Genomic DNA, 71,158 nt, shown 5'->3' with positions numbered 1-71,158 from the left:
ATGGGCTGGCTGTGGCATCGCTGCTTAGCACATGTGGGGATGAAGAACCTCCATAAGCTTCTAAAGGAAGAACACGTGATAGGTCTAACTAATGTTCAATTCGAAAAAGATAGACCTTGTGCAGCTTGTCAAGCAGGGAAACAGGTGGGAGGCTCTCATCACACCAAAAATGTGATGACGACATCAAGACCCTTGGAGATGCTGCATATGGACCTCTTCGGACCCGTCGCCTATCTGAGCATAGGAGGAAGTAAGTATGGTTTAGTTATTGTTGATGACTTTTCCCACTTCACTTGGGTGTTCTTTTTGCAGGAAAAGTCCGAAACCCAAGGGACCCTCAAACGCTTCCTCAGGAGAGCTCAAAATGAGTTTGAGCTCAAAGTGAAGAAGATAAGGAGCGACAACGGATCCGAGTTCAAGAACCTTCAAGTGGAGGAGTTCCTTGAAGAGGAAGGGATCAAGCACGAGTTCTCCGCTCCCTACACACCACAGCAAAATGGTGTGGTAGAGAGGAAGAACAGGACGCTCATCGACATGGCGAGGACGATGCTAGGAGAGTTCAAGACCCCCGAGTGCTTTTGGACGGAAGCCGTGAACACGGCTTGCCACGCCACCAACAGGGTCTACCTTCATCGCCTCCTCAAGAAGACGTCGTATGAGCTACTAACCGGTAACAAACCCAATGTATCGTACTTTCGTGTATTTGGGAGTAAATGCTACATTCTAGTGAAGAAGGGTAGAAATTCTAAGTTTGCTCCCAAAGCTGTAGAAGGGTTTTTATTAGGTTATGACTCAAATACAAAGGCGTATAGAGTCTTCAACAAATCATCGGGTTTGGTTGAAGTCTCTAGCGACGTTGTATTTGATGAGACTAATGGCTCTCCAAGAGAGCAAGTTGTTGATTGTGATGATGTAGATGAAGAAGATGTTCCGACGGCCGCTATACGAACCATGGCGATTGGAGAAGTGCGGCCACAGGAACAAGATGAACGAGATCAACCTTCTTCCTCAACCATGGTGCATCCGCCAACTCAAGACGATGAACAGGTTCATCAACAGGAGGCGAGTGATCAAGGGGGAGCACAAGATGATCATGTGATGGAGGAAGAAGCGGAACCGGCACCTCCAACCCAAGTTCGAGCGATGATTCAAAGGGATCATCCCGTCGACCAAATTCTGGGTGACATTAGCAAGGGAGTAACTACTCGATCTCGATTAGTTAATTTTTGTGAACATTACTCTTTTGTCTCCTCTATTGAGCCTTTCAGGATAGAAGAGGCCTTGCTAGATCCGGACTGGGTGTTGGCCATGCAACAGGAGCTTAACAACTTCAAGAGGAATGAAGTTTGGACACTGGTGCCTCGTCCGAAGCAAAATGTTGTGGGAACCAAGTGGGTGTTCCGCAACAAACAAGACGAGCACGGAGTGGTGACGAGGAACAAGGCTCGACTTGTGGCAAAAGGTTATGCCCAAGTCGCAGGTTTGGATTTCGAGGAGACTTTTGCTCCTGTGGCTAGGCTAGAATCAATTCGTATCTTGCTAGCATATGCCGCTCATCATTCTTTCAGGTTGTACCAAATGGATGTGAAGAGCGCTTTCCTCAACGGGCCAATCAAGGAGGAGGTGTACGTGGAGCAACCCCCTGGCTTCGAGGATGAACGGTACCCCGACCACGTGTGTAAGCTCTCTAAGGCGCTCTATGGACTTAAGCAAGCCCCAAGAGCATGGTATGAATGCCTTAGAGACTTTCTAATTGTTAATGCTTTCAAGGTTGGGAAAGCCGATCCAACTCTTTTCACTAAGACATGTGATGGTGATTTGTTTGTGTGCCAAATTTATGTCGATGACATAATATTTGGTTCTACTAATCAAAGGTCTTGTGAAGAGTTTAGCAGGGTGATGACGCAGAAATTCGAGATGTCAATGATGGGCGAGTTGAACTACTTCCTTGGGTTCCAAGTGAAGCAACTCAAGGACGGCACCTTCATCTCTCAAACGAAGTATACGCAAGATTTGTTGAAGCGGTTTGGGATGAAGGACGCCAAGCCCGCAAAGACGCCGATGGGAACCGACGGACACACCGACCTCAACAAAGGTGGTAAGTCCGTTGATCAAAAAGCATACCGGTCAATGATAGGGTCTTTACTTTATTTATGTGCTAGTAGACCGGATATTATGCTTAGCGTATGCATGTGTGCTAGATTTCAATCCGATCCTAAGGAGTGTCACTTAGTGGCAGTGAAGCGAATCCTTAGATATTTAGTGGCTACGCCTTGCTTCGGGCTCTGGTATCCAAAGGGGTCTACCTTTGACTTAGTTGGATACTCAGACTCCGACTATGCTGGATGTAAGGTCGATAGGAAGAGTACATCAGGGACGTGCCAATTCTTAGGAAGGTCCCTGGTGTCATGGAACTCTAAGAAACAAACATCCGTTGCCCTATCCACCGCTGAGGCCGAGTATGTTGCCGCAGGACAGTGTTGCGCGCAACTACTTTGGATGAGGCAAACCCTCAGGGACTTTGGCTACAATCTGAGCAAAGTCCCACTCCTATGTGATAATGAGAGTGCTATCCGCATGGCGGAAAATCCTGTTGAGCACAGCCGCACAAAGCACATAGACATCCGGCATCACTTTCTGAGAGACCACCAGCAAAAGGGAGATATCGAAGTGTTTCATGTTAGCACCGAGAACCAGCTAGCCGATATCTTTACCAAACCTCTAGATGAGAAGACCTTTTGCAGGCTGCGTAGTGAGCTAAATGTCTTAGATTCGTGGAACCTGGATTGAATTGTAGCATACATGTGCTTATGCCTTTGATCATGTTCATTCTGCATTTTGTTGCTTATTATGGTGCTCAAGTTGTACAAACCCTCCCTGGACCTCACAAGTCCGTTGCAAAGTGATGCACATGTTTAGGGGGAGATGTGTTACAACTTGACCCTTTGAGACTAACCATATGCTTGAGTTTGCTTGATTTAGTCTCGAAGGAGAATTGAAAGGGAAAAGGTGGACTTGGACCATGAAAGACTTCCACTGCACTCCGATGAGAGGGTAACTAATTCCAAGTTCATCTCATGAACTCTTATTGCCATTTGCTCTTAATTGAAGATTTTGGTGAGGCAATGGGGTTAAAGGGCCAAAATTGATCCCGTTTTGGTGCTTGATGCCAAAGGGGGAGAAAATAAAGGCCAAAGCAATAAATGGATCAGCTACCTCTTGAGAGATTTGAAAATAGTAGAGTAGAGCTTTTGTTTTGTCAAAACTCTCGTATTGTCTCTTTTGTCAAAAGTTGGCTTCTTGTGGGGAGAAGTATTATGGGATATAGGGGGAGTTTTTGAAATCTTTGATCAGTCTCTTTTGGAATGACTCTCTTTATGCTTCAACATGTGTGTTTGACTTAGAGATAGAGATTTGAGTTTGATTTGCAAAAACAAACCAAGTGGTGGCAAAGGATGATCCATATATGTCAAAATTGAATAGAACTCAAATTTATTCTATTTGAAGTGATTTTGCACTTGTTCTAGTTGCCTTATGTTGTGTTGGCATAAATCACCAAAAAGGGGGAGATTGAAAGGGAAATGTGCCTTTGGGCCATTTCTAAGTATTTTGGTGATTGAGTGCAAACACAAGTGCTTAAATGTGAAAATATGCCCATGGTTGAACAAAGTGCAAATCACAAGTAAAGGTATGTTTCTAAGCCTTAGTACATTGGTTTTGTGTACTAATATCTTGTCTAAGTGTTAGAAACAGGAAGAAGCAGAAAAGAAAAGAAGTGGAAGAGTGGCTGTGTACAGCCAAAGGCTGTTTCGGGCTGGGGCACCGGACTGTCCGGTGTGCACCGGACAGTGTCCGGTGCGCCAGACCAGCGCGGAGCAAACCAACCGCTCTCGGGTTTTTCTCCGGCGACTTCGGCTAAAATTCACCGGACTGTCCGGTGTGCACCGGACTGTCCGGTGAGCCAACGGTCGGCCGGGCCAACGGTCGGCCGCGCGATCGGCGCGCGACACGTGGCCGAGCCAACGGTCGGAAAGGTACACCAGACTGTCCGGTGTGCACCGGACATGTCCGGTGCGCCAACGGTGCGCAGATCTGCATCAGACAGCAACGGTCGGATGCGCTTTTTATGGAAAAAAATCGGGCACCGGACAGTGTCCGGTGTGCACCGGACTGTCCGGTGCGCCACGAGACTGAAGGCAAAGATGGCCTTCCAGATTTGTTCCCAACGGCTCCTAGCTGCCTTGGGGCTATAAAAGGGACCCCTTGTCGCATGGAGGAGAAACCCAAGCATTCCTACAACACTTCTAAGCACCAAGACGTCAATCTCACGCGTTCGTTTCATTGTGATAGCATATAGAGCTCTTGTGGAGTTCTTGAGTTGTGTTGCGAGCTCTTTGTGCGACTTGCGTGCGTGTTGTTGCTCTGATCTTTTGAAGTCTTGTGTGCGTTGCTCATTCCTTCCTTACTCCGTAATTCTTTGTGAATCTCAAGTGTAAGGGCGAGAGGCTCCAAGTTGTGGAGATTCCTCGCAAACGGGATATTGAGAAGAAAAGCATAACACTGTGGTATTCAAGTTGATCATTGGATCACTTGAGAGGAGTTGAGTGCAACTCTCGTCCGTTGGGACGCCACAACGTGGAGTAGGCAAGTTTTGTACTTGGCCGAACCACGGGATAAATCACCGTGTCCTCTCTGTGTTGATCTTCTTGTGATTATCATATTGTGCAAGATCTTCGCTCTAGCCACTTGGCGTTAACTGTGCTAACACTTAATCAAAGTTTTGTGGCTTAAGTTTTGAAGATTTACAGGATCACCTATTCACCCCCCCCCCTCTAGGTGCTCTCACTACTTCGCGCCAACGGTCGCCTGCAACAGCAATTAATGCGCGCCAGAGCGCGCAGGCGTCAGGCACGCCCATACTGGCGCACCGGACAATCTACAGTACATGTCCGGTGCGCCACCGGACATCCAGGTGGGCCCAGAAGTCAGAACTCCAACGGTCGAATCGCAACGGCTTTGGTGACGTGGCTGGCGCACCGGACATGTCCGGTGTGCACCGGACTGTCCGGTGCACCATACGACAGACAGCCTCCACCAACGGTCATGTTTGGTGGTTGGGGCTATAAATACCCCAACCACCCCACCATTCATTGCATCCAAGTTTTCCAGCTTCCAACCACTATACAAGAGCTAGCATTCATTGCAAAGCACACCAAAAGAGATCAAATCCTCTCCAAACTCCACACAAAGCCTTAGTGACTAGAGAGAGTGATTTGTAGTGTTCATTTGAGCTCTTGCGCTTGGATCGCTTCTTTTCTTTGACATTCTTTCTTGTGATCAAACACTCACTTGTAATTGAGGCAAGAGACACCAATTGTGTGGTGGTCCTTGCGGGAAGTTTGATTCCCAAGTGATTTGAGAAGAGAAGCTCACTCGGTCCGAGGGACTGTTTGAGAGAGGGAAGGGTTGAAAGAGACCCGGCCTTTGTGGCCTCCTCAACGGGGAGTAGGTTTGAGAGAACCGAACCTCGGTAAAACAAATTCGCGTGTCACACTTCATTATTCGCTTTCGATTTGTTTTCACGCCCTCTCTTGCGGACTCAGTTTTGTTTCTAACGCTAACCCGGCTTGTAGTTGTGTTTATATTTGTAAATTTCAGTTTCGCCCTATTCACCCCCCTCTAGGCGACTATCAGTTTTCAATAGCTAGTAGATCTAGTTCGTTTATTTGAATTTCTTCAGAAAATTCAGATTTAAACTGCAAGTCACTCGAAACTTGGAAAACCGTGCATGCAAAAATGATACCCATGCTATTTAGAACAAGTTACTACCGATTTCAGGAGCGGACTGGAAACTTCGAGCAACGTGCTCACTAAACATGACCGTGAACTTGCCATCCACATGTTTAAAAATTGTATAAAACACAAACAAAGTCAAAAAACATAAAACTTGTCCACGTGTTATGGTATCATATGTAGAAGCTAGTTGTGATAAAAATTTGAGAATGTTTTGAGAAAGTTGTGACGTACTATGTGTAGAAACCTAGGAGAACTACACATGAAATCATAGAGTTTTAATGTAGTTCTCCTAGGTTTCTACACATAGTACGTCACAACTTTTTCGAAACATTCTCAAATTTTTATCACAACCTCTACATATATAGGTTCTTTGCCGAGTGTAGTGGCCCTGACACTCGGCAAAGAGGCACGCTTTGCCTAGTGCTATATAAAGCACTCGGCAAAGAACCTGACATGGGGACCCGCTGACGGATTCTTTGCCGAGTGCTGGCCGAAATACACTCGGCAAAGGTAACTTCTTTGCCGAGTGTATTAGGAGACATCTTTTGCCGAGTGTCACATATGACACTCGGTAAAGACGCCGTCTCCGTCGTCCGGCGCCGTGACGACGGCTTTTTTGCCGAGTACTTCCTGGCACTCGGTAAAGTCTTTGCCGAGTGCCCGAGAAAAAGTACTCGACAAAGAAAGTTTTGCCGATATACTGTGTGCCAAGCCCTCTTTGTCGAGTGCGAGTGCTCCAGGCACTCGGCAAAACCGTTGATTCCGGTAGTGGTAGATTACACTATATGTAAAATAAGATTTAAAATAAGGAGTGAGATAAGGATACTGCTGGAGATAGTCTTATTAGCTAAAGAAGAGGAAGGAAAAAAAGTGCCATGTCCTTTTGTGTGTGCTGTCATTGCACATGGCTAATTAAGCCCTTTTCCCCCGCACCCACACACACTCGATCACGTATCTCTCTGCGTCGGTCGGCATCACATGTCATTGCTCCCAATTATTGTCGTCCTGTCGAAGTCTGATGATGAGCTTGTGAGAGAGGAATTTTTTTAAAAAAATCAGCTTTTATATATATATATATATATATATATATATATATATATATATATATATATATATATATATATATATATATATATAGAGAGAGAGAGAGAGAGAGAGAGAGAGAGCCATGTTACAGGCTTAATACATTGCCGACCTAGCTTAGCTTGATCGTGCTGCTGCACTTTGCTCGATCTCATTCCATGCATGTACGTACCTTAGTAGAGCTTCAGTACACTGCACACATGTATGCATGGTACATGCAGTGCGCAAAAAAGTGACCGTTGTATACGTAGTACTAATCTTCTCCATGACTGACTAGACACTAGAGAGTACTCATGCATGTCTTGTGGCGCGGCGAGTCACTTTCTCGTACACAATATTACTCCTCCCTTTTTTTCAATCAAATAGATTCATATAAAATGTTCTGTACTGTGTGTATTATGTTACTGATGCTCTATATATACTGTGAATTGAAAGCACACAGTAGCTCTACTGCTGTTCCTAAGGAAACGGATGGTTCATTAATAGCAGTGGCGGATCCAGGATCTATGGCAAGGAGCTAGAAGCTAGCTATCTTTTTTTCCTCATAATCTTCCTTTTTTCTCTTCACCTTCTTCTTCCTTCCTCTCTCTCTTTCCTCTTCTTCCTTCCTCTCCCTTCTTCTTTCTCCCCTCCTCTCTTTCTCCTCTTCTTTCTTCTTCTCCCTTAGGTTGTCCGCAGGCGTTCCCCCGAAATTTTCCCCCCTAAATCTTACTATGCAGCCACGTCAGCAAGATTCCCTCCCCTATATTCACTCGTCCTGCAACCGTTCCCCCTAAATTTTACCCTACATATCCCTCTACTCATTAAATATACATTTCCCTATAACTAACATAACCAACTTCATTTTTTATTTATATTATTTTATGTTAACACGTTAGGCTTAAACATCTCGTACTTTTTAACAAAAAATATATATTTAATTAGTTCTCATAAATTACGCATAATATAGAAAAAATCAAATAATTTATCATTTAATTGAAAAATGCATACATCATTTGATTTAACATTTAATTGGTAAATGCAAACATTACTTAACAATTGTGGTATGCCATAATTTTTTATATATATTGGGACGGAATATAATGAACGACACTTACGTTGCAACAAAAACCGTCGAGTCGTACGGACGAAGCCACGAGTGCCTTACAAAGAAAGGCACCATTGGCTTTCAAAGGAAGCCACGGTTGGCTTTCAATGCAAGCCCCCAGCTTCCCCCTGAAGCCACTTTGGTCTCCCCTATATATATGCAATCAATCTCTACCATAATGTACGCCCATTCTTCTGAGTTCATCAAGTTAGCCATAGTTCAGTATGTCTCATAGTCATATGGAAGATGATTCTGCTTCGAGTGATTCGAGTGATAGTGAGGACGAAACTCTTTTGCTTGTCAACCTACTCACCCTCAACATTGCAGCTCAACACCATCACCGACGACGGTCGGGTTTACCTCGTCGTGTCATTCACAGAGATCATTTTGCTGGAGAAAACCTCATCCAACATCACTACTTCGGCGCGAACCCAGTGTATCCACCCCATGTGTTTCGTAGAAGGTACGCACTTCATATTATTGTCATAGGTTATCATTTGTTCAACTATTCACAAATAACCAATGCAAATTTCTTAGGTTCCGCATGAGTAGGCCATTGTTTCTCCGCATTCTGCAAGGTCTTCAACCGCACGATACTTACTTTACACAAAGGGTAGACGCAACTGGTATGCCCGGACTAGGTCCATTACAAAAAGTTTGTGCGGCAATGCGGATACTTGCTTATGGGTTACCTTCTGATGGGGTAGACGAGTATATTCAATTTGGGGAATCAACCGCTAGGGAATGCCTTCATCATTTTTGTCGCGCAATCATTGCATGTTTTAGTGGCTGGTATTTACGAACTCCTACTCAAGATGACATTACATGCATCATGCATAATAACGAGTCAAGGGGTTTTCCTGGCATGTTGGGTTCCATAGATTGCATGCACTGGGAGTGGAGGAACTGTCCTACGGCTTGGTGTGGTCAATTTTGTGGCCGAAATGGTAGAGCATCGATGATACTCGAAGTTGTAGCATCGTATGATCTATGGATTTGGCATGCTTTCTTTGGCATGCCTGGGACAAACAATGACGTTAACGTGCTCCACCGATCCCCAATATTTGACCCTATGACAACTGGTCGAATGCCACCAGTCAATTACACAGTAAATGGTCATGCGTACAACTTCGATTATTACCTTGCTGATGGTATTTACCCCAACTGGCCTACTTTTGTAAAAGCAATCCGACACCCATACGAGGAAAAGAAAGTATATTTCACTCAGATGCAGGAAAGTTGCCGAAAGGATATTGAGCGTGCTTTTGGAGTTCTTCAAGCGCGGTGGGCGGTGCTCCGTGGACCATCTTATGGTTGGGATCGTAATCGTTTGACAGAGATAATGACAGCTTGCATCATCATGCACAACATGATTGTCGAAGACGAAGGCCCTTTTGCTGCTAACATTGATTTCGGAGACATCACATCAGGGATTGAACCATCTCAAATTATTGGAGAAGGCCGGGCGGAATGGGTTATTAACCACTTTGATCTTCGTCGCCAAGAAAGATCGTGCTCACTTCAAAATGATCTTGTCGAGCATTTGTGGGCTCGCCATGGAAGTATGTAATAAAAATGTGTCGTAGCTGCTTAGTTCGCACTTCAATTCAGTCCTTGTAATGTCATGTCGTCTATTTAAGTATTCCAATAAATTACCTAAGTTGTTTCAAATTTGTCCCGACAGCCGGCTTCATATGTGTTTACATACATCGAATATGTGTACCAGCTACACCATAACATGTATCTTATTTTGTACCAAGTGTAAACATACCATTGCAATTGAGTACAGGATTCATGTCTTCTTCTAAAAAATATAACATAGCATAGAATAGGCACAAATATTGTTCAAACATTTATCAAAGCCGAGTTCATTATTTTGTAATACAACAACACACAACTTAACTTACATTGGTTCGACCAAATAAATAGTGTTCTCGAAAAAACATTTGACATAAGCAACATAGATAAATTGTCTCAACATTTGTCAACACCACTGTCGACTACATGTAACAGAAGCGGTCAAGATTACTCAAAACTAAATATAAACTGCTGCAAATTTTTTTTCTGTTCCTTCATCATAATCCAAACTTCTGGATCAACATCTTCTTCATTTGTGGACAGCAGCATCTACAAACGTTTGTTTGCCGATTCGAGTTTTCAAGTTTGAGTTCCCTTTGTCGAATGCTTAACTTTTGTGCTTCCAATTCCAATCTCTTCTTCTGTATGTCCCTGTCTTCTTCACTGTTCTTTTCTTTTTTTTCACCCTTTTCTATGGACCTCTGTATTTGTTTTTCAGTAATTTCTTGTAATCGGCTTAAGTATTCAGGAGAAGAAGAAGATGCACCTTTCTTTCTCTCTGCTTTATTGTAATCACGACCACGGGGCCTTTTTCCTGTCAACCCAGCCGATCCACTATCAGTCTCTGGTGCTTCAACTGATGGACACCCCGAAGATGATATAGATCTTGCATGTAATCCTCTGAACGATTGTCCTTGATAGATGCTCTCCCATTTCGGTTCCCCCTTCAATTGATGCCAGCAGTGCATATAATGGAATGGTTTGTTCTCCTCATGAGCAAACAATGTAGCTGCCTTCGATGTCTGCAAAATTCGATGTTCAATTACAATTAGTACAAGGACACAAAGATTTACTCTAAATAAAATAGTTAAAAATGTCTTACCTTATCCTCGTCACTTAAGCCACTTTGTTTCTCTCTTAGGACTCTTGCGTAGTATCCAGAGAACTTACTGACATCAGCTCTAATCTTGTCCCATTTGCTGCTAAGTGCTCTGTTAAGTCTACAAGGAAAGTCCCCCCTTTGTTCATTGTACCTTTTTTCAATTCGAGCCCAAAGCCCCTCCCTCCTTTGTCCAGTGTGCACAATAGGGTCACTACTAATTTGCAACCATGTAGTACAAAGGAGTATGTCTTCTGGTGCTATAAAGTTTTGTTCCTTCGATTTCTTTTGTTTTTAAACAGTAGGTGCATTTTTTTCTGGACTATTGATGTCCTGAACACTATGTTCAGCATCTGACTCCAAGTTTACAGGTAATGGAGGTATACTATTCGAACCCTGCAACGGTGTACTTGTATGTGATGCAGGATAAGAATCTGTATAAGGACTCACTCCAACTGAACCAAGAGGGTTCCTCACAAAGTTCATGTAATGATTCCAATATACTGCAGATTGCGAAGCCGGAATCATGGTAGATTGGGAACTAGTATTCCCTGTCTGAATAGGAGCCCACATTGTAGTTGGACCTTGACCAGGACTAGGAAAATTAAGGTTTCCCATCATGTTGCAATCGACAGGATTCTGGTGCATGAAGCCCGTAGGCCATAAAGGGGGTGGAGGGGGAAATTGTTGGGCATTTGAGGTATTTGACATCGGCTGCGATGATGTGGCATTGTTTGCACGGTCCATGCTAGGATATGTGGAGATGGCAGACATTTAGTCATATGTTATAAACTGACGTCAATCGACAAAACGAGGTACAGAAAGAAGACACAAAGCATATGAACAAAGAAAATAATAATAAAATGATCTCATGAACTTTTTCAGTAGGAACAGCAGCATTAGAACATTTAAGAGTAAACATAGTTCACATACTACATTAATCTTAACATCATAATAACTTAAGGTCACGAGGTACCATTGAGACTTAGACATACATCACAGGACTAGTTGGACAACATGACTAGTTGGACAACCCGAGTACTTGGATGTTCAAAAGGCTATCCTGCAACTACTGCTGGAATACATGGAGCTAATAAAGATTCCAGTAGCTATTACGAGTTGACCTATCTGAATCGCTGAAGTACCACTCATCACTGACATCGGGGCAGTAGAACTCCTCTTCATTGACAGATGGTTCAGTAACTGTTGGAGGGGTCGACGGAGATGTAGGTTCAACACTTATGTCATCCCCGTCGTACTTAGCAATTTCAGGAAAAGCTTGGACTTTAGCCTCTAAGGCATCTTGGTGTAGCAAATCAAGTTTTTCTTTCATGGCAAAGAGGGTTCTAGCTAAGATCTCTTCATCATGCATGTGGTCTAATGCATGATCTACTAATCCACCAAGGGATTTTGTGGCATCCTTGGCACAGTCGACAAGTACTTTAAGCAAAGACTTCATGGTATCTTCTGTCGAGGATGCCATTCTCAAGTGTGCTGCAAAGAATAAAATATGAAGTAACACGTGCATATCCTTATAAACCATATAAGCTATACGAATGAAAGACTTCCCAAAAACATTAACAAAATTTTTGGCATGGACATGTAATGATTATAAATCCATGAGTGATATAGCAGGAAGGAACATAAAGAATTTAGTGAAGTATAACACTGATAATGTTGTCAATGTTAAGGCCAATGTATGACAATGAAATTTAAATAAAGATGAGTACATGGACATAGAGATGTTTGTCATAGTTTGGTCATGACTTATGCTAACTTGTAGTAGTCGTGAGATAATACGTCAGTTGTTTGAATACGATTGATTAATTGTATCATTAAGTTCATCGACAGATATTGTGGAAATAGGTGAGTGTTGCACAAAACTTGAAGAATACAACAGAACAAGCATTGTAGTCCATGTAAGGAAAAACTAATCTGACATAGTAAAGAACTGTGTGTTCAGGCATATTTTGGTCAACGTAACATTAAGTTCATGGAAAGATATTGTGCAACAAAGGTGAGTGTTGCACATACCTTGAACAATACAACAGAACAAACATTGTAGTCCATGTAAGGAATAAAATATCTGACATACTAAAGATCTGTGTGTACAATATCATTAAGTTCATGGCAGATATTGTGAAAAAGGTGAGGGTTGTACACATAACTTGAACAATACAAAATAACAGACATTGTAGTGAATGTAAGGAAAAAAATATGACATACTAAAGATATGTGTGTTCAGCCATATTTGGGTCAACAGAACAAAGACATGTAGTTGTTGTAAGAATTTACAAACCAACTATATGAAGGTCCAAACAATTTATCTATCCTGCAGTGGTATCGAAGGGTGACAAAAATTTGTGATGAAGGAGAGCAATACAATAAGGTAAGACATAGACCTACAAATTTGACAGAACATCATTCATAGTAACTAAGGAAGTAAAGGACCCTTTGAAATGTTATTGACACTTTGAGCTACTCAAATAAACAATGACCATTACTTTGGCGCGGGTAAGGTTAGACTTTTTGGCTTACCCTAGGATGAATCATGCTGAAACTTTTGTAAATGGTCAATTGTACTGGACATTGGGGACCAAAAAAATGTGGCACAAGACTTGACAGTTTAAGGCAGATTCGAAGTGTAGCCGTAGTATAGGGTTTCAAAAATATGGGAATCTGCAGAGCAATAGGGCGTAATCGTTTGGAGTACCATTCGTTTCCTAAATATCTTGGATATTCAGCGGGATTTTGACTCCCATAAAAATTAAACCCTAAAAGGCACACCAGATCCGTGTACATGTTTGCACCGGGGATTAATCGATTGTTGTCGCATGTAATGAAGTTCGGTTAACAGGAATAGTCGATTGGTGTAGAAATTAGTTCATCAAACGGAGGCGCATGAAGTACACAAAGCATAGAAGACGAAGGGCGTACCTCAAGAAGCGAAGATTACGACCGAAACAAGAGGAATCGAAGTGATGATGTCCGGATCCGAGGAAGCCGTCGATGCTCGGAGCGGGAAACGAAGGAAGCGGTCGCGACGAACCTCGGCGGAATCGGATTTGCGGCCTCTTCGTCTTCGCTCGCGACCGGACCTGCCTGCTGAGCACCTCGACTTCGTCTTCCACACAGCCGACGGGGACCGGCGCCGACGCGACCTTCCCGCGGTAGATCCGCCGCCGCCTCGCCGGAAATCCGCCTTCCGCAGACGCGTCGAACGGGAGAGACGTGGAGCGCGAAGTGTCCGGTGTGTGGCGCGGGCGGCTTCTTCCGCAAGAAGCAGGCGAGGGGGAGTGCACAGTGACACCCTGCATCTGGCGTGAGAGAGAGGAGGGTCGCGGCGGAGGGGAGCGGATAGCGGCGAGCGCTGCGGGGGCTAGGGGTGAACAGTGTCCCCTAAATCGTGAACAGTGATAGGGGAGGGGAGGGGAAGGGGGGAGCGTTGCAGTCAGTCTTACTCCCTCCTACTTGTAAGCTGCCGACGCAAGGGGGGCTGGAGCCCACTCAGCCCCCCTCGTGGATCCACCACTGTTCAGTAAAGTTGCCCATCCTACATATATATATATATATATATATGATGGTAGCCATTTGAAAAACTTGCTCGCCTTATTTCTGCTTTCCATTTTACCAAATATAATCTATCGGATATGCACTCTCTGATATATGAGCATATACGTCGTGTGTGTATATTTGGAAGTCAGTTATATCGGCTTGATTTTTTCAAAAATGCGCAACAAATCGCATATGCTTCGAGGGTGGCTAATAGAAGCCACATTAAAGCAGAGAAGGCTGATTCTAGTCAGAGCATGCTGCGACATTATGTTGGTCTATTTGGTGATATAGGAACGATATCTGTGTTAACAAAGCCGGTTGTTGGAGCCCATTTTGAGCAGGGCGGACGGTCCGGCCCTGAGGCCGGACTGTCCGCGGTCCGGACGGTCCGCGCCTGGAGGCCGGACGGTCCGCGCGTGCGCAGAGCAGTTTAGGGTTCCGAGTTTTGTGCTACGATTTTTAGCTAGATTCGCGGGATTCACTCGGAAATTTGTTTGTAACGGGTCCAGTCCTCCTCCTCTATAAATAGAGAGGTCTACGGCCGATTTACAACAACGAATCGAACCTTCAATCAATACAATTTACATTTTATCCTAGGAGTAGTTCTAGTTTAGTTTAGGTTTAGCTATCCAATCCCCAAATTCTTCGTCTCTCTTCGGCTCTACGTCGATTAGAGGAGTCTAGGTCGGCCGGCCCGAGCCTAAACACCACCTAGGATCTCTCCTCCCCGACGGGGTCCCTCCCGGGAGCGAGATCCAGGCGCCGCCGGCGACTTCCGCCGCCTCTGCGTACGCGCGGACAGTCCGGCCCCAGGGCGCGGACCGTCCGGCCGTCAGGCAGAGAAGCCCTAGCCGCGCACCAGGCCTCGGACCGTCCGGCCCCAGGCCGCGGACAGTCCGCCCCTGCGCAGAGAGTACCACTGCGCCTCACACCAGGCCGCGGATCATCCGGCCCCGCGCGCGGACCGTTCGCCCCTGTGCAGAGGGCACCGCCACGGTTCTTGTTGAGTGTTTGACGCTTCGGAAAGGCGTCAACATACTTTTTGGCGACTCCGCTGGGGACCACACATCTAAGCTCATCAAATCGGCCCTCAATGGCCGGTTCAAGAGATAGCTCTGATATTTCCCCGAGCAACATCATAGAGCCGACTTGGGAAACCTTGCCGGCCGACGAACAGCTCCAATTCGAGGAGCACAAGGAGCGTATGATCCAGGAGGCAAAAGCAAAATTCTTGGCCGACTTCAAAGTGGACAGGAACAACAAGGTCGTCCGACATCGGGCGACGAATCCGGCTTCGCTCCAACCCACACCAGATATCCCCAATGTAAGTAATACCAACGAGCTACAATCTCTTAGAAATTATGTAGAAGAGCAACGTGAGCAAATGCAGAACATCATAGGGGGTATGCAAAGCGATTTTAAGAGACTAGTACGTGCATTTGATAAATCTAACATCGCAAATTTTCCTTCGCACGAGGTTGAGTTAGGGGGTAACACGCGTAATACATCGGCTACAGGTTGTCACGACCAGTCACAACCCCTTTATGGGATGCCGATGGATACATACCCTGAGCAACCGCAAATCGACAGTAAATTAGCCGATCTGCACATGCCCGGACCGTCCGCACGTGAGCGCGGACCGTCCAGGCCAGCAACAGTCGGGCCTATTCTTAATGAGTTACCTAGATATGCGCCCGAGCCACCACACACGGCACAGAACCCAAACTACCCAGTCGGACGGTCCGCATACAACGACGGACGGTCCGCATATAACCACGGACGGTCCGGGTACGTATCCGGACAGTCCGCGCATGAGTCTTTTGAGGAGGATTATTACCTGAATCCTCGCCCGTCCCAGCAACACTTCCCATCACACTATGCAATGCACTAGCCCATTAATTCAGGATCCAGAGCCCAGGAAAGTTTTCTGGCCCCACCTAGAAGGCCGGAAAGAAACGATCAAACCTATGAGCCATATAGGGCAAATGGAAATGCACCACGTAACTCAAACCAATGGGGGGAAAGACAACATGATAATATCCAGCCAACCCCACCTATGTTTGACCAGAGAGCCGGTGGTCTCGCATCGGCTGCCATTGATATAGTAAGGGAAGAAATAGCCGGGGCATTCCGAGATAAGCTCGGAGTAAGCATGGTCCCTGGGGGGCAATCATATCGGAAACCTTATGACAGTCGATTTGATCACCACCCATACCCACAGGGAACCAGAATACCCGAATTCACAAAATTTTCGGGTGATCAAGGAAAGAACACACGTGAACACATAGGCCAATTTTTAGCACAATTAGGAGAGTTGGCCGACACAGAGGCATTTCACGTGCGTTTATTCTCATTATCTCTAACAGGAACTGCGTTCGCATGGTATGCCACTTTACCTCCTAATTCCATTTCATCATGGGGGGATCTAGAACAAAAATTTCATGATCATTTTTTCTCCGGTGACTATGAGTTGGATTTGGTAGATTTAGTATCATTGCGACAGACAAAAGATGAATCGGTTAATGATTACATCCGGAGATTCCGAGATACAAGAAACCGATGCTTTCAAATTCATTTAGCAGAAAAACAGCTAGTAGGATTAGCCTTTAATGGTCTACGATATTATTTAAAAGAAAGATTAGAAGGCATCCAATTTTTTACACTAGCACAGTTACACCAGAGAGCTTTGGCTTGCGAAAGCCGGAGCAAAGAAACTGCTAAAACAATGCGTCACAACGTACATATAGTAGAATGCGACCAAAGTAGCTCAGATGACGAATCAGCAGAAGTGTACGCTGCTGAAATGGTTTGGCCAAAACATGCCAAATCTTCGGCTTGTGCCTCCTTACAGCCGGTTCAAAAGAAACGGCAAGAGGAGGTTAAGTTTACGTTTAATGTTGGTAAGTGTGATAGAATATTTGACGAATTACTCAAAAATGGTAATATTAAAATAAATCACACTGTTCCATCCGCCGACGAGCTAAAACATCGTGCGTACTGCAAGTGGCATAACTCATTTTCTCATGCCACTAATGATTGTAATGTATTTCGGCGACAGATTCAATCGGCCATTAACGAAGGACGATTGAAATTTCAGGAAATGCAGGTGGATACAGAGCCCTTTCCGATGAACATGATTGACTTCGAGGGCAAGAAAGTCCTGATTCGGCCAAATACAGCTGATAAAGGCAAAGGCAAGGAAACAATCATCGGCAATGCTAAAAAGGCCGATGGGGATTGTAAAGCTTCTTGCAGGAAAGTGGTGGCCGAGAAGACTCCCGATGGAGGGGAGACCCTGAAGGTGACCATCACAGCCTCTAGCACTGGGGGGCAAGCGCAGACGGGGAGACAGTTGCGGGAACCCGTGCTGCGCATCACGGACAGTCCGCCGTCCAGACGCGGACGGTCCGACGCTTCACCGGACGGTCCGGAGGACTCTGGCGGACGGTCCGGCCATGCCCAGAACTCGCAGCGACCACGTACCTTCAAACCACGACGACCAGAGATAGGTACGTGGAAAACAAATACATTTAAAGCAGCTGGTCGGTTGGTTAAAGCCGGCCCAACTTTTGATCAATTATTGTCTAAATACGTAAAAAAGAAGGATGGCCCCAGTGACCGGCCAGCAAAGCGACCCCGCTCACCCATTCATGAGCAGTGTCAGGTCAGGCCGATTGGACCACCTCACCAATCGGATGAAATGAAAGGTCCTATTGAACAATTGAGACCTAACATACCTGCATGGACACCTCCACCTCCATATCCACCTATGCCATATCCATACACATATTTACCTCCGCCATATGTCCCAAATCAAATGTGGGGCATGTCACCATATCCATTTGGGATGCCACAGTACCCCGCCTGGGGGGCACCCCAAACATCTATTTTTGACAGGTTGACGCCACCAGTACAAGACCGATTGAGCACTGTTCAATCCGGTCACCAGGCACAAACCCAACAGGATTGCCGGACTACTCGGCCTTCAAGGCCGACCAATCCGGCAGGGGGGCATATGCCTGCAGCAACTCAAAAAACAACAAAAAAGGACATCATCAAAATAGGCACTGCAGATGTTGTCATACAGGGAGACAATAAAGGGCCGATGATTTTCGGCGAATCGGCCAACACAACCGAAAAGGATACGGCTACCATCAAAACAGCCGATCCAAAATACTCCATGCCTCGATGGTGCCCAGCGGGATTGACACGATCCCAAAAGAGAAAATTACAGCGCCTAAGGGCAAAGGAGAGCCAGGAAAAGGAGGCGGAAAAGACATTTAATGACACACATCCACTATACCCGCCACCGCAAAAGAAATGGAGACCGAAGGCCGTTGAGAAAAAACAAACGGCCACAGAAATAGAAAGTTAACCTGCACCAGGCGCGGACCGTCCGGCCCCCGCGCACGGACCGTCCGTCGTTCACCAGGAAGCCTCTGGACAACCTGCACCAGGCACGGACCGTCCGACCCCCACGTGCGGACCGTCCGCCGTTCACCAGGAGGCCTCCAACGACACGACAACATCAATGGAAGAGGACGACCTGCTGGGAGAAGACCTGGTCGACTACGAGGCTTCTCCAGAACGCGCAGGTATGGATGTAAATATTATTACATTTTCTGCCGATTGTACTATTATCGGCGACGATGAACCTGTTGTTGCCCAGTTTGATTTTGGTCCTAAAGAAGCCACCTTTACTAAACCAAAAGAATCGGTAAATCATTTAAAGCCGCTCTTCGTGCGCGGCCACATTGATGGGATACTGATTGCTAAGATGTTAGTAGATGGAGGGGCGATTGTAAATCTAATGCCTTATTCATTATACAGAAAATTAGGTAAACAAGATGACGAACTTGTCAAGACCAACATGACCCTCAGCGGTGTTGGAACTGATAGTTCGATCAAAGCCAGGGGAGTCACGTCCGTTGAATTAACCATCGGGACTAAGACCCTTGCTGCTGCATTCTTCATCGCTGATGTAGAAGGAAATTACAGTTTAATCCTAGGCAGAGATTGGATTCATGCCAATCAATGTATACCTTCTACATTACATCAAATGCTGATACAATGGGTAGGCGATGACATAGAACAAGTACATGCTGATGTATCGGCCTGCATCGCTGTGGCCGATGCCCCTGTACTATGGACTTATGAGACTGCTACATGTCTCACAGGAGTAGACTTTTCTGATTATCAATTCATAAGTATAGATAAGAAAGGTTTCATTCCTGTAATGCTAGAGCCGATGGAGAATCAGCTAAATCCTAAATAAAGTTAAATGATGAATACACACAAAGTTCATGAGTCTTTGGTCACGTACAGTTCGGCCGCCAAGGCCGGATGGTCTGGTCTTTCACAAAAGGGTTCGGACTTTAAGACCGAACATCTATCACAGCAAAAAGACAGTATTACGGATGATCCGGTCCCTGAGACCGAAAAGTCCACCGTCACACAAAGATCATCTAATTCCTCTGTGGGGAGCATGATAGAGGAATTCAGAGATCTTGATAAACTAGGACAGGGGTTTACATCGGCCGATCCTTTGGAGGAGATTGACATAGGAGATGGTAAAACTCCAAGGCCGACTTTTGTAAACAAGACCCTGGAGACCGATCCTAGAGATGAGATGATCGGTCTATTGAAGGAGTATTCAGATTGCTTTGCTTGGAATTACACTGAGATGCCTGGATTAAGCCAAGAGATCGTGGAGCATCGGCTGCCTATTAAATCGGGTTTCAGACCTTTCAAGCAGAGAGCTAGAACATTTCGTCCAGATCTTCTCCCACGCATCAAGGACGAAATCCACCGGCTACTAGAAGCTGATTTTATCAGACCTTGCAGATACGCAGAATGGATCTCCAATATTGTGCCAGTGGAGAAGAAGGAGTCAGGTAAGCTTAGAGTATGCATTGATTTTCGCAATTTAAATAGAGCAACTCCTAAAGACGAATATCTCATGCCCATAGCCGACACATTAATCAATAATGCATCAGGAAATAGAATTATTAGCTTCCTTGATGGTAATGCCGGATATAATCAGATTTTCATGGCCGAAGAAGATGCGTCTAAAACGGCCTTTATATGTCCAGGCTTCATTGGTTTATTTGAGTGGGTTGTCATGACATTTGGTCTGAAAAATGCTGGTGCTACTTATCAGAGGGCTATGAATTTGATCTTCCATGAATTGTTAGGAAACACTGTGGAAGTTTACATTGATGATATTGTAGTCAAATCGGCTGAGTTTAGTTCTCATATAGTTGATTTGCGCAAAGCCTTTGATAAAATGCGTTAGTATGGTTTGAAAATGAACCCACGTAAATGTGCTTTTGGAGTGTCGGCTGGTAAGTTTTTAGGATTTGTCATACATGAACATGGTACAGAGATAGACCCTGACCGAATCAAGTCTATTCGGAATGTGGGACCTCCGACCTGTAAGGTCGAGGTACAGAGGTTTCTCGGCAAGGTGAATTATTTACGAAGGTTTATTTCTAACCTAGCCGGGAAGATTGATGCGTTCACCCCTATTCTTCGGCTTAAGAATGATGCCGAATTCGCTTGGGGGGCAGAACAGCAAGAAGCATTTGATCTCATCAAAAAATACTTATCTTCGGCTCCCGTATTAAAAGCACCACGAGCAGGAGTACCATTCCGATTATACATTGCAGCTGAGGATAAGGTCATTGGGGCTGTTCTGACACAAGAAACTGAGGGGAAGGAACATGTGGTGACATATCTAAGCCGAAGGTTGGTGGATGCTGAAACAAGGTACACTTTTATTGAAAAGTTATGCTTATGCTTGTTTTATGCATGCACCAAATGTAGATGTTATTTACTGTCTAGTCATTGCACTGTTTCTGGTCAAGCCGATGTGATCAAATACATGTTGCATAACCCAATTATGAGTGGTAGAATTGGTAAGTGGGCTTATGCACTTATAGAATATGACTTGGCCTATGAACCATTGAAATCTATGAAAGGCCAAGTCGTAGCGGATTTCATTGTAGAACATCGGGTTAATGATATTCATGAACTAGACATATCATACCTCACTATTACTCCTTGGACTTTATTTTGATGGATCGGTTTGCAATGAAGGGCAAGGAATTGGCATTGTGCTTGTTTCACCAAGTAGTGTCTCCTTTGACTTCTCTAGCCGATTGAAAACTTATTGCACTAACAATCAAGCCGAATATGAAGCACTTTTGTTCGGTTTGGAACTTTTAAATTGTATGGGAGTAAAACATGTGAAGGCATTTGGTGATTCTCAGCTGGTTGTCCAACAAGTGTTAGAAGAATATCAATGTTTTGATGGTACTCTAAATGGTTACCTTGAAAAATGCTGGAGTATATTCCATTCTTTTGACGAATTCAGTATTCGACATATCTCTAGAGTTGAGAATCATAGAGCTAACGATTTGGCACAAGATGCATCAGGTTATCGGATAACGAGAGGGAGATTTCACAAAACTGAAAGTCTGATAACCAGTGCAGAGCCAAATTCCCAGGTCGTGGACCGTCCGCGTGGTGACGTCGGACCGTCCAGAGTTACCAGAAATATTCTCTTAATTGATTCGGCTGACAATGAAGCCGATGCAAGTGATTGGAGGACACCTATACTTAATTATTTGTGAAATCCCAATATTAGAACAGATAAGAACATTCGGCGAACAGCTTTCAAGTATGTCTTGATGAGTGATGAACTCTACCGCCGAACAGTTAACGACGTTCTGCTTAAGTGCTTGGGCCCAGATGATGCTATATTGGCCATGGCCGAAGTACATGAAGGGATTTGTGGTACCCACCGAGGCTCCAAAGATGAAATGGCTCTTGCGAAGGTCTGGTTTTTATTGGCCTAACATGATAGCCGATTGTTTCAAGTACTACAAGGGTTGCCAAGTGTGTCAAAAATTCGGCGACCTACAGTTGGTCCCTGCAGCCGAATTACATCCTATCATCAAGCCTTGGCCGTTCAGAGGATGGGGATTAGACTTTATTGGAGAAATTCATCCTTCATCATCAAAAGGGCATCGGTTTGTGTTAGTTGCCACTGACTATTTCACCAAATGGACTGAAGCTGTTGCTCTGAAAAACATGACACACAAGGAGGTAATTGAGTTCATAACTGAGCATATTATTCATAGATTCGGCATTCCCCAGACCTTGACTACAGATCAAGGGACTTCTTTTATGGCAAAAGAGGTACGTGAATTTGCTGAATTATACAGAATTAAGCTGCTTAATTCGTCTCCATATTATGCTCAGGCCAATGGACAGGCCTAGTCTAGTAATAGGACATTGATTAATTTGATAAAAAAGAAGGTATCTGATAATCCTAAACACTGGCATAAGATTTTGTCTGAAGCTTTATGGGCTCATAGAATATCTAAACATAGTGCTACTAAGATATCTCCTTTTGAGCTTGTCTATGGGCAGGAAGCAGTGTTGCCTGTGGAAATAAGTTTGAATGTTGTCAGGTTTGCTAGACAGAATGATTTAACTACTACTGATTATTATGATTCAATGATGGATAATATTGATGAGGTGACTGACAAGAGGATGATAGCTTTGGGAGCAATGGAAAAGGACAAGATCAAGGTAGCCAGGGCCTACAACAAGAAGGTCAAAGCGAAATCATTTCAAGTAGGAGACTTGGTGTGGAAGACCGTTCTGCCTCTAAGGAATAAAGACCGAAAGTTCGGGAAATGGTCGCCAAGCTGGGAGGGTCCTTATAAAGTGAAACAGGTGATGTCTGGTAACGCCTATTTGCTACAAACATTACAAGGCAAAGATTTGCCTAAGGCTTTGAATGGGCGTTTCCTCAAGCAGTATCATCCCAGTATGTGGCAAAATGCTTAAGAAAATCGATGTAATCACATCGTGTTAAGATGCTTTTGGTTCGCTCAGCTCCACCAAAAGGCAGGGGGCATATGTTGGAGCCCATTTTGAGCAGGGCGGACGGTCCGGCCCTGAGGCCGGACTATCTGCGGTTCGGACGGTCCGCGCCTGGAGGCTGGACGGTCCGCGCGTGCGCAGAGCAGTTTAGGGTTCCGAGTTTTGTGCTACGATTGTTAGCTAGATTCGCGGGATTCACTCGGAAATTTGTTTGTAACGGGTCCAGTCCTCCTCCTCTATAAATAGAGAGGTCTACGGCCGATTTACAACAACGAATCGAACCTTCAATCAATACAATTTACATTTTATCCTAGGAGTAGTTCTAGTCTAGTTTAGGTTTAGCTATCCAATCCCCAAATGCTTCGTCTCTCTTCGGCTCTACGTCGATTAGAGGAGTCTAGGTCGGCCGGCCCGAGCCTAGACACCACCTAGGATCTCTCCTCCCCGACGGGGTCCCTCCCGGGAGCGAGATCTAGGCGCCGCCGGCGACTTCCGCCGCCTCTGCGTACGCGCGGACAGTCCGGCCCCAGGGCGCGGACCGTCCGGCCCCAGGGCGCGGACCGTCCGGCCGTCAGGCAGAGAAGCCCTAGCCACGCACCAGGCCTCGGACCGTTCGGCCCCAGGCCGCGGACAGTCCGCCCCTGCGCAGAGAGTACCACCGCGCCTCGCACCAGGCCGCGGACCGTCCGGCCCCACGCGCGGACCGTCCTCCCCTGTGCAGAGGGCACCGCCACGGTTCTTGTTGAGTGTTTGACGCTCCGGAAAGGCGTCAACACCGGTAGACCAGATTCTGTAATAACATAACGTTATATATGTGTGTGCGGGAACACAGAGACGGGGCCTTGTTCCATTGTCTAAAAAATATATATCTTAGGTAGTGTTTGGTTGAGGAGCCAAGTAGAACGGAACCGTTCCGTCCCAGTTTTGGTGTTGTTTGGTTACAAAGGAACTAGAACGGAACGGCTCCAATTAGGGAATATTCTCTTCAGATCCGGAACCATCTCGCTCCAAAAAATCGAGAGGACAGAGCCGCTCCATTCCAGTCCGCTCTCCTCACCGCTCTCTCTGCTGGAAACTCAGGTACGTTACCTCTCTCCCTACTGGCCGCCGCCACCCCTCCCTCTGCTGGCCGCCGACATCCCCTAGCCGCGCGCGCATCTGCTTGCTGGTCGCGCGCATGTGCTCTGCGGTGCCCGGCCCTCCCTCCCCGCGGGCTGATCTGCACGGTGCACTGCTGGCTGGCCGCGCGCAAGGGTTCCCCGCGGGCTGATCTGCGCAGCCACTGCTGGCTGGCCGCGCGCAAGAGCTCCGCTGGCTGTCCACGCGCGCTGCTCTCTGCCGCGTGCGCCTGCTCTCCCCGCGGGCATCTGCTCTCTGCTGGCTGGCCGCGCCGCGCGCGCCTGCTCTCCCCGCGGGTTGATCTGCGCAGCCATGGCTCTCTCCCTGCGTCTCTCCCTCTGGCAGCGCCTATCCCTGTGTCTATTTTTTGTTGATTGTAAACTAATTCACTCTTTGTTGATTGGAAATCAGATTGATTGCACAAAGAAGGAGAGCCAAGAACAACTGCACCTAAGGTATACTTGTAAGACGAATTTGCCGCTCTATTGACTTGAATATACTATCTTCATGTGTTGTGAATTGGTTATGTATTTTTTGTTGTCATATAGATGGATGAGGGCGATGATTTTCTAGTCTATGTAGCTGCTGCTCATGTGGTTCTTTCGATGATGGCAATTGTTATTAGAGCTTGAAAGAGAAAACGACATGGTCATGCACCCGTAGGACAAATTACTTATGCTCCAATTGATGAGAGGGATAGGAAGCGAACTGAGTATCTCAATGATAAAATTTGGAAGAATGATGTTACTTGTGTCAATATGATTAGGCTTAGTAGAGCATCGTTCTTTCGCTTTTGTAAACTTATTAGGGATCGAGGTTTATTACAAGACACTACACACATGTGTGTTGAGCAACAAGTTGCTATGTTTTTACACACAATTGGCCATAATGTTAGGAATAGAGTAGTTGCCACTAATTTTGGTAGGTCCGGGGAAACCGTTAGTCGGTACTTCAATAAAGTGCTTCATGCAATTGGAGAGCTACGCACTGACTTCATTAAGCCACCATCATCGACGACACCATCTAAAATTCAAGGGAACCCACGCTGGGATCCTTATTTTAAGGTAGTGTTTGGTTTGTTTCCCAAATTATATTGATTATAGGTAGACTGTTGAGACCTTACATATTGTCATTGTAATGCTAAAATAGGATTGTATTGGGGCCATCGACGGAACACATATTCGGGCGTCTGTTCCTAAGGAATTGGAACCTGCATTTCGTGGTAGGAAGAGTTACACTACACAAAATGTAATGGCAGTCGTAGACTTCGATCTACGGTTCACATGTGTTATAGCTGGTTGGGAGGGAACAGCCCATGACGCTTCAATATTACGAGATGCTTTAGAACGGCCAAATGGTCTTCGTGTTCCTCAAGGTACAATAAAATTTGAGTAGATCATTTGAGTAGCTCATTTGAGTATATAATGACTACTGTCCCCTTATATGATTTAGGCAAGTTCTACCTAGTTGATGCCGGATATGGAGCCAAGCCGGGTTTCCTGCCTCCATATCGTGGTGTGAGGTACCACTTGAATGAGTGGGGCAGCAACCCGGTGCAAAATGAGAAGGAATTGTTCAACCTTAGGCACTCATCTCTCAGGGTAACAGTAGAACGTGCATTTGGTTCTTTGAAGAGGCGATTCAAAATTCTTGATGATGCAATACCATTTTTTCCATTCCCTACCCAAGTAGAAGTTGTTATTGCTGCTTGCATTATCCATAATTGGGTCATAGAAGATGGCGGTGATGATTTCATTATAGCCGAAAATGATGACCTCCCTGGCATTATCCATCAAACATCAACACATGGACAAGCAACAGAACATGCCTTCATGGTTAATTTTAGGCAAGAACTTGCAAATGCCATGTGGCAAGACCGTCAACAATATTATTCTAATGCACCATGAGTCTGTAAACCATATATGTACCATTTTGTTTGTATGACTCTATGTACCATTTTGTTTGTATGACTCTATGTACCATTTTGTTTGTATGACTATATGTACCATTTTGTTTGTTGCTGAAATTTAGTATTATTTGGTTTCATTTAAAGCTGGATATAATGGAAGGAGAGGTTAAAGGTGGAACTGTTTGGACAGTAAGTCAGAAAGCTTTTGTGCAAGAGTTTCTTGCTAACCTTGTTGCTGATGGTTCCAAAACATCAACTGGTTTCAAAAGAGTTCATCTCAGTGCTTGTGCTAAAGCTTTGAACAATCATTTTAAGATCAATAGAACTCCTGAACAAATTGGCAACCACTTGAAAACATTGAAAAAAAGTACATTAGGATCAACCAACTTAGGAGCAAGAGTGGTGCTAACTGGGATGAAGAGAACTTTATCATCCAATATGACCATGAGATGTACACAAGTAATTTTAAGGTAATAAGTTTGTTGTACATTTTCTTTTGTTATTAATGCTCTGGACTAAAAAATTTGTTTGTCCAATGGTAGGATGAGAATGGAAAGGAGATCAACAAGGGTGATGATGAGTACATAAACAAGCCTCTTCCATACTATGGAAATCTAGCTACCATCTTCGGTGATAGTGTTGCAACAGGTCAATTTGTGAAGACCTCAAGTGAACCTCTTGCTGTTGATGTTGAAGAGGATGAGATGAATGTTGGAACACCATCAAGTACTTCCATTGACAAAGAAGACACAGCGGGTTCAGGCAATAGGCCCTCCAAGAGAGCTAAGAAGGATGAAAATGTAGTTGATCCTTTGGTTCACGCCTTTGAACTTGGTACTCAAACCATAGCTTGTGCTATACGAGATGCTGCATCAAAGAAAGCGTTGCCACCAGGTTTGTTTGAAGCTGTGGATAGTCTTCCTGGTTTTGAGCTTGAGCACAAGGCTAAGTACTATCCTTATTTGCTAAACAATCCTAATGTTGCACAAGGGTTTGTGGAGGTGCCATTGCTGTACAAGCTTAGTATGCTTACTGAGTTCATTAATGGTAATATGTAGGCTTGCTAGGAATACTTCATTTTGGGTGACATAAACTTGTATGTCATGCTTCTATGTATCCATAAACAAGGCACTTTGGGAATACTTCATTTTAGGTGATATGAACTTGTATGTCATGCTAATTGTATGCATGAACATGGCACTTTGGATTATATGAGTGTTGTGATGACTTGTGGTTTATATGTTATCATGTCAAATATATGCATGTTGTGATGAACTTGTATGTCATGCTAATGACTACTTCAGTGACTCTTCAACCAAACAAAGGATGGAGCCGTTCTGTTCCAGTTCACTCTGCAACCAAACAAAAAACAGAGCTGCTCCGTTCCAGTTTACCAAACACAGAACAGAGCGGCTCCGTTCCTAGAATCAGGGATGGAACGGCTCCGTTATACTTGGCTCCTCAACCAAACACTACCTTAAACGACTTCGAATCTACAATACAACGATCTCCTTAATTCTTACAGCTAGCAATTAATCCCTTCTACCATATACCAAAAAGAATACACCTATATATCTTTTGTGAACATTTCATGCTGTAACTGAACCGTACAATAATGCTGCCCTACGTACCCTGGAAAGAGCATCATCAGTTGTTGTGTACCATGCATTGTTGCCAGCAGGGTCGTCAGACAGCAGCAGCACATGTTTTTCTCTCCTTCGGCTCCGATCCGGCAAGCAAAGCAAAGATGCCGGCCGCGCGCGCTATGGCAATTGGATCAACAGAGAGAGAAGAAGTGAGCCTGGCTGCGCTTGAATGCATGTGTCCCCTCCCCTCCCCTCCTTCGATTCATCATGCTCATGCATGCAATGGCAGCTTGTACTACACCACACTACACACCACAGGGTGGCTGCTGCTGCCTGCTGGGGCCAGACAGTTATATATAAATAAACGACAAACCAACTGAATTTATGAAAGAAAAAACCTATAAATGTTATGATAACAAAAGGTACTGTTGGGCTCATCATGGTATCTGTATTCATAACAAAAGGTACTGTTGTACATTTGATCACAAACCAAGAATAAATCTAGCTAGAGCTGTAGAGACTGTTGTTATTAATTGGTAGTAGAATCAAAGAAGAAATGTCCTCTGTCGTATGATGTACAAAGGAGGACAGGGAGGAGGTAAAAAGGGAGTCGAGATGGGGTTTAATTTGCATCTGTATGAGCCATTATTTTTTTTTTTGAATATCACCGGGGGGATAGGATCCCCACCTGAATTGCATTGCTTATTGCGGCCAAATCGCCTATTTGATAGTACAGCAAGGGGGATATGGGTTACATAGATTACATCCAAATGGTAACGCTACGTTACATGTAAAACGCGACACCAGGCAGCCACGATCTGGTGGTCCTCACGCCGCAGCCTGGACCTCCAAAAACCGGCTTCAGAGCGGCACAACAGCATGGTAGCCGCAAGTGGGGATCTTTCCCCACGGAACACCACAGCATTTCTGCGCTTCCAAAGCTGCCAGCAACAGAGGAGAATAAACATGTTGTAGTGTTTCGCAGGGATAGCGGACGGCCGAAGCAGGCTCAGCAGAACGTTGCTGCAGTCTGAGGCAATCGTAATTCCCAGAGCACCCCAGAAACTGGAAGCGAAGCCGCAGTGGAGGAAGATGTGCGCTGTGTCTTCGGGGGCTCGACCACAGACCTCACACATGGTATCTTGGACAATTTGTTTCCTGGCCAGGTTAACGCGGCACTGGATGCGACCGTTGTTGACAAGCCAACCAAAGAAACAGACCCGAGGCGGGGCCTGGTTGCGCCAAACAAAGACAGCCTCAGCACTGCGCATCCCCTCGCCACAACGCATGACACGGTAGAGGCTCCCTGTGTGCAGATTACCTCCAGTGCCAGCAATGGGGCAGTGACGCACATCCGGCGCCTTAGACAACAACACGTCGTCGAGGACCAACTGTAGTGCATCGCGCTCCGTGACGGCTTGCGAGGTCAGGCGCGGCACGAGGTGTGCAGCAAGGCCAGCTTCCAAGACATCACGCACACTGACCTCGGGGTTCTTGGCGTGACTGAAGAGGGATGGGAATTTGGTGGACAGGTCATCTTCCCCGTGCTAGGCATCAAACCAGAAAGCCGTCGACCGCCCATCTTTGATCGAGCACGTAGTGATCGCTCTGTAGAGGGGGAGCAGGGCGCGCAGAGTCATCCAGTGATTACCAGACAGGTCACCGGTCAATGTAGCCAGGCAGACGCGTCCCCTGGCCCAGCTAGCCCAGGACGAGCCCACAGCGGTGAAGAGCCTATGGAGCAATTTGAGGAGGAGGCAGGTGTTCCTCGTCATCAGATCGGTGACGCCCAGTCCCCCTTCATTCTTATCCAAGCAGACTTTATCCCAGGCCACCAAGCATTTTGCACCTGCGCAACTGTCCTTCCCAGACCACAAGAAAGAGCGGCGTTTGCTGTCCACTTTCTTCACGAATCCTGGTAACAGTTGGAGGGAACTCATGATGTAGACAAGCTGACTGTCCAGGACCGAGTTAATCAGCACCAGGCGGCCCATTGGATTGAGGAGAGCGGCTTGCCACCCCGACAAATATTTATCAGTTTTTGCCATGTAAGGAACAAGGGTTGGAAGCTTAATTTTTGTAAGGGAGAGAGGGAGACCTAGATATGTTTGTGGGAAACCTTCACGTCTGCATCCGAGCAAAGACACACAATTCTGAACAGCAGACTCTCCCATGTGAATTGGAACCAGTACACTTTTCTGAAAATTTATGCACAGACCGGTCGCCGAGCTGAAGCTGTCCAGTAGCTGTTTCAAGGCACGCACGCTGACCGGATCCCCTTCCATCACAATCATAGTGTCGTCCGCGTATTGCAGCACAGCACAGGGTTCCGCTGGCGTAAGTGGGTGTTTCACCTGGCCGTCCCGTTTGATGAGGGTTTGCAGGACGTCCGCAACCAGCAAGAAAAGATACGGAGACAGCGGGTCGCCCTGCCGGAGGCCCCTGCCGCAGCTCCACCACGGTCCTGGGCAACCATTGAGCAGCACCGAAGTCAATGATGTATGGAGTAGCTGATCAATCCAATCTTGCCAGCGTTCGCTGAATCCACGAGCGCGCAGGACACAGCGCAGAGCATCCCAGTGGACGGAGTCGAATGCCTTAGCGAAGTCCAGCTTAAGCGCGATGGCAGGGGCCCTCCTCTTGTGACAGCACTGGATGAGCTCGAGTGCGTACACGAAATTTTCAGAGATTGACCTGCCCTTGAGGAAACCAGTTTGATCTGGCGAAATAAAGTTGTGAATCTCACGTTGCAGCCGGGAGGTGAGTATTTTGGAGATGATCTTCACGCTGCAATTTTGAAGGCAGATAGGGCGGTAATCACTGACAGCCAGCGGCGTTGTTTTTTTGGCAAAAGGACAACAAAGGCGCGGTTGATTCTGTTCAGCTGAATATTCCCAGTGTAGAATTCTGCAAGCAGCTGTAGAATTTGGGGGCAGACTGTGTCCCAGGCGGCGAGGTAGAAGCTGGGACCAAAACCATCAGGCCCCGGCGCGCTGTTTTTATTCATCATACGCACAGCGTTTTTGGCCTCAGACTGTAGGAACGGAGCGTCCAACACAGAACTGGCACGGGGACAGTCGCTGTAGAGTGTGTTCAAGCTGAAATCCCATCTGACGCGGTGTTTGCAGCTCATGAGATCCCTTAAGTAGTCTGTGACAGCAGCACTCTTGCTGGCGTGGCTGGACAGATCACAGCTTCCGACAGAGATGGTTGAAATCTGATTTTGGCGCATTCGGTGCGTCGCAATGGCATGGTGGAAGGCAGTGTTCGCGTCCCCCTCGACAATCGCACGGTGCTTGCTTCTCTGTTTCCAGAAAGTTGCTTTTGTTTTGATGGCTAAAACCAGGCGCTCTCGGCAAACTGTTCTGACCTGCAGTTCAGGGGGGGACAGACACCTGTGCTCCTCCAGGCAGTCGAGAAGAAGAATTAGAAACCTGCAGTTTGGGATTAGGGAGGGGGGTATTTTATGCTGCCTAGCCCAGCGCTTAGCCGCAGCGCGCACGCGCTTGAGTTTACCTGCGAGCCGGCCAGCCGCGTCAGGACAGGGTGTCTCCTGGTGCCATGCAGGGAGGACCTCAGGGAGGAAAAGTGGATGGTGCAGCCAGGCGTTTTCAAACCTGAAAATTCGAGATTTTGGGATGGAGGTAGACATGGAGACTAGCAGAGGTTTGTGGTCGGACGCAAGCCTGGGAAGGGTGGTGAGGGTGGTGGAGGGGAAGGAAGAGGTGTGGTCGTTGTTGACAAAGGCTCGATCAAGCCGAGCCAGAGTGGGAGCCGATCGCATGTTCGACCAAGTGAAGAGGCAGTCCTGAAGCTGGAGTTCGACCACACCGAGGCAGTCAAGAGTGTTATTGAACAGGGAGCAAAGGTGATTATCCAGGTGGCCCTGGTTCTTGTCGGCAGCGCCTCGCAACAAGTTGAAGTCGCCGACCAACAGCCAGGGACCTGAGATGCTGGGGAGGAGGTCTGCAAGTTCAGCAAGGAAGGCTGGGGAGTCTTGGTGGTTGGACGGAGCGTAGACGTTTGTGATGGTGAGGGTTGTGTTTGTGAGGGGGGAGCTGAGCGTGGTGGTAAGGGAGTAAGGGCGTGAAATGCTGGACGCAAGGCTGAACACGACGCTGTCCCAGGCGGTCACAATGCCCCCCCTGGAACCCACGGTGTTGATGCAGAGGAAGCAGGGAAGTCTAGTTGGCAGGAAGGAGCGCGCTTTGAAGCAGTTTAGTTCGCAAAGTTTGGATTCCTGAAGACAAGCAACAGAGGGGGAGGCAAGGGAAATAGCATTACGAACGATAATGCATTTATCCGGATCGGCTAACCCACGGACGTTCCAAGACAGCACAGTACAACTTTTACAAACTGGACTCATGACTGAACCGACCAGACACCAATTGGGCACACGATTACAACAGGAGAGGGGCACACACCACACTGACATACGGCGAACAGAGACACATACAACCTGATAGCAGACTTAGGCGGGCTACAAAGTGACACAACAGACCAGGGACTGGCAAAAGACCGACAACAGCTTCGACGGGAGAGGAGCCCGCAACAGACGATCAGTGGGGGAGCAGCAATCATTCCGGAACAAGAGGCACCACTCCAATGGAGTTCTCAGCAATGCAGCCCAGCCCCGCAGCCCTGACCAACTTGCGGAGGGTAGGCACCGGGATGGGGAAGCTCGTCCTGGACAGAAGGCGGTGCTTTTTTGTCTCCAGTTTCACGGCAGCAGAGCAGGACTCGAGCGACTCCTTCAGAGCTTTGCGATGCATGGCCTTGGATGTTGCATGGTTAAAAGATGGGGAGGCCCTGTCCGCCAGGTGAGAACTCCTGCAGGTGGCAGCAGGCGGTATTTTGTGGGGGCGAGAGCCGCAGCGAGGCATGGGATGTGGCTCGGGGGGGTGGAGGATGGGCGAGGCATTAGGCGAGTATATTTCAGGCAGCGCGCAATAGTGTGACAGGGAGGGGGAGCGCGACACTAAAGCGGGAAGGCGAGGCGCATGGTCACCATGCAGCGGGCGGTTTTTGTGGCGCGCTGCGGAGAGGTGAAACTTGGCGTTTTTTATGGAATAGGCAGCGATGGCTAGGAGTTGTGCAGCATGAGCGATGCCAGGTGAGGGCGCGGGGGGGTGGGTGAGGGGGGCGGGTGATGGCAGGGGGGAGGTAGGGGGCTGCACCAATTGATCGCCGGACGACCTGCCGAGTTGCAACAAGGAGTTGGGGGGTGGGGGTGGGTGGTGGAAGAAAGGGATCAGGCGGCCGTTGGGGTCCAGCTGCGCTGACCGAGGCCAGATCCGGAGGGGCATAACCTGAACCAAGCTGCCTTCGCGAGAAAGGCCACAGTGCTCGGAAACCAGGATCTCATAAGGTATATCGAGGTAGTGATTCACCTCCAGAACCAGCTGAAGGGGGCCAAAGTTGTGGCCATCGAGGCATTCCGGGTTGATCTCAAGGACTTCAGCCCCCGCCGTGAAGCAGCGACGGATAGAGGGCTCGAACCATTGCTCTGGAGGGAAGTCAGTGAGGGCCACCAGAGCCAACCATTCGGGGGAGCGGATGAATCTGTTGGAGGTTTCTTCAGGGCGCTCAAGGGAGAGGGACACGCCCTCAAAGGTGTAACACCCAAATTCTGAATTTGGGATTGATAGAAGAAATCTGAGCAAAATACCATTGATAAATAATTAAAACTTTATAATTCACCCTTTTTAAAGGTAAATACTCATAATAAAATAAATGAAGAAACACTATGTAGTAATTATCATGTGAAAGTTTAACTTATGCATAAATTTGAAATCTAGAATTTAAAACTTGGCTTGGTTTGAATTGGAAATAGGAAAGAGAGAAAGAAATATTATACAAAACAAAACAAAGTTATAAATTCATCACACTCTTAGGTATGTCCAAATTTTACTATTAATCTGAAAGTGAATTTGCCACAAGTTTGAATTTAAACTTGAACTCAAATTGGGTTTGAAAATAAAGAAAAAAAAGAAGAAAAGAAAACAGAAAATAAAAAGAATAAAACGAAATCAGCCTCATGGGCCGCCATACCTCCCATTCGGCCCACTAACCCTATCCCGCCGCGCGGCCCAACTTCGCTCCCCGCCGCGCCGCGCTTACTCGCTGACATGTGGGGCCCCCTGCCCAGTCTCTTACCCGCGCTCGCTCCTCCCTCCCTCTCTCTGGTCCGCGGGGTCCGCATGTCGGGCTCGTCTTCAACAGCTTGCCGATCGCGCCGCGCGGACTCCGCCAAACTCGCCGTGGATTCTCGGCCTCCGTGCAACGGCCGCGGGTCGCTCCTTGGGTATAAAGCCGAAGCTCCGCGACCCCTCCTCCTCGTCCCATCCGAAACGGAAGCCCCATTGCCGGCGCGTGATTGAAGAACCGAGAAAGAGAGAAGAAGAAGTCCGCCGTGCGAGGATTTTCGTCCAACCGGCGATTTAGTCCTTCGATCGGGACCGGGTTGGCTCGGCGACGTTGCGGGGCAACCATACGAAGTTTCGGTCGACGTTGGGGGCCTTCTCGGGGGCGGGAATTGCTCGTCGTCGTGCAAGCTCCGCCGTGAATCCGCTCTCCTCCGTGGGCGGGACTGCAGCCCCCTTCAATCGCCGGTGAGACCCCTCTCTGTAGATTCACTATCTTCCCCTCTTGGTTTTGCACCGATTAATTTCTAGTTCGGGGTGGTTTGGCACCGGATTGCGCGTTCGCCGGCGAAGCTCCGCCGTGGGTGCGCCACCGCCGCCGCTCGGGATGCTGGGAATTGGGGGAAGGGCTCCTGACCGTTGGATCTCGTTGTGCGGTCGAGATTAGATCGTAGGGATACCCCTTCGCCCCATTAAATACCAGCCGTTGATCTCTAATCGTGCGACTCACGGTGCGTACCGGTTCGGTCGGGGGGAAGATCTAATCTGGTCCCTTGATTCAAGATCGGACGGCCCTGGATTCTTGATACCCCTTCGGCCGGGATCTTTTGCTAAAGAGCCCTTCGGCTTTCACGGAATAAACCCGCCGTCCCTCGGGCACTGTTCCCCGTGTCTCGGGTTTCTTGCGCTGAACCCCCTGCGGTTTTCTTATAATTGAGGCCCAGTCCAGAACTCGTTTAAATTGAATAAATAAAATAGAAAATGGATTTTTAATATGAAAATAATTGCTAGAACTTAGATAATTCATAGAAAATTCATTTTAACTCCAAATTGAACCATTCCAGTTTCTAAAATTTTGTAATAATATTCTTCATCATTTAGTGCCTCTGTTTTGTCATGAAAACAATTAGAAATTTACTCTCTCACTTAATTCATTTTAAACACATAAAACCTTTGAAAATTCATAACTTAAAATCTATAACTCCAAAATTAATGATTCCTGTTCCTATGATCTTATTTTAATATGTAGATTATTAATGTGTATTTTGTTCTTATGTTTGGTGTAATGTTAATTTTGCCTATACCATGTTTGTTTGAATTGCTACGACTAGCAGTGAGGTCACGTGTCACCTGAAGATCATCCTGGTACCTGGATTCTCAAGGCCCAGGCAAGTTGTGCCCTTGATCACTTCTTTTCACCTACTCATGTTCTAATTAATCATAATGATCTGCATAGGTTAATTTTGATGGGACCCAATAGGTTACCCTAGTTTGTCTATCTTCATACCTTGTTTACCACTGAACTTTCTGGGTAGTACTTGCTAGTGCTATATGTGGTTTTGGGTATGAAGATTACACTATTCATGATTATACTTTTGTTATCAGTTGTTATTTATGGTTCATGTTAAGATCATTATGTTAATTGGAACATGGAGAACCACCCGGGAAAACAGTGCTACCACAAGGGTTTAATGGGACGCCCTTGGCTGATTAATTAGGAAAGCTAGTGGAAGACTACCTTACCCGAAAGGGGCAAGGGCAGTAGGGGAGAGGTCAGTGCGGGAAGTGCCCTCGGGAGGATTTTGCTGCGATGGCGGTCCTGCAAGGGATTCCTGTACTGGATCTTCCTATAAACTGTAGCGGGTTTTCGGAAGCTAGTGGAACTTTGTAAAGGCCTCGTAGTGGATCCCTAGCCATTCACCTCGGAAGTGTCTTAGGGCCTTGCAAACCCTGGCGACATGGGATACACGACTTGTGGGTAAAGATGCGCAACCTCTGCAGAGTGTAAAACTGGTATACTAGCCGTGCTCACGGTCATGAGCGGCTCGGACCCTCACATGATTAATTTATGGAACTAAATTCAATTTGTCATATGCATTGCATTGCAGGTGGTGTTGTTACTTTTGTTCTATTACTTAATTGGGTTTGGTATTTACTTATACTTAGTAACTGCTAATAAAATTTTGACCAACTTTAAAAGCAATGCTCAGCTCTAACCATCTTCTTTGGTAAGCCTTACACTTCACGTGAGCTCCCACCTTTGGCGGGTTCATACACATTATTCCCCACAACTTGTTGAGCGATGAACGTATGTGAGCTCACTCTTGCTGTCTCACATACACCACAGGTCAAGACCAGGTACTGCAGGATGATGCTCATGGAGGATGCTGTGATGAGTTCGTGAGAGGTCTAGGTCGTCGTCTCCCAGTCAACTTTGGGTTGCTGGACCGTTGTCTCCTTATAATGTAATTATTTATTTTGTACAGAACTCCTGTTGTATATAAAGATGTGACATTCGATCCTGTGCCACTATACATCATATGTATGAGACTTGGTCCCAGCATACCTGGTGTTTATGTTAGCGCCCGGGTTTTGGACCCCTAAAATCCGGGTGTTACAGAAGTGGTATCAGAGGAATGTTGACTGTAGGACGAAACCTAGATAGAACTGGACAACCATTATTTACTTACCTTTGCTGCTCTGATTCTTTTCTAAACTTTTCTTAATCTTTTCTCATCTATTTCCGCTTACTCTGATTATTCTTATCTTTTCTTTCTAAGGACAAATGTGGATTTCACACTTTGAAATCCAGTGCCTAAAGTGACCTTTAGGAATAGGAGACCTAATCTTAGGAACAAAAACAAAACTATTTTTATCTATGCACTTGAATGTTTGTTCTTATGATATCTGTCTGATTTGGATCTTTGATTGAGTGTGATGGGTTGTGGAGTAATGTCCACAATTACATCTGCATATACACATAGGTATAAAAATATATTTATAAAATAACTAGGCAACCTAAATTATCCCATTTGGAACCTATCTAGCTTAAGAGATTTATCTTATCCTAAAAGATCTCATTCTAACCAATTCATCTTATCTTAAAAGATTCTCCCCTATCTTAATAGATTCATCTCATCTTAAAAAAAATTCTATCCTACACTCATAGATCTATCTCATCTTAAAAGATACTCATCTTATCTTGAAAAGATTCTATCCTATCCTAATAAATCTAACTGACCTCGAAAGACTCTATCTTATCTTATGGATTCATCTTGCCCTAAATTGAATATTTATTCCCCTCTAGAATAACAACCATGACCTAATTAAAATTAATGAGATTCTATCTAGTCTAATCTGGTTATACCAATCTAACCTAAAATTGATGCCCTAGATTAACTTGACCATATACATATGCAACTACCTTACCCATCCAATAGATGCATGATCCCTCGGTGTTAACCTAATAGAGCTTTTAACCTAATGATCCATCCTATCCCAAAAGATTCTAAACATGTATCCTACCCTAGTAGATCTATCTAACCTAAACTAGTCAAACTAGTCATACCAATCTAATCTAGATTCCATCTAATCTATTATGATCTAATCTAGAGTAAGTTACTTAATACTAGTATAAGAGATAAGTCCATACCCCTCAACTAGTGCCTTAAACCCACTCACCCACATGCATGAGATCTGATCTAACCAATAGGGCCATGATGAATGGTATAACTTTTCTATTCTCACCTAATAACAAACAAACTTTTAACCTACACATAATCCATCCTACTCACATATATCTTAACCATATGTCCTTAACTCGGATGGCAACTCCAAGAAGAAAGGCCAAAGGAGACCAACCACATCAAAGAAGGATAAGCATTAACTCAAGACTTCAAAGATCAAGTTGAATCGCCAACGGAGTCAAGATCCACAAATCTTGGATGGAGTCTTTTCTTACCCCACTCCTTACCCAAAACTATATATGCTTTAAAGATATCATTTATCCTGCATAATAAAGTGGCTATACCCATATATACCCATGCTTTTCTAATCACCTGATAATTTGTGATATAAAAAAAAGAGAGAAGAGTTTTGGTATTAAAATCAATTAGAAACTAACCCATAGACTACAAACAATTTCTTCTACATCCTCTTACTAATCTCGGGGACGAGATTATTTTTAAGGGGGGTAGGATTTGTAACACCCAAATTCTGAATTTGGGATTGATAGAAGAAATCTGAGCAAAATACCATTGATAAATAATTAAAACTTTATAATTCACCCTTTTTAAAGGTAAATACTCATAATAAAATAAATGAAGAAACACTATGTAGTAATTATCATGTGAAAGTTTAACTTATGCATAAATTTGAAATCTAGAATTTAAAACTTGGCTTGGTTTGAATTGGAAATAGGAAAGAGAGAAAGAAATATTATACAAAACAAAACAAAGTTATAAATTCATCACACTCTTAGGTATGTCCAAATTTTACTATTAATCTGAAAGTGAATTTGCCACAAGTTTGAATTTAAACTTGAACTCAAATTGGGTTTGAAAATAAAGAAAAAAAAGAAGAAAAGAAAACAGAAAATAAAAAGAATAAAACGAAATCAGCCTCATGGGCCGCCATACCTCCCATTCGGCCCACTAACCCTATCCCGCCGCGCGGCCCAACTTCGCTCCCCGCCGCGCCGCGCTTACTCGCTGACATGTGGGGCCCCCTGCCCAGTCTCTTACCCGCGCTCGCTCCTCCCTCCCTCTCTCTGGTCCGCGGGGTCCGCATGTCGGGCTCGTCTTCAACAGCTTGCCGATCGCGCCGCGCGGACTCCGCCAAACTCGCCGTGGATTCTCGGCCTCCGTGCAACGGCCGCGGGTCGCTCCTTGGGTATAAAGCCGAAGCTCCGCGACCCCTCCTCCTCGTCCCATCCGAAACGGAAGCCCCATTGCCGGCGCGTGATTGAAGAACCGAGAAAGAGAGAAGAAGAAGTCCGCCGTGCGAGGATTTTCGTCCAACCGGCGATTTAGTCCTTCGATCGGGACCGGGTTGGCTCGGCGACGTTGCGGGGCAACCATACGAAGTTTCGGTCGACGTTGGGGGCCTTCTCGGGGGCGGGAATTGCTCGTCGTCGTGCAAGCTCCGCCGTGAATCCGCTCTCCTCCGTGGGCGGGACTGCAGCCCCCTTCAATCGCCGGTGAGACCCCTCTCTGTAGATTCACTATCTTCCCCTCTTGGTTTTGCACCGATTAATTTCTAGTTCGGGGTGGTTTGGCACCGGATTGCGCGTTCGCCGGCGAAGCTCCGCCGTGGGTGCGCCACCGCCGCCGCTCGGGATGCTGGGAATTGGGGGAAGGGCTCCTGACCGTTGGATCTCGTTGTGCGGTCGAGATTAGATCGTAGGGATACCCCTTCGCCCCATTAAATACCAGCCGTTGATCTCTAATCGTGCGACTCACGGTGCGTACCGGTTCGGTCGGGGGGAAGATCTAATCTGGTCCCTTGATTCAAGATCGGACGGCCCTGGATTCTTGATACCCCTTCGGCCGGGATCTTTTGCTAAAGAGCCCTTCGGCTTTCACGGAATAAACCCGCCGTCCCTCGGGCACTGTTCCCCGTGTCTCGGGTTTCTTGCGCTGAACCCCCTGCGGTTTTCTTATAATTGAGGCCCAGTCCAGAACTCGTTTAAATTGAATAAATAAAATAGAAAATGGATTTTTAATATGAAAATAATTGCTAGAACTTAGATAATTCATAGAAAATTCATTTTAACTCCAAATTGAACCATTCCAGTTTCTAAAATTTTGTAATAATATTCTTCATCATTTAGTGCCTCTGTTTTGTCATGAAAACAATTAGAAATTTACTCTCTCACTTAATTCATTTTAAACACATAAAACCTTTGAAAATTCATAACTTAAAATCTATAACTCCAAAATTAATGATTCCTGTTCCTATGATCTTATTTTAATATGTAGATTATTAATGTGTATTTTGTTCTTATGTTTGGTGTAATGTTAATTTTGCCTATACCATGTTTGTTTGAATTGCTACGACTAGCAGTGAGGTCACGTGTCACCTGAAGATCATCCTGGTACCTGGATTCTCAAGGCCCAGGCAAGTTGTGCCCTTGATCACTTCTTTTCACCTACTCATGTTCTAATTAATCATAATGATCTGCATAGGTTAATTTTGATGGGACCCAATAGGTTACCCTAGTTTGTCTATCTTCATACCTTGTTTACCACTGAACTTTCTGGGTAGTACTTGCTAGTGCTATATGTGGTTTTGGGTATGAAGATTACACTATTCATGATTATACTTTTGTTATCAGTTGTTATTTATGGTTCATGTTAAGATCATTATGTTAATTGGAACATGGAGAACCACTCGGGAAAACAGTGCTACCACAAGGGTTTAATGGGACGCCCTTGGCTGATTAATTAGGAAAGCTAGTGGAAGACTACCTTACCCGAAAGGGGCAAGGGCAGTAGGGGAGAGGTCAGTGCGGGAAGTGCCCTCGGGAGGATTTTGCTGCGATGGCGGTCCTGCAAGGGATTCCTGTACTGGATCTTCCTATAAACTGTAGCGGGTTTTCGGAAGCTAGTGGAACTTTGTAAAGGCCTCGTAGTGGATCCCTAGCCATTCACCTCGGAAGTGTCTTAGGGCCTTGCAAACCCTGGCGACATGGGATACACGACTTGTGGGTAAAGATGCGCAACCTCTGCAGAGTGTAAAACTGGTATACTAGCCGTGCTCACGGTCATGAGCGGCTCGGACCCTCACATGATTAATTTATGGAACTAAATTCAATTTGTCATATGCATTGCATTGCAGGTGGTGTTGTTACTTTTGTTCTATTACTTAATTGGGTTTGGTATTTACTTATACTTAGTAACTGCTAATAAAATTTTGACCAACTTTAAAAGCAATGCTCAGCTCTAACCATCTTCTTTGGTAAGCCTTACACTTCACGTGAGCTCCCACCTTTGGCGGGTTCATACACATTATTCCCCACAACTTGTTGAGCGATGAACGTATGTGAGCTCACTCTTGCTGTCTCACATACACCACAGGTCAAGACCAGGTACTGCAGGATGATGCTCATGGAGGATGCTGTGATGAGTTCGTGAGAGGTCTAGGTCGTCGTCTCCCAGTCAACTTTGGGTTGCTGGACCGTTGTCTCCTTATAATGTAATTATTTATTTTGTACAGAACTCCTGTTGTATATAAAGATGTGACATTCGATCCTGTGCCACTATACATCATATGTATGAGACTTGGTCCCAGCATACCTGGTGTTTATGTTAGCGCCCGGGTTTTGGACCCCTAAAATCCGGGTGTTACAAAAGGTGATGGGGCTGAGCCCCCGGAGCCGCTCCCGATCGGAGTTGTTGTCGAACCGCAGAAGCTTGACCCCCCGAGTGGATGGGAGGAGCTCGACCTGAATGTCGGGGCACGCAGACCCGAGAGCGGCGCCGACGAAGGCAGAGATGTCCGGGATGGTCGCAGGGTTGTCTAGGAAGGCGAACGCCAAGCGATTCTTCAGGAGAAGATCACCCTGGGGCAGCCAGGCTTCAAAGAAGTGTGTCCGGCCTTCCCAGCTGGGGGTGCTGTCGTCGCCCCCGGAGGAAGCAGGGGCCCCGGAGGAGCCAAGCGGAAAGGGAGGCGGGCCGAGGAGGCCCGGCGCAGCATCAGGAGAGCTCGGGGCGGAAGGGGGGGACCGACCGCCGTCGGACGAGCAAGGCGACGACAGCTCCCGGCCAAGCGGGTTCTTCCCACCACGGACGACCATGCGAATGTCAAAGCACTGGGGTGGGGAAACGGTTTGGGCGGTGGAGGTGAGTGGGCGGGGCAACACCGCTGCCGCTGCCGCGCAGACACGGCAGTCAGGGTGTGGTGCCAGTTTGGCGGGCTGCGGCGTAGCGGGGGGGAGGGAGGTTGACATGGGGGTGGCGAGCTTCAGCGGCTGGGCGGGGGCGGTCGCGGCCGTCGTCAGCGATTCCTCCACAGGGAAGGGGACAGCTGACCCGGGAACACGACGGGCAGGCGCGGGGATGGAGGGGCGGCGTCGGGGGTGGGGGGTTAACACCCGGGCGATCGGCATCGGGCAGAGCTTTTGCCGATGACCGAGGCGACCGCAACCACGGCAGCGGACAGGGTCGCGACAGTCGCGAACCTGGTGGTCCGACGCGAGGCAACGATAGCAGCGTGAGGTAGCGGGAGGGAGGCTGAAAGGGTGGCGGGGGGGTGGAGGGCGAGGGGGGGCTTTGGCGGGAGAGAGCACCGCTTTAAGGAAGGGGGCGCTGTCCCCGGATGAAGCGGGTGTCGCGGGACGGGCGACAGCAGGGATGGGAAGGGGCAGCAAAGCGGGGGCAGGTGAGACAAGACGTGTAATTCCTCCCCTGGCAGAGACCGCGGCGCAGCCAGAGGAGATCGTATTTCTGTAGATTTTGCGTTGTCCGGCCACAGTAGAAGGAGTGGGCGACAACGACGGTAGCACAGGGGGTGGTTGGGCTGCATTGAAGACGCCATCGTCAACCTCGGGTGACTTCGCAAGGCGATCAACAGCAAGCACTGCCGAGACCATGGAGTGGTGCGGGATGAGCACGGAGGATGCTAAGACAAGGGGACCCCTGGTCACAAGGACGTTCGCAATATTCTGACTGGCGACCGACACCCTAAATACCCACGGACGCACACACACAACACGCAGGCGATCCGGATGCACAGAAAGGAGGTAGTTTGCCGCGTTGCGGACGAAGTTGGTGTTGTAGTGCGGGAGGAGGGACGACGGGGTCAACCAGAGGTGAGCCGGGCTCTGGGGGCAGATCGAACCTAGGGTGGCGGCGGAGTGGAAGTTGGCGAGGAGCCATCCCTGCATGCATGCACCTGGGCGGAGGTTCCCCTGAACGAGCGGCACGGCACCGGCGCGAGGAGCTCGGGGGCGCGGCACGGCGTGGGGCGTGAGGCCTAGGTTGGTGGGTGGTGGGCGTTGGTTGGCGGGGGGTTGCCGGAGATCGGCGTCGGGCGGCTCCGAGTTGGAGTCGCCACCGCGGTCGCAAGGTGCGCTCGCGGGCTCTGCCATCGGTCCGTGCTCCCAGACTGCAGAGTTCGTTTATGAGCCATTATTTTTGCTTTTCTTTCTTGACAAGTTAAAATATCTCAAGTTTAATCAAAACTATAGGCTATATAGCACAAATTATAAATACTTAGCTAAGAAATTAGCTCGTCTGATCTCAACTCTCGACGAGAATAATGGAACAAACATATATAGGCCCTGAATTCCCGTATGCATGCATGCATGCTGTCTTTGAATTCGTGCTCATGCCTTTGCATCGATCGCCACCGCGCGCCTTCCATTATATTCCAGCATTAGTTCAGTTATCCAACAAGCAAAAATACTTAAGTGCAGGTCCAGTGGTAGTGCATATGGATCTTAACCTACACGTACTGTGCGGGCCACATATAGAAAACTAAGTGGGTGTTTAGTTTCTACAGAATAATTTTTAGTTGCTCTATTTCATTTCATTTTAGTATCTAAATTGTCAAGTAAAAAAACTAAAATAGTGTTTGTAACAACTTTACATTTGCAAGAACTATCGAACCCCTAGCTACCGTACCTGTGTGTAAGATATTGTTTCAGGTGATGTTTAGGCCGGCTCTCTTTTCAGTATTTGTTTATGATCACGCATGAATGTGCATGCATGCAAGGCGATGCCACTTTTCTTGTAAAGAGGGCCATCTCACAAATCTCCAGGCATTATATCCAATTGCAAGAGAATAAAGTAACACTAGCTACTACAGTACAGTAGTAGATAGCAAACCCGGCCCTATTCATAGGTTCCCATCTAGGAAGCATATAAAATTATTGCTGGAGTATGACTATAAAAGATATATATACGTACTAGCTAAATACATTGGAAAAAAACAATATAATGTGGACGGAAAAAAAAGATGGTTAAAAAGAACTATATTTTGGAATGAAGGAATTATTCGTTTTAGACCAAACATACGTTCATTAGTCAATTTATGAATGTAGTTTGTATATATATATATATCCATATTTATTCAAATGTGGACAAAAAAGGGTTAGAAAGAACTGTATCTTGGGTTTGGGACGGAGGGAGTAGCAAAGAAACACCAATGCTGCATGCAGTACAAACATATATATATGTCCACAATTGCCTAGTGTGATTCAACAGATTTTCTTTTATTTGCAGTTGTGCGCGCGCGTTCATAAGTTATTATGATGTACCAAAAATGTCTTATATCAGAACACAGTAATGTTCGATTACCATTTTTATATTTATAATTATATATGTACACATCATATTCATATGGTACGTCGTGTGGGACGTGGGGGTATCGATTCTCCTGCACTACTGCTACGCTATTGCTGCTGCTCCCTCCTATCACAGCTCACAGATAAGTGGCGTTTTCAGTTTGTCTCTAGCTACTCAACAATCAAAACTTTTATTATTACCCGCATATTGTAATGAGACGTGCATAAATTTATATACTTCTGTGAATCCTCCCCCCCCCCCTCCCACCCCCCAAAGACTACACAAAAGAGCAATTAATAAGTTAAATTCAAACTATAAACTGGTCTATCGATATCAGACAGCTAGCATCAGGACTAACTTCACTTTTTCTTTCTTATATTAACAACACCATGTACCTGCCTATAGTGTGTGGCCAGCAACACAAGGAACTTATTTGTTTTTTTAAGAAAAAAAAAAGATCTAGCGCTTTTGCAACTAAAGCGTAAACATGATCCACAAGCATATAGTACCAGCGGATTGATCTTTACGTAGTAATTAGTTTACACGCATCGCACCGCCCCTAACCAAAATGCTTCAAAAGATGAGGCAGACATGCAGGCTTCATAGCGCCAAACCAAGCAATGGCGCCGTAGAAAATTTCAGTTTTGTGGCGTGTTACCCTACCTCCGTTTCTTTTTTATTTCCGTTTCTTTTTTATTTGTCGTGGTTTAGTTTAAAAACAAACTAGCAAACGATAAATAATCGGTAGAAATGGATGGATGCACGAGCGAAACCTTTGGCGAAGAGAGTGTACTAATCTGAAAGGTGGAATTTGTCCGTACAAGATAACAAGAAGGAAGGCATTGTAAAGATCGCCGGCTCTCACGAAAAGAACGCTATCCGAAAGCTAGCTAAGCTAGAGATGCGGATTCTCGTACTACATAGGGTGATAATGGATCATAGTTCAAATGATTTTTCACAAAATATCAAGATCCTAAATAAATTTTGGTTCAAAAATAAATTGAAATAAATTGATTTTTACTGCGAGTCAAGAGTCAAGACTTGTGAATGGACTCGGCGCGCTACAGCATTATCGTTATGATGTCGATGTGGTCAGGTCACTGAATACTCAGCTACACACAGAAGGAGAGCACAACGCATGCAATGACTGACAGGCTGTTTTGTGACATTAGGTCACTGCAAAAGGTAGTGCCAAGCCTGCTGCGATGATCAACAGCATGTCGTCCACATAATAATCTAGATAATCAAGGATATAGTAACACCAAAGTTGCCAGGGCTTGTCAAGCACACATCTCCTGTACAAAATCTGCATGCAGAGTACGAGCCTCGTATCCATGCAAGATGATATGTAGCTTCCCAGCCTGATAAGAGTCAGCTAGTCCTACCGCAAGGCAGATAACCTACAGGGCTGAGAGATAAGAGAAACATGTTAGTAGCAGTGTGCATTGTAACCTCCCTACTACACCCATGACAAGGCAGTGATAATTTGATCTAGAAGCAAGCAAAAATATTTGATGCAGCGGTAATACCTACTGATTGTCGTATCCATCCACTTCAATCTACTTCTGCAAGCATGTGCCCACAACCTACTCAACAATAAGAGGGGAAAAAGAGAAGTTTCTTTTTTAGCAGACACCAAACAACATCACTTCACATTTCACAAGATAAGAAGGAAAAAAAAGGTGCTTTCTTTCACAAGCAATGGTCTCAATTAATAGAATCTGATTTCACAGTGTTTACCAATGCATTCAGGACGTCAGGTTCCCCTACTGTTGATTGGCTTCTATGCCGCTTGTTATCAGAAGTGAAATGTTTTTTTTAACCACAATTGCTTGCAGTTTTATTTCATCTTTCAAAGAAGATTATGGAACAAATACAGGCAACCTCCTTGGCATACACATGACTGACGAAAATTAATGCCAACCAACTTCTCCAATGATAGAAAAGGCAACAAATCCACAGGGCATGGCGCTCTTAATCACGAGTAGGTTGGTTTAAGAATAAACATGCAGCATACACAGCTAATTGTACAATCAACAGGGATCGCATTTAATCATGATGGTTTATATGGCTGTTATTATGATCCTGACACATTATCGTCATTGTTGCTACTTATTACCGTGGAAAAGTCAGCAGTCTTAACAGACTGAAAGGTGCAATGCTATCGCCACATTGTGATGCTTACAGACCTGTGAAATATGATCTTTAATCTTCACGCTGATGGATTCATCCAACGCCCTCTCGGCAAGCTCGTACATCACGAAATGACCTTCCGGTCCAGCAATTTTCTCCTTCAGCAAGTACCTGCATCAATGGAACCGATGAAGCAACCGAATTCTTTGCAATGGACTACAGCTTCCAGAGCGCGCACCGGGACCAACCTTTGCTGCACTAGGTGTTCGAGCGCCTGCTTATTGTTGCCAAGAACAAGGTGAGCTTCATCAGTCTCGTTCAAACCCACCCGCTTCAACTGATGCCAGAGGTCCTCTAAAATGGGATCCGAAAGAACTTGGGAACATCAGAGGAGGATGTTTTCCTAACCAAAGGATATGTTTTGATCCCCTTTTCCTTACCTTCGGGCATTTTGCCACCAGCAAGATGAATAATGCCAATGACAGCGAAAGCGAAGCCGGACAGATGGGCGGCGGCCTTGTCCTCGACGTACTTGCTGTACACCTCAGGGTCTAACATGCTGACCAGAACATAGCTCTTGGCATCCGCGTTAACTAAAGACATTTCCCACACATTCTACCAGTCATTGCCAGCCCGTAACCGCTGTGGTTGACATACAGAGGAAAGGAACAAAATAATAATAAACGAGAGAGAGAGAAAAAAAGGACGCCTTACACTGCCGCTGTGCCGGCCGGCCAGAGCGCGTGGCCGGCGCGCGGGTCCTTTGTAGCTCCCTCATCTCGTAGCCGAAGGTTGCGGCGAGCCTCTCCTTGGCCTCGTTGATGACCAGCGTGGGCAGCGCGCGCTGGCGGTAGTTCTTGGTGATGATCCCGGTGAGCTCCTCCCGCTTGATGGGGCAGTCGGAGCTCTGGTGCGTCTTGAAGAGCACGTAGCGCATCACCTCCGCCACCAGCTTGTCCTTCTCCTGCAGGAAGGGTGGGTCAGACAAACCGTCGAACACCTCGCGGGTGGGCGTTCCGCAGCGCGGAGGGTCGACGCGGCATGACGTTGCGTACCTCCTTAGAGATGTCGATCTGGGCGAGCTCGTCGCTGGTCGCCATCGGGAGAGCGCGGCGACGGGTGTTCTTGGCAGGTGTCGCCGCCCTAGGATGCGTGGAAGAGGAGACGTCGCTTGGTTGGCGGCGGGAACGAATCGAGGGTCGAGGAGAGTGTGGAATTTGCGCGCGCGCTTGGGCGGATTGGGTGTTGCGTGTTGGCGCCACCGAAGTAGAGGAAGCTTACCTGGGCCTGGCTGTCTGTTGGGCCATATATGTAAGGCACAATTTAGAGGCCTTTTGGGCTTGGACGAAGGTGTCTCAGTCTTCTTTTTACTTCTCTTTTCTTCAATTTAATAATAATACCGACTTGTCTCAACAAGATTCAATTTCCTCAAAAAGAATCAGATAACCGAATTTAGGCATTAGAAACTAATACACTTTCTTCCAGTTTGTACCATAATTCTAGCGTAGATTGTGAACAACAATTTTAGCGTAGAAATTGGAGCAAACAGTCTCAAACGCCGGCATTCTTGCCACTCTCCTTGCCGTTGTCTTGTGTGTGTCGCGGGGCCCAGAACCTGAGCCTGAGCTCCCGGCGCTCGAGCATCTTCTCCACCTCCTCGATCGGGAGACCCTTGGTTTCCGGCACGCAGACGAGCACGAAGGCGAGCGCGGCCACGGACAGGCCCCCGAAGATGAGGAACGTCCACGACGTCCCGATGGCCTCCGTCAGCGACAGGAACGACTGCGCCACGGCCAGGTTGGACACCCAGTTGGCGGTGGCCGCCGCGCCGCCACACACGCCGCGGTACCGCAGCGGGTAGATCTCCGAGTTGACGATCCACGGCACCGTGCCCATGCCGGGGGAGAAGAAGATGATGTAGAGCGCCAGGCCCAGCAGCGCCAGCCAGCCGTACCGGCTCGGGCACCCGCGGGTGTACCACAGCCGGCCCTCGCCGTGGCACGCGTCGCGCACCGTGTTGTTGGACACCAGGCACGCGCCCGGGAGGAGCCTGCCGGCGCCCGACGCGCAGAAGCCGCACTCGCTCGAACCCGCGGCCGCCTTGAGGCACCGGGTGCAGTCCCAGGACGCCCCGCCGCTGGCCGGCGACGACGGGCGGTAGGACGGACACGTCAGCGAGGCGTCGAAGCGAGCGGTCTCGGTGGCGCTCACGGCCGGGGAGTGGGACGCGGTCTCGTGGAACACGGCCGTGAGCACGCCGAGCGAGAGGATGACGCCCACGAGGCTGATGACCAGCAGCTTCCTCCGCCCCGTGCGGTCGATGAAGTAGATGCTGACGACGGAGCCGAGCGCGTTGAGGCCCGAGGTGACGAGCGACAGCGCCAGCGCCGTCTGGTTGGACGCGAACCCAGCCAGCTGCACGATCGTCGGGCTGTAGTACATCACCGTGTTGATGCCCACCAGCTGCTGGAACACCTGCAGCCCCACGCCGGCCACCAGCCCCCGGCGCACCGTCGCCGTCCGCACCAGCGCCACCAGGCTCAGCTTCTCCGACGACCCACGCTCCGCCGCCACCGACTCCTTCAGCTCCTCGATCTCCCGCTCCACCTCCTCCGCCGAGTAGATCCGCCGCAGGATCGCCTCTGCTTCTTCCGCCCTCCCCTGTTTCATTCCAGTTCGTCGTAGGCTCGTAGCCAACCAAAAAAAAAATGGACAGAAGAAAAGAAGAGTAGGCGAATTGGATGGATGGATACCTGTCTGTAGAGCCAGCGCGGGGATTCAGGCAGTGCGAGCATGAGGCCGAACTGGACGACGGCGGGGAGCGCGGCGACGCCGAGCATCCACCTCCACGTCCCCGGCGCCTTGGTGAAGGCGAGGTTGATGAGGTAGGCCAGGAACTGGCCGCCGGTGATGAGGAAGCCGTTGGTGCTGACGAGCGCGCCGCGGATCCTGGCGGGCGACGCCTCGGAGATGTAGAGCGGGGAGGTCATGGAGGCCATGCCGACGCCGAGGCCGACGAAGACGCGGCCCACCACGAGCTGCGCGGGGCGCGTGGCCGACGCCATCACCGCCGCGCCCGCGAAGAAGAGGGAGTCGGCCACCAGGATCGACGCCCGCCGCCCGAACCGGTCCGTGGTCCACCCGCCGATGGCCGCGCCGATGATCGCGCCGGCCACCGCCATGCTCACGATCATTTCCTGCATGGCATGGCGCGGTCATCAGTCAGCGTTGTTTGTTGTTTCTCGGCGCCCATCGGACGAGACTGATCCTTTTCCTTGTTGTTCTTTTGGCTCTTCTTACCTGAAGCCATGTGTTCCTGTCCACTGAAACGAAGTCGTCGCGGATGTAGAGCAGAGCTCCCGAAATGACACCTGCAGCACTCATCACACGCACGCACAGACACGGAAGCGGAGCTCACGTCACTGGTCACTTGCTCACTAATAACACGTACGATATCGTCGAACACTTTTCCAGCTAGCAGACGCTAACAGGAAATTAAACACAGTTCGGTCACCAATAGCTAGCTAGCCATATCATCTAGCTGGACACGATCATCATCCGAACTCCTATAGGGCCCATCTTTCTTTGAGCTGGATATGGCGGGTGAAGAAATGGAACTACACTACAGTGACACACAGCACAGGCAGGAAGAAGGACGCGCACGCAGTCGCAACGCACCGGTGTCGTAGCCGAAGAGCAGGCCGCCGATGCCGGCGGAGAAGGCGAGGCGGAGGACGTAGGGGTTCCTCCACGAGAGGGAGAAGCACTCCTTGAAGGTGGAGCCGTCGAACTCGTGCGCGCCGCCTTCCATGGCTGCTAGTGCTAGCTGACGACGGCACCTCGCTCGCTTCTCGTCCCTCCCGGCTCCGGCGGTCCCCCCACCCACCTTATCCTTTGGTTCTTGGACTGCTCAATCAGCTGAGCTCCCAATCAGGGCTTCGAGTTTAGACTGGTATGCGCGTGTTGTATATACTACGTGGAGCATCGTCTGTCTTGTTGCGTGTGGATTGTTACAGAGAGAGGCTGATAAAACGAGAAGATTCCGGGGCCGCCGAATTGACTCCAAGTGCGCGTGCTGTCGACTTGCAGCTTTGACTGCGCGCGCGCGTGAGCGATGGTGACGCTCTGATGATGATTAGAGGGAAAATAACAGCCACCGATCGGTATTACTGCTGTAATAGAGTAGTCCACTGTATATTAATCGGAGAAGGCATCTCATATTTGCTGCCGCCCCCCGCCCAAGCAATTCCGGGCAGAAGTGTGAGTACTTTAGGCTGCACCTGTTCCCTGGCAGAGTACATTAGCCTGCACTGCACCTTTTCAATTTTATCATTAGACCATCGACGATACAATATGTATTGATTTTTTTTTTAAAAAAAATCTCGTTTGAAGTCTGTTGTGTTAACATAATAGGAGAATTCAGATTAGTCCTCTAGTCTCTCCCAGCCTCCCAGGTAAGCAAATAGTTTCTTGTCCACGGCTATTCGTACCAAAATGCGAAGCAGGATCACGGAAAAGGCGCGGGCCAAACAAAGCGGGCGGGCAGTCGGGCATACCCTCGAAGGCTGGGTGCTCTTGCTTGCCGAACATCGCGAAGCATGCAGTCCAAGTGTGTGGCCCGGGCAGCCTGTGACACTCGTGTGGTGCCAAAGTGAGCGTGGTGACTGACTGGTTCCCACCGTTCCCTGCCTAGTGCTAGTGTCTACCAATTTGGATTCCAAATCCATATCGTTCGCATCATCCATCCCTCCCTTTCAAGATGATGAAGAGCTACTAATAATTCTTTATCCACTCCCTCCATTCTAAATTCTAAGACGTTGTTTTGGTATCATTTAGATATGTAGCTTTTGCTTATTTGCCATTAGATCTGCATGGATCAAGATGACTAGGCAAGTTCTCTGTTGTTTATTTAAGTGAGTTCTCGGATTGCTAAGTGGACTCAGTAAAGATCCTAGAAACTTAACATACATATATGTCCCAAAGTCCAATAAACGAATACAAGAAGAAAATATTACTAGGGCTTCATGTTCTCCCTGGCCTGGAAGATACGCAGAGAACTGAAGTTTCACTCTGCTGGAACCTTATCCAAGTACCTTTCTACTCCTATATCGTCCCCCCTCCAGAGAGACCATTTGTCAGTAAGCTACAGGTGGACCGGCCGGGCTAGTACAATCCCGGCCCGTCTCCACGTACTCCAGACAGATTCTTCTGTCGCGTTTGCGTGGTGCGCTCCATCAAAGCTAAAGCAAGCGAAGGGACCTGTTGTCCATGCATGCATGGGCATGGCCGCTGAACCGAAGATTGTATGGATCAATGGATGGATGGGGGAAGAAGGGAGAGCACAGCTGCATGTGCGCTCTATATGGTACAGTATAGTGGTAGGTATCAACCTGCTTTTTTTTCTTCTTCGTTGTGACACCGACACGCGTCTTTATTTGCAACACGCCAACGCCTTTATCCAAATAAAAAAAAACTCTGCTGTAGTATAGTATTTCCGTTACGCTATAAATAAAAACCAGATTGCCGTCGTGTGAAAAGGCAAAATAAAACGGAGCTGCAGTTGTAGGCAGCGGGTTTCAGGGTTCCAACTTCCACTGGTCTCTTCGTCAGTTTCTCTGCGGAACTAGGATATGGGCCGACTCGTCGCTCCAAAGGAGTAAAGGACTAGTGGACCTCAACAGTGGTGGGCCACATCAAATAACAGATTGTTCAGCCCACTAGCATGAAACTGTCCAGCCCATTGACTTTCCCGTCCGGCGGTCCGGTCCTCGGTCTGTCGGTCGGTCGGTCGTCGACTCGTCGTCTTCCCTTGCCGGACACAAACTGTACCTTTGCGCGCTCAGTCTCAGCCTCAGCTGAACTGGTAACGGTGCAATACTACTCTGCTGTGTTGCCTGATCTCTACTACTTATTAAGACGGTAAAGGGTAGGCTGCCATTCCGTGTTCTGTCATTTCCATTCCCGCAATGTCTTTCCCATTCTCCCCTCCCCGTAAAGCCCATTCCCATTCTCATTCATGTTGCTAGTGCCCCCCTCCCCGCAAATCTCATTCTCACAAATGTGGCTCCAATGAGATTCGAACCTGCGACCTCTCAAGCAAATGTGCTCGTAGCTACTACTACACCACATGTGTGTTTATGTTAATATTTGTTATAGTAAAAATATATAATACATCTCTCTCAAAGTCTACCTGCTACCTTTGCATAATGTGTAGTAGTAGATAATTATCAACGAGATTCCTGAATTATATATTTTGGATGGAGGGAGTAGTATTTAAAAAAGAGCCTTGCATGCAATTGCTTGGACGCGGTTCAGAGCGGCTGCTCCGCATTGTCCATCTTCAAATAGGGGGACCTCATGGTCGTCGCCAACACCGGCGACTCTCGGGTTGTTCTGGGCACCGCATCCGACAACGGCGCCGTCACACCATCCAGCTCATCATCCACCTGAAGCTCAACCTCCCACGTAAGTCACTACTGACCGGCCATGAATTCTTATGCGCTGGGACGACGGTCGTTGCTGACGTTGTGTGAGTGTCCTCGAACAAGATTTATGTAGAGGAGCGGCACATCCGGTGGTGCAACGGCTAGGTGTACTACCTCGCTGATGAGCCCGGGGTGCACTTCGTTTGACAGCCCAGCCAAGAGTCATCGGTACTCGTCATGTCATGCGCGTTCGACGACTACTATATCAAGGACTATGGCGTCATCTTGGCACCAGAGGTGACGCAGAGGAGGACCGACAACAATGACCACTCGCCATCGTCGGGGTAGCTTTTGTGTCGGCCTGCCTTTAATTATCTTCGCAAACACATGCACTTGCTTTTTTTGTTTAAGCAAGCGTGTATGGTGGTGCGTACCTGATGACTGACAATGTACGAGGGAACTTCTACCGGTAGGTGTGACACGTGCTCTTCAATGATGAGACCATGCAAATCGTGGCATATATCGAAGTCTGCATGATACTGATGGTTGCAATGAAATAATGAAACAGCTAAATTAAAATAACAAAATTTATGTATGGCTAGGATTATAAATGGATTATGAAATATTTTTTATAACAATATAAGACACATTTTGTATATAACTTATTATGTTATTATATGATCTCGTTGCAACGCACGGGTACTCACCTAGTTAACATATATAGTTTGATAATGACATGGAATGTATTTTAACGCTTGACTTTTTTTCCAGTGCCATGCATTTGTACACCAATTATACTCCTTTTTATATAATAGAATTGGTCGTCGGATTTTAAGAATAAAGCATAGAGGCTTCACTCATGGAAACTAAAACTTTATCTGTTATTTAGGGTCGTCGGAGGTGGTATACAACGCAAGGCCGGATGGAGCAATGAGGGGGGGGGGGGGGGGGGGGGAGGCGAACGATGCATGCCATGGAAACGAAGAGAGCGTTAAAAGAAAAGTTGATTTCAAGGGAGAGAGATAGAGAGAGGGGGGGGGGGGGGGGGGGTGATGCCAGCTTTAGCCGGCAACGTACGTATACGGTTGAGGACGCGAGATCAGCATGCAGCACTCACCCGGGTCTCTGATTCCATTTGTTTTGCATATGCATGCATCGGTCACACACGGCTTATGCGTGAGCAAGTCCTCCAAGCCACACATGGCAAGTACTGCATATGTACTCATAGTCAGTGGCGGACCCACATGGTTTGTTAAGGTGGGGCCATAGCCCCACTTTGTTTTTATAACCTAGTATAGTATACCTAGGTTTAGATATATAACAAAACAAACAAGTTTTATATATTAGATGGAGCCAACAAATGCAATAAAAACTAGGTTCTCCACCTCGAGCTCGGCTCGATCCCATTCCCTCGCGCTAGCCCACTAGCGGCTCACCCATTCTTTCAGCCATTGACCGACTAGGTGTTGGATGAGCATTGCCTTGCCTCCTCTCTTCACTCGTCGGCTCGTCATCTCGTTGTGGTCTGAGAGGCAACGCCACCACTTTGCCATGGCATCGAACATGCGAGGATAAGGGTATGATGGAGCATCAAACACGCGAGGTGAATTTAATTTCTCTCAAAGGAAGATATTAGATATTAATCCCACTTGTCTGTTATGTTCATTATTTTGCACACCAACTTAAACCTTTTTTTTTATTGCTAACTACTAGTGGTTGATGTTTTGAGTGCATTCACGTAGTCGTGGCCACCATAAGCTTATCTTGCAAGAGAAGGGGGTGAAATTTTTACCCGAGAGAGGTTGTGTCGTCAAGAAACTGACCTTGCTAGACCTCGTGATGCAAGACCCGGGGGGTGGGGGGTGGGGGTGGGGTGGGTTCACATTATTTAGCACTGCTTCGTTTAGAAACAATGTGGGACTCATGCATGGTCATACCATTGTGACCATGCATGTATATATATGGTCGTGTACCGAAACAAGCAACGAGGTTGACAAAAAAAAAAAAAGTGGAGATCTCGAAACTAGTTTTCATTTCAAAATTGAATGGGCAGCATTGATGGTTCGTGTTATGAAGAGCTGCTTGATGCTAATGAAAAAACAAGAACTTGTTCGACTTTGATAGTCTGCATGCAGCTGCTCGTCTTTGCATTTGCGCACTGCCATGGCCGGGGACAGACAGTGCACCGTACCTCCCTCGTCACGTACGCTCGCATCGGCGGCACCAGAGAGACTGCTGGCAATGCATGGGTTTTCGCTTTCGCGGCCGCGGCAGCTTGCCGGGCCTATTCCCGGAAACCGACCCACTGCACTGCACCGACTCGGCGCGCGCGGTCGGCATATTGCCATCGTCGTCGCGGCGCAGTTGCCTCTGTCAGGTCGCCACGCCATGCATGCGTGATGCATGCCCTCCATTGTTTGGCTGGTCTCTCCACTGATCGATATATATCTACCCTCCCCATGTATATGCATGCATCCAAATAAAGCAGCGCTGCATACCACGCAACGGCTAGCTTCCCCTCCTGCTGCCCTATATACGTCACCTTGCTTTGACCGTCCGGACGACGCTCGCAAATCGCAATAGCACAATACCAAACCACGATACATGCATGCTGCACTATACAAACAAGTGTGGTTACGTTCATCTACTACAAAGCGAAGCGCCAACAAACTAACGCCGCCAGCAGCTGGCCCGTCAAAAGCCACTTTTTTATTTATTTTTTTTTACAAAGGGACGCTCGATCGCCAGCTGCCCAGGCCCAGCTCAAGGCTGCTCTGGCTCCTGCTCCCTGACATCAGCTAGCTAGGGCCCCGCCCGGGGGAGCGTCGCCGTCGCGCCCTCCTCTGCCTGCTGATGCACCGCCGCCGTCTCCATGAGGTGGAGTTTATTGAAATACAATGTGAATTCTAGCGCGAGTCTTGCGTGTGAATTTTAGCGCGAGTCTTGCGAGGACGTCTGGAGGCACATGTGCAGGTCGGGTTATATCAATTAGTGGATTTATTTTCATATTAGACTATAGTTTGTCCGTCGTATATATATACAACTTATAAGTCGCACGAGAAGGTATTTTCTATGTTCTATAAGCTCTCATCGTATAATGAAGATTGACGATTGACGCTCGTGTTTTTTCTTCCTATAAAGTCTTTTCACGTAAAATTTTGTGCATTGTGTTTGGTCCATATTTGCTAACTGTACGTAGTTTGAAGTTTCCATGGTACCTCACAACACTTGATGAGCGAATTACTATGGTCATTAGTGCAGCCCCAACATGCATAAAGCTAGAAACCATGGATAGCTTGTATGTTTATTATAGTATTATGTATTTTTTTATGTCTAACAGTCTAACACCGCCAGCTCATCAAAAGCCGTACGTACGTCTTGCTCTAGTTCGAACGATCCCGTTTTGGCTGGTTGCGTTGCGTTGCGTCCCCGTACGTCGTTGATGTCTCGACGACGTACGTACGTACGTACGCTTTTACAAGGCTGCTGACTGGCCCCCGGCTGCTGCTCTGTGACCTCAGCCGGGGGCATCGCCGGCCGCCGCCCTCCTCGATCTGCCTGCACCGGCCGGGGCACCGTACGTCCACGTCCGGTTAAGATCGATGATATCCATGGATCGGAGTGCAATAATCGATGCACCATCATATATCGGCGACGTCGTGCGCTGCTGCATTAATTGCAGCAGGCGATTGCAGCATTACTCGATCTCTCTCATGCATGGGCACGGAACAGAACAAGAGCTAGCTAGCTTAGTAGAGGTTACATTAAAACGCAAGCTAAGGTAGTAAGTGAGTAACTAACTAAGGTCTAAGGGGCAGCGATCGATCGCATGCACGGAGATGGACACCCACACACACACACTGTTGCAGTGGCCGATCGACGACGACGACGGCGGCGGCGCGATCAGAGCCAGAGCGCGCCGGCCTGCTTGAGGAGCGGGACGAGGGTGCCGTTGATGTGGCACGCCATGACCTTCTCGACGCCGCCGAGGAGGCGTCCGCCCACGAAGACGACGGGCAGGGGCGGCTGGCCCGGCGGCAGCAGCTGCGCCAGCGCCGCCTGGATCTCCCTGCCCCCGCCGCCGCCGGCGGCCATCTGGTCGAGCTCGTACACGGTGGGGCCGACGCCGAGGCCCAGCAGCAGGCGCTTGACGACGTGGCACATGCAGCAGCCGCTGGCGCTGAACACCACCACCGCGTTCCCGCCCGCCATGCGCGCCACCCGCTCGTACACCGCCAGCGCCGACGCCGAGTGCGGCGCCGCGGCCACCATCGTCGTCGTCGTCGGCGCGGCATCCGCCCCGGATGCCGCCGCCGCGTCCGCCACCACGCCGCCGCTCACTCCCGACTCCTGCTGCTGCTGCTGCACCTCCATCCGCAGCATCTTCGTTCTTCTTCTTCTTGGAGGCTTTGGACTGTCGTCGCTCGCCTGCCTTGTTGGTCGTGCGTGGACTAGCTAGGGACTGGTTTCTTCGGTCGTGGAATGTTCCGGCCGGTGATGAGGTGTGTCGTTGGCACGGCGAAGGCCGGGGGGGCAATGGGCATGCAGTGGGAGGAAGACGGGCCGGGGGTGCGCTTTTATAGGCCGCCTGGGCCGGCATGGGTAGGATCGGAGCCGAGGAGGGTGTAGCTTGTATGCATCTGGTCGAGAGATGCTCGCTGCCTGCTGCTGCGTGGAGTGGAGTAGTGCCTGGGACGTCGAGGAGGACTCGTAGTACCGTAGCTACTGCTACAGGAACAGAACAGGACTAGCTAGGACCGGGAATGGAATGGCGAGAGGTGGTGGCCTGGCCCTCCTGCTCTGCTGGTTCCTGGTTGGGGGATCCGTTCCGGGTCAAAGCTAGGCGCGACATGGATCGCTTTTTCGCAGAGGCTGTGTCCCGCGCCCGGGGTGACCGACCTCTCTCTCTCTCTATCTATCTATATCTACTTCTCTCTACCCAGTAGTACAGTACAGTACCCACCCGGCACCCCCCGCATCCGCAACGAACAAGGGCGGCAGGCCAGGCCGCAGGGACAGACCAGGGTACGCAACGCACTCCTACGGTTGCATTGCATGCACTAGTACGACGCCTGCCTCATGCACCAGCACCACCACGCAGCGGCGGCAGGGGCAGAGCGAGGAGGGCAAACGCAAGGACGGGGCTCGTTAAAGTGACTGTTGCAAGCGCAACTGGGCGCCAGCCAGCAGTGGCTTTTTTCGCGTGGGGTGAGCTAGGCCGATGAGGATCAGACGGACCTGACCATCTATCTATCTATCAGTCAGTCAGGCATGCACACCCCATCAGGCCATCAGAGAGAGAGAGAGAGATGGGAAAAAGGCCGCCGGGCAGTGCTCTGCTGGCGTTGGCGTTTGTTGCCATATGACCATGGGTATATATGTACATACACTTCGTTGGCCGTATCGTGGGAGTCTAGAGGAGAGAGGAGACGAGATACGTCAGTGATTCGTGGTGGTTCGGCCGCCGACACGGAGCCGACAACGCCACGTCCCGCGAATTCGTCAGCCGCCACGCCAGTCGCCAGGACACACAGCGGCCAGGCGCGGAACACACACACACAGCACAGCCGCCCCTCTGTCCGCCCGCGACCGCGACACCCAGCTCGCCCGCCGCCGCCGCCCGCCCGCCCGCCCCGGCCTCGACCACCTCGAGCCAGACTGCCAGAGAGCCTGCGCGGGACAAAGGCCATATGGCATGTCCCGGCCGCGCGGCGTGCGTGACCACGTACGGCCCGGTGCGTGTGCGCACAGCATAGCATTAGCATGCACGCGTACGGGATCCAGTGCGCCGCGCACTACTACTCCCCCTTGCTTTCTCATTGCTTTGTGGTAGATCGAGGTCGAGGACGACGACGTACGTGGACCACCACCTACCTACCCTGAACCCTGATCGTCGATCGACGTACCTGATCGACCTGACCCGAGACAGAGACATACACAGACACCGCGCCCTGTGCCGCGCTTCTTCTCCTTGTCTTTCTCTCCGGGCCGGACGAATGCAACCACATACCGACTCGATCGATCTCGCTCGCCTCCGTCGCCGTCGCCGTCGCGGGCGCCGCGCGCCGATGCCGATGGATGCATGCAGAGACCCAGCTAGCTAGTACTGGCTACTACCGCTGCGTACAGTACAGCGTGCCTGTTTGACGCCATCCGCTTGTGCGCTTCTGTTGTGTGCCCTTTCCCCTCTCCTCGCCGCATGCAGGTGGTAGTACACACGTCGCATAGTACGCCATCGCACCTCCATCCTCACCACCGGTACGGCTCCTCCGATAAAATGGTGCTATCTGCAGGTTGCCTCGTCAACACTATCTCTGTGATTGGTTGTCCAGCTCCAAGGCCCAGGGCTCCTCACAAGCGTTCACCGCGCCGTGTTTCTCGTTAGGGCTTGTCCGGTGATTCCTATCATATGTGGATCGGATAAGATTGGATAAAATTATGAAAGATTTTGACTTGTTTAGGATTGAAACACATTCAATCCATATGGATTGAGAGCAAAACAAATAGACCCTTAGTTGGCTGCACCTGCACGACAGCGATCGAGCATGTACGTCCAGGTGGAGGCGAAACCATTTTACACTCGTTGGTCTGCATGCGTTGGGAGCGTGGCCCTGTAGCTACCGGTAACCAATCAGGAGGTATGTTTTGAGATATCAAAAATAAACTTTAGACCGTCTCCCCAACCGTATGAGAAAATCTCAACTTTTAGGGCTAGTTTGCAAGCAAAAAAACCGGATATGCTAAAATCACTTCCTTTTATGGTATTTTAGCACATCTAATCTCCTCCGATTTTATTACTCTCAAACTAGCTCTCGAGGGCTTGTTTGGGAGAAGAATATCGAAGGAGATTGAAGGAACTAAAATCCCTTTACTATTCAAATGGATTTTATCTACTCCTATCTCCTCCGGTGTTATTGCTCTCAAACAAGACATAAGGCTGGTTTAGTGACCAGTGAATTGACGAGGGAATTAGTTCATTCTCCCCTTAATTCCCTTCAATCCTTCTCAATTCCCTTATCAAAGAGATTGGAGGGAATCGAGGAGAAAATTAGTTTATTTTCTCCTTAATCCTCTCCAATCCATATCAATTCACTTGTCACCAAACAAGCCCTTATATGAGTATTGATCACCGGTCTATATTGTTGGTGTTAGTAACCCTAACTAAAGAGTCTGTATCCTTTGATTTAGGTTGGTAACACTAACCCAGACTAAAGAGTCTACATTACTCTCGGTTGGTGTTACCAACCCCAGCTAAAGAGTCTGGACCCTTTACTCGAACACACTAGTTCAAAACACATAGTGTCAGCTCAATTTCATTCACACATCACGAGTAGAGTTCTTTCATAGATGGATTGACATGATCAGATTGAACCAACAAATATATCGACAATACTGTCTAGAGACAACCCTTGTCACGGTCACCTTTTGTCACGGCTCGGCCGAACCAAAGGTCGATGCCATGGGTTGGGCGCCATCGGGCCTGGGCCCTTTGGCCGAACTATATGTCGAGAACCGAACCAGTGGTAGAGCAGAAGTAACATTACATTGTTCGGGCAGTGTTCGGGCAGTGTCAACCAGACCGTGCATGCATGCACGCCAGCATGCTGCAGCTAGCTAGATATACGTACTACGTACACTATAGGCGCTTCCCCTTGGCTCCAGCACGCTTGGTCGCTTCCCCTTGGCTTGTTCACGCCACAGCTGTGTTGCTCTTTGAACTGTGCCTGCTGCCGACCGGCCGGCTGCCGCGCGTCGTCGACTCTCGTCGTCCGTCGTCGTGGTCGTGGACTCGTGGTGCATGCATGTGCATGTGGATTCGCGCGCGCGCATGCAGGCATGCATGCGTAGCTGTACAGTCCATCTGTCAACATCTGCGGAGTGTAGTAGTATAGTATAGCTAGAGGGCTAGCTAGCTTCTCCGATCCATCTCCATATTCTCCAGCCTCCACACAGCAAGTCAACAGCAAGAAGCAACATGCGCTGTACAGTGCATACCCTACACTGTTGGCTACATGTTCCATGCATGAGGTACAGTGCTATTCATTGCACTGACGTCGTCTGCGCGTGCGGCTAATAACACTAGCTAGTGCCCGGTCAGCTGTACTGTTCGTTCAAAAATCTGAGAGTATATACATGTTTCTTCAGTGTGCAGTGAACCAGTTAAAAGTGGAAAGGGCTACTGCTTCTTCTACTAGTTAACATTGACACACGTATTTTTGGTCTTGTTAGGACACGGACACACGGTAGGTAGCCTTTTGACCAACAATTTATGATTAACACGTTTGGCTTTCTTGCTACTAGGACTGCTGTTGTTGGACGAGCGACAAGGGACGGGGGAGAGAGTGTCGTCGTCGTTGTCGGAGCGAGTCGAGCTGAGGGACGACACAAGTCCTGAAGCAAAGTGTGCATGGTCGCCGATCGACATGCTGGAGTATTATATGATAAATATAACATTGCATGATGCACATCAGCGCATCATGTCACGTTACGTACGGCCGACAGGCCGGGCCTCCTACATCTGGGCCTCAAGAAGCAACTAGCACCTGATCGATCGAAGGGAGTTCTCTCCACTTTCCAACGACATGCGTGCATGTGCACGCGCGGCCACACCGCCCCCCCGGCCCGTACCAACCGGTGCATATATATATGTCCACTTGCACTGTTCGCATGCATGCAGATCGACCGTCCTCCTCCACGTCGGTCGATAGATCGGGCATTCCGATCCATTGCGTTGCACACACGCACACGCACGCACGTACGTACGTACGCACGCATGCAGCGAGACTGCGACTGCGATCGAGTTTGCCATGCAAAAGGTCACACTCGCGGTCCGTACACCGCATCACAGTCCACGTGATTCGCTTGCAAAGTTGCAGCGTGCCGGCTGGAAAGTCGCTTTATATGGTATTATTATGGTTTGCTTGCTGCTTAATCGCCGCATGCATGCAAGCATGCATGGCACTGCACACAACCACATGTATGTCTTGGGCCACGTAGCCTATTACGTGCATGCATGCAACCACGACGCCATGTCGTCGTGCTTACGGATAGGGCATTATATTATATTAGGGCATCGCTTGGCAGAAAGGTACCTGTTCGGTTCGTGTCGTGTGATCGCAGATCGGCAGATCGCTATGAGAGAGAGAGAGAGAGAGAGAGAGAGAGAGAGAGAGAGAGAGAGAGAGAGAGAGAGAGAGAGAGAGAGAGAGAGAGAGAGAGAGAGAGAGAGAGAGAGCAGCGCAAGTGGAACTTCCACAGTCCAACATCTCCCGGGTCAGTCTATTTAGTCTACTAGGGCTCTAATATATCTAGATCTAAAAGTAATCAATGCTGAAATACCTCTACGTAGTACAGACTACGGCTACATGGTCAGTGGAAATGCAACACTACTAGCTAATCCACGTACTCCGTATATTACAGTTATATACTCCCTCTGTTTCTTTTTATTTGTCGCTGGATAGTGTAATTTTACATTATCCAGCGACAAATAAAAAGAAACGGAGGGAGTATATATCTGCCGGCCCGTTGTTGCATAAAAGCACGACCGAAGCTTGATTAAAGTCGGTTAGCGTGCGGCGATCAAAGGTGCTCACCATCCACGCATGCATGATGCATGCATGCATGCAGAAAAGCACGCACTTACGTACGTACATGCATGCAAGTAAGCATGCGTCGCAGAGATGGAGCCCCAAGGGGAGCAACAAAACAAGCACCATATGCATGTGGGGGGCGGCCGGGCGGCACAAGTAGTGTCCCCCTACTAGCCAAACGGGGGTGTACGTCTGGGGGGAGGGGGGGGGGGGGCACGACAGCAGTGTGTGTGTGTGAGCTCTGAGGACGACGACATGGTCTCGGATATGGTCGTAGTAGTCGTGATAGCGTCCTTTTCGTTGCCCAACCATGGTGTCGCGCGATCTTGTGGCACCATCATTGCCTTTCGCCGTGCCCCAAATGTCTAGAACGTGGCCTAAAAAGCTAGTGCGTGGCCGCGCGCGCGCGTCAGGTGCTTTGCATTGCATGCCCTCGCGCCGCGGCGAGCGAGCTAGTCGACTCGGGGGCCGGAGCTGCATGCATGCTTGCATGCTGGGCAGCAGCCTGCCACTAGCTATGATGTGATGCATCCTTCCATCTTTTGGGAGCACCGGCCGGGGCAAGTATTGTTGTTGCCCTCTGTTTCTCGGGTCATGCCATCGACCGATCTCTAAAGACTAAAAGGTAGCTAGGCAGGCATGCATGCATGCAAGCCGGCCAGGTACTGCTACTAGAGTACTAGTATACTATATTAAGATGTTAACAACACCTTAAATTAAAGCAATGGTTTGCAAGGTTTCCTTGTTACTAGCTACTCCAAGCTAGCTAATTTATTTACGTACTGTACGTCTTGTACTAGCTAGCAGTGACTACCAGTCTCAATATCTGGGAGCGAGTTTTATTTTAAAAAAAGTGCAGAGTGTACGTGCCAACAGGCGTAGTGGCAGTACTGTACGTGCGTGTAGTTTAACGGAAGAAGCATCAGCAGCTGGCTGTGTTGCATTGTATGTACACTGTGCATCGTCGTCGCACATGCATATGGAGCTGGAGAGAGCCTGGAGGTGTCCTGCACGCTTGTCGCTTGTACCGTACATGTCCGGGCATTGGCCCGCATATATGCAGCGGCAGCGCAGGCTTTAGCAGGCCCTGAGCCAGATTTGGTTAAAGCCTATACCCCCTACACTACATGCATGCATGCAGGCTCTCGTCAGTTTACGTGCACGCGCGATACCCCTACCAAAGTCTTCACTTCACATGCATGCGTGCGTGCATTCTTTTGACTTTCAAATTTTTTTTTGGCTAGCTACTTCTCCCTCCGTTTCATTTGCAAGGCTTTAGAGTTATGGAACGAAGCCTTAATCAAATTGTACTTTGAAAATTGTACTTAGGAATTTGACAAATCGCTAAGAGCAACTCTAGCGGAGTCTTTAATGAGGCCTCAAACTTTGATTGATTTAAGGGCTCTCGTTACTTCCAAGTTCTAGATTTTCTTCGATTCCACATTACATGAATCTGGCGAATCTATGTTAGCCGAAAACCTCTGTAAATAAAGCTGAAACCGTTGTAGTTTGGTATTTACATTGTTTTTAGCTTATTTTATGTCGGTTTCGGATCGCCATTTATAAAGCGTCGTAAATTGGCTTTACTTAGACGTCCTACCGTCGTAAAAAATGTAATCTATGTTGGTTGTTTCTATCCGACGTAAGAGACGATAAGCAGGGTCAAACGTGGGAAAATATAATACTAAGGGGGTGTTTGGTTTCTAGTGTCTAATTTTTAGTCCTCCATTTTATTTTATTTTAGTCTCTAAATTACTAAATTTAGACACTAGAAACCTATTTTAGTTTCCGTATTTAGTAATTTAGGGACTAAAATAGAATAAAATGAAGGGACTAAAAATTAGTCCCTAGAAACCAAACACCCCCTAGTTTACGACAACTAGAAGAAATCATCACAGATATCCACTTATGGTGTGTTTGATTTGTAGAGTCACTCTATGCTTCATGAGGTGATGCATCATAAGTTCATTCCATTAATTTTGATGGAATCAACCCACTCCTCATGTATATACTAATTATTAGCTTATGAGAAATGGGGTGGTGATGGATCAACCCATTCTATTCTACAAACCAGACAAAAAAGTGAGGAGTGAGAAGAAGATGAATCAATTCATTACTCAAACCAAACACACTCTTAGGGTCTGTTTGGTTGGGCTGTGGCTGTAAAAAAAGTTGTTGTGGCTGTGAGCTGTGGAAAAATTTGCTGTAGACTGTAAGCTGTTAAAAAGATAAAAAATCGTTTGGTGGAAACCACTAAAAGTCGTTAAATTTTTTCGATATATGCTTTCACCGTTCCATCCGAAAAACCACTAAAAGTTGCTACAGAGATGCTTTCAGATTTGCACTACGAGAAAGATGACTTTTAAAAAAAACTGCTTCCTAGATAACGACTTTTAGGGGGAGCAAAAGTCAAAGCCAAAAATCAATTCAAACACACCCTTAGTTTATGATGGCCATGAGAAAACAGTTGTAAATAAACGGCTTATTCATGATGGGTTTCTCTCCACCCGTCGTAATAAATACCCGCCTTATTTACGACGGTCGTTTAGAAAACTATCATAAATAACACATGTACACTTGTTTATGTTGGCCTGAGCAAACCGATGTAAACAATCCAAACTTATTTACGAGAGTTTCTTGGTAGCCGACATAAATAAAGTCAACCCCCTGCATATTTATTTTTTATTATTTTCTATTTATTCAACAATACAATATATATCACAAATATAAAAAAAAACCCACAATATATCATAAAACTCCCACAACATATCACAAAATACCACAAAACTGTCACAAATCTAAGTCCATATTCATAGAACATAATTGCGCCAAGTTCATAGTCATACAATACTAAGTCCTTAGTGTATTATTACCAAACATATACAATACCAAATCCATACTACCAAGTCCCACGCGCAAATGAAACTGTCAAGTCAACACAAATGAGATTGCACTGTGGGATAATATATCATTCGAGTTATGCATACTACCTTCAGAGCTAAATAGGGTTGTTGGTAAACCGTTGAGCTGCCGATGAAAGAGTATTTTGACGCATAGGGAATTAGGGATGAAATAGTATTTACCGCCTCATCTTGAAAGATGAAACAGGGGCTTCATACTTGTTTCCCATAATGCTAACTGGGCTTTTTTAAAGAGTAATAATGCTAACTGGGCCGGGACGTTGCGATTAGTCTTGTTCGGCTCGCGCTTCAAAATTGGTCCACATGGACCAGGCCCATTCATACACGAACGGTTCATTGCACCCTAACGTGGACAAGACTAGTAATGATAGAAAAAAATTAGGGGCTGTAATTATACACTTGTCTGACCTTGTAATTATTGTTAAGTAACCCTAGTTAGGGTTATGTGGGCAACTACCTGCTTTGCCCCTGAGGGGTCTCACATCTCTATATAAAGAACATGTACACCCCTCATAATACAAAGAGAAAGAGGCCAGCTTCTGTCGTGCTTCTGGGAAGGGATACAAGTCTTCCCCATCTTCTCGCGCCTAATCTGCTGACGGGAGGGAAGGTAGCGGATCTGGTGATCCGTGGTGACGTAGTTCTCAATAATTATACCTTGTAATTATAATTTTACCTATCGTTTTTAACTTCGAGATTTTACTCCTTTGTTTTGAAAAGAAGCCATCGTTTACCCCTCCACCCTTCTCCTTAACATCGTTAGTGAAATCATAATTAGTGATTTAAAAATAAAAAAAATATGTGGAGTAAAATCACAATTATAAGGTGAAAGAAGGGTATGATCACAGATTCATAGTTAATTCTGAAAACTACAACATTATTTTCAGGATTAATTGTGATAATATTCTTTTATCACCTTGCAATTGAGATTTTACCACTCATTTTTTATTTTTTAATCATGAATTCTGATTTTTACTAACTGTGTTGAGAGGGAGTGACAAACAGTAGTTTCGTTTTCAAAATAAAGGGGTAAAATCATAAAGTTGAAAAATGAAGAGTAAAATCGGAACTGCAATGCAAGAGAAGTGTATAATCACAATTGCCCTAAAAATTTAGGGTGTGTTTGGTTTGGCTTTTGGCTTTGGTTCTCCCCTAAAAGTCACAATCCAAACCAAACGGCCGGATCGAGGAAGCCTTTAATTAAAAGCCAAATTTCTCGTAGCGCAAAACTGAAAGCACCTTTGGATTTGCTTTTAGCGGCTTTTCGGTCGAATTGTGAAAATATATATGGAATAAATTTTAGCCACTTTTAGTGATTTCCAACAAATGATTTTTAGCTTTTTAATAGCTCATAGGACACAACAACTTTTTTCCGGGCTCACATTTCATAGCAGTTTTTACACAGACACAACTCAACAAAATAGAGCCGTAGTAGTATTTTTTGCTAAAATTAAAGTTAAAACAATGGTTTCAAGAAAGGTTTATGAAATACAATGAGTTGTTCTAAAAACTTATTTGAACAAGTTTTTTTAGATAAGCGTTGGGTGGTGGGCTGGTGGCACCTAGGCGGGACCGCGGGATGCGGATGGAGCGGCAACGTGGCCTGTAGGATGTGCCACGGGCACCTGGCTGACGAGTAACGTGTTTGAATGGATTTTGACCATAAATGCTACCAGAATTTGATATAATCTATACAGATTACAATAAAATATATGTTCAATTATGTATAATTTTCATACCAACATTCATATAAAATTCATCGAACATTCTTAAAATAGGGGTAAAATCACATAGACAAACTTCTTTTATTATTTAAAGGTTAACACCATAAAGAAGATATCATAGAATAGAGGCAATCTCTTCCCTTAATTTTAAAATGTATGCGTAGAATTATAAAGTTTTAAAAATAAGGATAAAACCATCGTATCCCATCACAATGAAGGCATAAACATAAAAAAAGCCAAGAAAAATGTCACACCAACGTGGGTGCCCACTGGTTTTACTTTCATTGGATGTCGGTTCAGAGTTAAATTCTATCAATGGGTTTACTCCTGATCCAATCCGTAAAATAATGGATCGGGTCTGGGTGTGACTAAGTGTCCAATGAGCTCCAAAATACTAATTTTTAGTACTTGTTCACACATGATTTTTAGTTTAGCCCAATGCAACCTTAGGTCACATACTCATCTACACTTTTTAAAAATTTAAATTGATATTGCAATATGTACTTTGTGCTTCTAAATAATTATTTGTGGTATGCTTTTAAAAAGTATATTTTTTCTTCCTTACTATTTGCAGTGCTTTTATTTAATTATTTTCAATTGTCGATCATTCAATGGTTGCTCAACACCGAGCGGGTGTGGTGCAGACGTAAAAATTCACCCACTGGTCATTATAAGTGCGAGTGTGGCTTGATATGTGTTGTGTTTGGATGTCAATATGGGTGGATGTTTGCTCCACCCGCACAACACCCACCATTTGCCATCCCTACAAACAAATCCATTTTCTAAGAAATATGACATAAAATTTTGAGGGAATTTAATGGTTGCTTCTACCGAGGGTCCATAGTGGTCGAGCGTGGCCGTACTCCCAACGTGTCGCATCGCGTCATCCGTCCGGTATTCGGGTCCCTATAGCGAGTCTGATGCTGTCGTAGTGACATGATGTGTTGCCCCGTCTTTCCTGGTACGTGGGTCATTGTAACGACTCTGGTGCTGAGGTTCCCCACGACCGATGTTGACTAGCCCCACAAGGCATACATGATGCGCTAGGGATCATACAAGCTAGAATACCATCACGTTGACGATGATTCCTCGGTGCCCCATTGGTACTCCATACTCATGGTCCGGACGTGGTTAGTTGATGACGCGATCTGTCCTGCTGACGTGAGTTGGTAGTTCCAAGTCGGTCGGTCCATCTCATTGGGTTGCTTAGCAGGTACTTAGTCGGTCGCTCTGCCTCGCTTGGTTGCTTGGTAGGGACTTGGTCGATCGCTCGACCTTGTTGGGTTGCTCGGTAAGGACTTGGTCGGTCACTTAGCCTAGATGGGTTGCTTGGTAGAGACTTGGTCAGTCGCTCCATCTCATTGGGTTGTTCGGTGGAGAGTTGGTCGGCGGCTAATGGGCTGGAAGACGATCGTGGGCTTACTTTTGGGTACCCTGCTCCTAGGTACCCAACAGTAGCCCCGAGCTTATGTGTAGCTCCTTAGAGTTGTGTCGAGGCTTTCCCTTTGAAAATCCATCCTTTCGTGGTGCGTGCAAACACATCTGCTAGATGTAGCCCCCGAGTCCCTGAGTAATACATGTGGATTGCTTGGGGGCTTATTCGGTGTGTGCATGCTTTAGGGATGGACCCTTCCCGTGATGGTCGTCATGCTTTTGAGAGAGTGTTGCGGTATTTGAAAGGTACTATGACATACATTATTCATTATACTGGAAACCCAAAAGTGTTGGAAGATTATTGTGATGCCAACTGGATTTCTGATGCTGACGAGCTTTATGCCACAATCAGATATGTGTTTCTGTTTGGATGTGGCGCTATTTCCTAAAAGTCTTGCAAGCAGACTATCTTAACGAAGTCTACCATGGAAGCAGAACTCATAACTTTAGACAGTTTTGGGGCTGAGGCCGAGTGGCTCCATGATTTCCTATTGGATTTATTGTTAGTTGAAAAACCGATACCGGCTATTTCCATGAACTGTGACAACCAAACTGTGATTACAAAGGTCAACAGTTCTAAGAATAACATAAAGTCTACAAGGCATGTTAAGAGAATATTAAAATATGTCAGGAAGCTAAAAACTCTGGAGTTATAATGGTGGATTATGTCCACACATTGAATAATCTGGTAGATCAATTCACTAAGGGTCTGTCATGCAATGTGATAGAAAGTGCATCGAGAGAAATGAGTATGAGACCCATGTGAAATCTATTATATTGGTAACCTTCTCTATGTGATTGGAGATCCCGTGTAGTAGAGTGGAGAAACAAGCTAGGAGTAGGTTGAGAGAAAGATCCCTTTATTAACTCATTTCTGATCCACATCTTTCCTATCTGTAAGGCCTTACATGATGGTATTTACCTTAATGAATTCCAAGAGTCTTATAAAGGTGAGATGTTGTAGCATCCCAAAAATTCAAATTCTGAAATATTCTCAAACTTGCTCTAAATTCAAAATGAATTTCAAATTTTGTTTCAAGATGTTTGTTTGCAAGTTGATATCAGCAAGTAAAATATAGTGGTCCATATTCTCTCTAAAATCCTCCTCAAAATATCCTACAAATATTTCCCCAGTGATCACCCTCAAACTCTTTCAGAAATACTACCCAAATATTCCACCGATATATCTCCAAGTATTTTCTTCCTAAGAAATACCTTCAGAATCATTTTTCAAGCCCCCACAAATATTTTCTTCATAACTTTCTTCATGCTCACACGTATACGTATGCCTCCGGTGTCATACGGTGAGCTCTACAAGCTAATTACACTCATATAAGACAAATCCATGCTAATCTCCCACTAATCCTCTCATTCTCCCACTAATCCTCTCATCCCTCCCCCTAATCCCCCCACCATGGCTATAAATAGAGGGGCAAGGGCCTCCTCTCATCCCACCCCAAGCCATTTCATGGCAACTCTCTCCCCCCCACACCCACTCCATGTTCCACACAAGCACACACTAGCACAAGGATCGTTCGGTCGTTCTTCGATCGTTCGTCCCCCTGTTCTTAGTTGTTCGTTCGTTCGTCCGATCGTTCATGGTTCGTTCGTCCGTTCGTCCGATCGTTCGATCGTTCGTCCGTTCGTCCGATCGTTCGATCGTTCGTCCGATCGTTCGTCCAAATATTCTTTTTCCTGCCGTTATGCTGCTGAAATTCCGATCGTTCATTCGTCTGATCGTTTGATCGTTCGTCCGATCGTTCATGGTTCGTTCGTCCGTTCGTCCGATCGTTCGATCGTTCGTCCGTTCGTTCGTCCAAATAATCTTTTTCCTGCCGTTATGCTGCCAAAATTCTGATCGTTCATTCGTCCGATCGTTTGATCGTTCGTCCGATCGTTCATGGTTCGTTCGTCCGATCGTTCGATCGTTCGTCCGTTCGTTCGTCCAAATAATCCTTTTCCTGCCGTTATGCTACCAAAATTCCGATCGTTCGTTCGTTCGATCATTAGATCGTTCATCGTTCGTTCAGAGTTCCTATTCAACGTTCATCGTTCGTTCATACGAACTATTCACCATCACTATTTTACCGTTACTATTTACCATCATTATTTTACCGTTACTATTTACCGTCACTATTTTACTGTTACTATTTACCGTTACTATTTACCGTCACTATTTACCGTCGCTATTTACCGTCACTATTTTACCGTCACTATTTACCGTTACTATTCACCGTCACTGTTCATCGATCATCCGATCACCCCAAATTTCAACTACTCATCCATCATGCTGTCCAGTCCACCTAAGACCAGCCAGACCCATATTCCAGTTATACAAACTCCGGTGACTGTGATTTTACTTCCAGTAGGAACTTCCCATCTGGTCACCCATCCTAGGTTTCTCCAAGTTGATCACGCTTAACTTGAGATTCCTTCGTCCAAACTCAGATTCCAATAATTCTCGTTTCTAAATTCTTATCAAACTATTCCCTATCCAACCATGTCATCCCTTAAGCATGGTTCATATTCCAGAAAACTCCCAAAATACTCTCGTCCCATATTCTGCCTATAACTCTCCTGTTCATACTAAGTCAGACGATTCATTCATCACTATTCTCACCAACAGTGAACTTCACTGTGCTACACCACATACTGATAGTCGCCTAGAGGGGGGGTGAATAGGGCGAAACTGAAATTTACAAAAATAATCACAACTACAAGCCGGTGTTAGCGTTAGTAATAATAAATGAGTCCGCAAGAGAGGGCGCAAAAACAAATCGCAAGCAAATAAAGAG

General features: G+C 47.2%; 5 protein-coding genes across 6 annotated transcripts; 2 read left to right on the top strand and 3 right to left on the bottom strand.

Annotated features, from left to right (window-relative positions):
• The first annotated feature begins 24,524 nt into the window (after nt 1–24,524).
• LOC103633679 (protein ALP1-like) lies at nt 24,525–26,174 on the top strand. The gene is made up of 4 exons (XM_020541143.1): nt 24,525–24,667; nt 24,850–25,276; nt 25,362–25,587; nt 25,665–26,174. Exons 1-4 carry the CDS (start codon nt 24,525–24,527, stop codon nt 26,117–26,119), a joined length of 1,251 nt encoding a protein of 416 aa, XP_020396732.1. The 3' UTR covers nt 26,120–26,174.
• Nucleotides 26,175–26,274: 100 nt separating this feature from the next.
• LOC109939294 (uncharacterized) lies at nt 26,275–27,179 on the top strand. The gene is made up of 2 exons (XM_020541142.1): nt 26,275–26,310; nt 26,664–27,179. Exons 1-2 carry the CDS (start codon nt 26,275–26,277, stop codon nt 27,177–27,179), a joined length of 552 nt encoding a protein of 183 aa, XP_020396731.1.
• Nucleotides 27,180–45,122: 17,943 nt separating this feature from the next.
• On the bottom strand, nt 45,123–47,483 carry LOC100194084 (uncharacterized). Its single transcript, NM_001367045.1, has 7 exons — nt 47,325–47,483; nt 46,984–47,233; nt 46,710–46,862; nt 46,518–46,623; nt 46,326–46,440; nt 45,666–45,722; nt 45,123–45,544 (listed from the first exon to the last, which is right to left on the bottom strand). The coding sequence occupies exons 1-6, from the start codon at nt 47,367–47,369 to the stop codon at nt 45,696–45,698; spliced, it is 696 nt and encodes a 231-aa protein (NP_001353974.1). The 5' UTR covers nt 47,370–47,483; the 3' UTR covers nt 45,123–45,544; nt 45,666–45,695.
• Nucleotides 47,484–47,675: 192 nt separating this feature from the next.
• LOC100501657 (uncharacterized) lies at nt 47,676–50,190 on the bottom strand. Of its 2 annotated transcripts, NM_001323549.1 has the most exons (4): nt 49,948–50,190; nt 49,570–49,640; nt 49,023–49,466; nt 47,676–48,930 (listed from the first exon to the last, which is right to left on the bottom strand). In NM_001323549.1, exons 1-4 carry the CDS (start codon nt 50,078–50,080, stop codon nt 47,821–47,823), a joined length of 1,758 nt encoding a protein of 585 aa, NP_001310478.1. In that variant the 5' UTR covers nt 50,081–50,190; the 3' UTR covers nt 47,676–47,820. The 2 variants fall into 2 exon arrangements, with proteins under 2 accessions (NP_001310478.1, NP_001183264.1); NM_001196335.1 differs by having other exon boundaries at nt 48,373–48,930; nt 49,570–50,188.
• A 6,160-nt stretch (nt 50,191–56,350) lies between these two features.
• On the bottom strand, nt 56,351–57,318 carry LOC103631945 (glutaredoxin-C9). Its single transcript, XM_008653797.3, has one exon. It carries the CDS (start codon nt 57,075–57,077, stop codon nt 56,598–56,600), a length of 480 nt encoding a protein of 159 aa, XP_008652019.1. The 5' UTR covers nt 57,078–57,318; the 3' UTR covers nt 56,351–56,597.
• Nucleotides 57,319–71,158: the final 13,840 nt, after the last annotated feature.

This window comes from Zea mays, chromosome 7 (assembly GCF_902167145.1).
Source record: "Zea mays cultivar B73 chromosome 7, Zm-B73-REFERENCE-NAM-5.0, whole genome shotgun sequence".
Taxonomy (NCBI): Eukaryota; Viridiplantae; Streptophyta; class Magnoliopsida; order Poales; family Poaceae; genus Zea; species Zea mays.
Note: the sequence above shows the minus strand (reverse complement) of the source record. Positions and strands in the feature narration are given on the sequence as shown.

Bases quoted from the DNA above. Each gene is read 5' to 3' on its own strand.
- LOC103633679 (XM_020541143.1), top strand. From the start codon at position 24,525: ATGGCTCTCTCCCTGCGTCTCTCCCTCTGGCAGCGCCTATCCCTGTGT. The intron at 24,668-24,849 runs GTATACTTGTAA...AGCTTGAAAGAG, and splicing joins CAAGAACAACTGCACCTAAG to AAAACGACATGGTCATGCAC. The intron at 25,277-25,361 runs GTAGTGTTTGGT...ATGCTAAAATAG, and splicing joins GCTGGGATCCTTATTTTAAG to GATTGTATTGGGGCCATCGA.
- LOC109939294 (XM_020541142.1), top strand. From the start codon at position 26,275: ATGGAAGGAGAGGTTAAAGGTGGAACTGTTTGGACA. The intron at 26,311-26,663 runs GTAAGTCAGAAA...GTCCAATGGTAG, and splicing joins AAGGTGGAACTGTTTGGACA to GATGAGAATGGAAAGGAGAT.
- LOC100194084 (NM_001367045.1), bottom strand. From the start codon at position 47,369: ATGGCGACCAGCGACGAGCTCGCCCAGATCGACATCTCTAAGGAG. The intron at 46,624-46,709 runs GTAAGGAAAAGG...ATCCCATTTTAG, and splicing joins TGGTGGCAAAATGCCCGAAG to AGGACCTCTGGCATCAGTTG. The intron at 45,723-46,325 runs GTCTGTAAGCAT...ATTGTTGAGTAG, and splicing joins TTAAAGATCATATTTCACAG to GTTGTGGGCACATGCTTGCA.
- LOC100501657 (NM_001323549.1), bottom strand. From the start codon at position 50,080: ATGGAAGGCGGCGCGCACGAGTTCGACGGCTCCACCTTCAAGGAGTGC. The intron at 49,641-49,947 runs GTGCGTTGCGAC...TGAGTGCTGCAG, and splicing joins GCTCTTCGGCTACGACACCG to GTGTCATTTCGGGAGCTCTG. The intron at 48,931-49,022 runs GTATCCATCCAT...GGAATGAAACAG, and splicing joins CGCGCTGGCTCTACAGACAG to GGGAGGGCGGAAGAAGCAGA.
- LOC103631945 (XM_008653797.3), bottom strand. From the start codon at position 57,077: ATGCTGCGGATGGAGGTGCAGCAGCAGCAGCAGGAGTCGGGAGTGAGC.